The sequence below is a fragment of the Manihot esculenta genome, chromosome 13, assembly GCF_001659605.2.
Source record: "Manihot esculenta cultivar AM560-2 chromosome 13, M.esculenta_v8, whole genome shotgun sequence".
NCBI classification, from domain to species: Eukaryota; Viridiplantae; Streptophyta; class Magnoliopsida; order Malpighiales; family Euphorbiaceae; genus Manihot; species Manihot esculenta.
This window is the reverse complement of record NC_035173.2, coordinates 12795757-12867845: the sequence shown is the minus strand read 5'-3', so window position 1 is coordinate 12867845 and position 72089 is coordinate 12795757. Positions and strand designations below refer to the sequence as shown.

At 34.2% G+C, this 72089-nt stretch overlaps 4 protein-coding genes and 1 pseudogene across 9 annotated transcripts in view; 3 read left to right on the top strand and 2 right to left on the bottom strand.

The window, feature by feature from the left end:
- LOC110629936 (alcohol dehydrogenase) overlaps nucleotides 1-384 on the top strand; it is a 12456-nt gene extending 12072 nt beyond the window's left edge. Inside the window, exon 8 of the mRNA XM_021777155.2 lies at nucleotides 1-384. This exon is cut by the window's left edge and continues 106 nt beyond it. Coding sequence (XP_021632847.2) covers nucleotides 1-86 — 86 coding nt within the window. The 3' untranslated portion in view covers nucleotides 87-384.
- A 12104-nt stretch (nucleotides 385-12488) lies between these two features.
- On the bottom strand, nucleotides 12489-20371 carry LOC110630009 (DDT domain-containing protein DDB_G0282237). Of its 6 annotated transcripts, none has more exons than XM_043949695.1 (11): nucleotides 20194-20371; nucleotides 19091-19254; nucleotides 18717-18889; nucleotides 15594-16009; nucleotides 15399-15495; nucleotides 14830-15176; nucleotides 14175-14653; nucleotides 13687-13846; nucleotides 13428-13589; nucleotides 13222-13310; nucleotides 12489-12875 (listed from the first exon to the last, which is right to left on the bottom strand). In XM_043949695.1, the coding sequence occupies exons 2-11, from the start codon at nucleotides 19201-19203 to the stop codon at nucleotides 12725-12727; spliced, it is 2187 nt and encodes a 728-aa protein (XP_043805630.1). In that variant the 5' UTR covers nucleotides 19204-19254; nucleotides 20194-20371; the 3' UTR covers nucleotides 12489-12724. The 6 variants fall into 6 exon arrangements, with proteins under 6 accessions (XP_043805630.1, XP_043805631.1, XP_043805632.1 ...); XM_043949696.1 differs by having other exon boundaries at nucleotides 15405-15495; XM_043949697.1 differs by having other exon boundaries at nucleotides 15414-15495.
- A 15307-nt stretch (nucleotides 20372-35678) lies between these two features.
- LOC110629202 lies at nucleotides 35679-37161 on the bottom strand (annotated as a pseudogene).
- Nucleotides 37162-37205: 44 nt separating this feature from the next.
- Nucleotides 37206-38413, top strand: LOC122721493. Its single transcript, XM_043949332.1, has 4 exons — nucleotides 37206-37242; nucleotides 37813-37976; nucleotides 38086-38190; nucleotides 38273-38413. Exons 1-4 carry the CDS (start codon nucleotides 37206-37208, stop codon nucleotides 38411-38413), a joined length of 447 nt encoding a protein of 148 aa, XP_043805267.1.
- A 19485-nt stretch (nucleotides 38414-57898) lies between these two features.
- Nucleotides 57899-68368, top strand: LOC110629971 (ferrochelatase-2, chloroplastic). The gene is made up of 10 exons (XM_021777221.2): nucleotides 57899-58396; nucleotides 58762-59026; nucleotides 59245-59388; nucleotides 59624-59725; nucleotides 60237-60340; nucleotides 60422-60548; nucleotides 62753-62905; nucleotides 66144-66244; nucleotides 66404-66605; nucleotides 67916-68368. The coding sequence occupies exons 1-10, from the start codon at nucleotides 58296-58298 to the stop codon at nucleotides 68138-68140; spliced, it is 1524 nt and encodes a 507-aa protein (XP_021632913.1). The 5' UTR covers nucleotides 57899-58295; the 3' UTR covers nucleotides 68141-68368.
- Nucleotides 68369-72089: the final 3721 nt, after the last annotated feature.

Sequence of the window (72089 nt, the reverse complement as noted above, 5' to 3'; positions counted from 1 at the left end):
AATACAAATTTGAGGAGGCAGACAAAGCATTCCAGGATCTCAACCAAGGAAAAATTATTAGTCGTGCTGTTGTTGAGATAATGTAGTTCTCTTAACTTCAAGCCAGTTTTCCGACTTCAATAAGAGGTATCTATTTGACAAGAACTTTTGAGAATCTATAAGCACACTAGGTAATAATGTTGCTTTAGCTCATACCTCATGGCTGTGAGTCGTTTGCTTGTCTCATGATGTTTATCCTACAAGCCTTATTCTACCTTCCCTTTTGCGGTAGAGCTTAATTGAGGTTTGTTAGACTGAACTGTAAATACTCCTGTTCATTTTGTTTCTCTAAAATGTGACATTCTGACTTTGGAAGTTTGCAATATGCTGCGAATTTGTTGGAAATCCGTCCTTGTCTTTTTCTTTTTCTCGATAATTGACTTCGACTAAAATTCCTTTGAAACTCTGCAACTGTATAGATGATATTGAGTTAAAACTCATCAGTGGAGATGAGCTTTGCTTTGGCATGAATCAATGGTTACTCCTTTTTCTTTTGAAAATTCTCTTTCCACTAACAAACTACAGATAATATTCATTATGTTATATAGTTTAAATATAATAGCATTGGTATAAATAAATTAATTACTATAAAAATTTAATCTTAAGTTTCTGTCTATTACTATAATTAAATATTATTATTTAAAATTTTAAATTATTTTTCAAATTAAAATAAAAATATTATTAATTTAATTTTTTACTTTGCAATTTATATTTTATTTTATACACTTAGTAACTCACCTCAAATTAAAATTAAATAATTTTGAATATAAATGATTCATTTGTAAAATTAAATCAATGTTTAAAAATCAAATTAATATATAAATGATTCATTGTATAACAGTAAATATATTTAATTGAATTTGAGGGATTTCAATTTTAATATTCAATCCTCTATTTTCTTTACTTTTAGCAAAAAAAAAAAGATTAATTAGATTTATATGGAAAAAGATTAATGATATTTTAAAATTTTCAAAATTAAATTAATTTCTTTTGTAAAAAATGTTTATTACACAAAATAAACTAAATTTTTTTACAAATTCACATTCATATTAAAATTTTCAATTTTAAATAATTAAATTGTAACTTTAACATTATCATAATTTTAATTAGAAACTCAAATTCATTTTGAGCAAAACTCAAATTTGTCATCTATCATCTCATTTGGATTTTATTATAATTTTTAATTAACTATTTTTTTGGTGTATTGAATAAAATAATTCAAAATTTTTTTATTAAGTTATGTTTATATTTCAACCTTTAAATCTTGATAATTAAATCACAAATTTGACAATAGCTACAATTAAATTATGATTAAATCTTAATTAAAATCTCTTAAATATCTGAATTGAAATCCTAAATGAATTGAATTTTATAATTCATCAAAATTTGATTTTTTTTTTAATTATTTTCTCAGCAATCAAACATCAAGATCCCACTTATAATTTAATATGAAATTCCAATTAGCTTAACTTAGATTCATGGTTTCTCCAATTTATTTTTTCTAAATTAATCTCTCTGATCCATTACTCATTTCTCTATTGTAACTCAGTTCACTTAAATTTTATTATTTATTTTAGCCGATTCACTTAAATTTTATTATTTACTTTAATCAAAACTATAAAGAAAATGTTAACTAATCTAATTTTTTCTCCTTTATCGATATCTCGATCAAAAATACAATCACTAATTTTTTAAATGTTTTAATTTATATTTTTTATATATTTAATAATAATATAAATTTCACAAAAAAGTTTAGATTATTGTATTTAATAATTTAAAGGTAATATATAAATGTGATTTTATGAAAAATTTATATTATTATTAAATATATAAAAAATATAAATTAAAAAATAATAGAAAAGGTCATGTGTAATTTGAGTTTTGATTAAAATTGATTTTAGTGCATAACTATAATCATGTCTAATATGATTTAATTGTTCAAAATTGAAAGGTTAATGTGATTTTGTTAAAAAGATTTGGATTATTTTGATTAATTTACGTTTTGAAAAAGCAAAGTCAATTTAGAAAATATTTATGGTGAAATAAATAAAAAGTAAGAAATTATACTATCTAGTTTTTGTAATATACGAAAATTCATTAATTGGCCTATAAATTTAAAAAATTTACTAATTAATTTTTTCATTTGTTTTAAATTTTACTATTTAGTTCCTACAATATAAATAAATTACTAGTTGATCTCTTAATTTTGTAAAAAATTTACTGATTAGTTTTTTTGTATTAAAGGTATTTCATATGTTTTTTATAATATTTAATAGGTAAAATTAATAAAAAGACTAATTATAAAACTTTTAAAAATCTTAAAGATATTTTATATAATATATTTTTTAAAATCAATAGATTAATTAATGAATTTTTATATATTACCGAGAATAATAATAATTTTTCCAAAAATGTAATTTAAAAAGTTTATTTACGCTTCACTTGAAAATTTCAATTAAATTAAAATTAAAATTCTGTTAATACCATTTTTTTTAGCATTGTTATTAAATCGATACTAAATTAATAAATAGAACTAGTAAATCAATAATCCAACTTCATATTGATCCATATTCGTAATTGAATGGATTGAATGATGTGAATCAATTGATTCAGGCAATAAATCAATGAGCACAATTTTTTTTTTTCTTTTTTCTTAATATTTTTCGTCACCCAAAAGCTCAGTACAAGTTTTTCAGAATCACAACCAATTGAGCTAATTTCACAATTATATAAAAAAAAATTTATAAAAAAATTTACTAATTGATTCTTTAATTTTAAAAAATATATTAAAATATCCCTAACATTTTAAAAAATTAGTCATTTCATTAATTTAATCATTATAGTTTTAAAAAACTTATTAATCGATCTCTTAAATTTTTAAAAAGTGTTCTAATTAGTCCTTTCATAGTAAGAATATTTTAAATTTTTTTTATAATATTTAACGATTAAAATTAACAGAATAATTGACTAGTAGACTTTTAAAATATCAGAAATATTTTAATATATAATGAATTTATAAAATTATTTATTTATTTAATTTTAGCATATAATTAATATTTTATAAATATTAAAAAATAACTACTTTATATATTCCATATATATATATATATTGAAACGTATTTTGTAATATTATAATTTAAAATCAAATGCTTTTATATTAAATTCAAGAAATATAAATAGATAGTAAATTTGAATGTTTATTCTAAATGGTTACAATTAATTGATTAATTAGATTATTTATTTATTTATTTATATTAATGTGTTATAATTAATTAATTTTTAATACTCCTCCAACTGAATCATTGATCAATTAAATAAACCATTGAAACAGCCCTTATCATTTTTAACACTTAATTTTAGAGCTCTTATATTTTCACTATTTAATTTTTCAATTTTATCAAAGAGAAAGCTTATTATCATATCTTAATTAACGTATAGGTAGTCTATATATAGAGTTTAACTAATAGAAGCTAACAATAGTAACTGTTTAGCTGAGCTGGTTTCCTTAACGGTTATTTAACAGAAAACTAACTTAGCTAACTTATTCAAGATACAATTTTAGCTTCCAGCTTCCTTTAAATATAGATTATCTTCATACTCTCCCAAAGTTGAATTGTTTAACGGAAACTTGATTTGTAAAGAATGTAACGGAAACTTGATTTGTAAAGAATGTAATGACTTTGTAAGTATGTCTGCCACTCTGTTTCTTGGAATATAGGTATTTTTGTTTGATTATCCCTTCCAACGCTCTCTCTTATAAAATGATAATTAAATGAACCTGTGCTAGTTTATTCTTGAATTGGGATAAAATATGTAGTGACCATAATTGTCTCCATGCATTACGAGGGAAAGAGAGCAGATTAACTTTAAATGATCTCAGGACCACCCTGTAAGCAGATCGAACAGAAAAATTTTCATCTTTTGTATGATGCCAAACTAACTCATCTGCAAGATCACAGGTACTAATAGGAATCCGCATAATTTTCTGAACATCCGATGGAGAAAATAATCTACACAGAAGATGATAATTCCATTGACCCTCAGAATCAAGTAAATTGTATACCAACAGATCCTCAAATCCCAAAACCATAAGAGATGATACATAGAAACCAAGGTTCTGTCCATATATTAATATTTCTACCATTACCCACTCACTATCTCAAACCTCAACAAAGCAGAGGTTGAGCTGCCAACAAGCTTCTCCAAATATAACTTGCATTATACCCCAATTGAGCATTCAAAAAATTCCTAGGTGGAAAATATTTAACTTTGCAAACTTGAGTGATAAGCTGAGATTTTGTGGGATCACCAGATGCGAACACTTGAATTGTGATTTGATTTGATGAGGAGTGAATGTCTTAGAGATTTTATATGTTTTCGAGAATCTTCAATTTTGGAGCCACACATGTTTTTGAAATAACCAATAAATTTTGAGTATCAGTAGTTGCAAAACCTCACTAAAAGGAATTCATTATCCTCTCTAACTCATCACAGAGAGGTCGAAATTAAAAATACACTCAAATAGCATGAGGGGATACCCTGTGCAATAGACTTCAACAAAATCTCTTTACCAGCTTTACTCAATAATTTCCCCTTCAAGCCATGTCTTTTAAGCTAAAGATGATCTTTAAGAAAACAAAAAAATATTGGGGTTATCCCAACCCATGAGAGATGGAAGCCTTAAATACTTTCATGGTCCAAAGGAGCAAAAACATTTAAAGTATTCTGGATAGATGATTGCAAAGTAGATGTGACACTAGAACTGAAATAAATTCCAAATTTTTGAAAATTTACAGCCTGCCTAGAAGCCCTTTCATAGTCATCCAAAATATTTTTCGCAACAAAACACTTCCAAGTTTATGCTTTAAAAAATAAAAAGCTATCATCAGCAACAAAAATAGATGAGAAATACTGGGACCCCAACGACTCACCTTGCTGCTGCCATGTATAAGACCTGAATTTTCCACCAAGGATAGCATTGTAAAAAGATCATCTGCACATAAAATAAATAAATAGGGTATAATGGATGACCTTGACGTAACCCCCAATGTAGAGTTATTGGACCAACAGAACTTCCATTAATCTACTGGACTGAGATTACACAAAGCATGATTAGATTAACCCATCTGTCAGCAAACCCCAATTTAATCATCATGTGCCGAAGAAAATCCTAATCAATCCAATCACATGCTTTGATATCAATTTTAAGAGCAACCTCTCCATTATTTTCCCGTGTTTTTAGCTTCATATGATGGATTATTTCAAAAGCTACCATTATAATCAATCACTCAGGAACAAAAGTAGATTCATACCTGGAAATTATTTTAGGAAGTTACTTCTTCAACCGATTAGCTATGACTTTAGAAACTAGCTTATAAAGAACATTACATAAAGCAATTGTTCTAAAGTCCTTTAAAGATGCAGGAGAGCCAATCTTAGGAATCAATATCAATAATGTGTCATTTAAATTTATTGGAAAAGATACTCTTCTCAACCAGTGAACACATGCATTAAAAATATCAGAACCCAATAAATGCCAAAATTTTTAGTAAAATGCAGCATTCATACCATCTGATGACTTTTCTAGATGCATTTGCTTGCAATTTTGTTATTTAATAAGCAATTGTTAGGCTCTTGGCTCATGAACTTGATTCAGTAGCCAGCTCCCAATCTGGAAGTGGCAGTTACCTTTTGATAGATAACAGAGTAACAGAATAGGGAGAGAAAGAAAGAGAGGGAGAGAGAATTGGTTTTATTCCTTCAACTGAATGGTATCTCTCATTCTTTACAAGAATGGTATTTCTGCACTTGAAAGTACACTCTTACCGTCAAAACTGAATTAACAAACTAACTGATTCAGCTACTAGACCCATGGTTCCTTGACAGCTCATCCTTCTCCAGCTACAGTCACAACATTACCCTGTTCTTCAGCAACTTTCTTATCCTCAAGAAGCAACTGAGGGAATTGCTGAGTAATAAAATCCTGATTCTCCCATGTGGCATCATCTGCTGGAAGAGACCCCACTGAATTAAAATATGTTGCACTGATTCATCCACCCTGAATGGATCTTTTGTCCAGAACAGCCAAAGGCATCACCTCACAAAAGTCTTTGCTAAAATCTGGTAATGTTTGTTGCACTAGCTGATCTGAGCCACTTTCTTCTTCAATAGACTGACATGGAAAAACATTGTGGATTCTAGCATCCCTTAGAAGTTGGAGCTTGTAAGCAACAGTACCTATCTTCTCCAAGATCAGAAAAGGCCCATAGAAATTGAGAGAGAGCTTGATATTCCTTTATGCTCCCATGGAAAGCTGTCTATATGGTTGTAACTTCATAAATACCCAGTCTCCTGCTTGGAATTCTCTCTCTGTCCTTTTGCTGTCAGCAAACTGTTTCATCCTTTGCTGAGCTAGCAACAATTGGTCCTTCAGAATTCTGGACAACCTCTGCCTCTCCACCAAAAACTTCTGCACCTTATTCACTTGTTGAGGGTGCAAGTCTATATGCAGAAAATTAGGAGGTTGATACCCAAACAGGGCCTGGAATGGACTCACCTTTAAACTAGAGTGGAAGGTTGAGTTATACCACCATTCTGCCAGACTAAGCCAACAGTTCTATTTGTATGGCTGGTGGAATGTCATGCACCTCAAATAATTCTCCAAACACCTGTTAAGTCTTTCAGTTTGTCCATCTGATTGTGGATAGTAGGCAGAACTTAAATGCAACTTAGTGCCCATAGCTTGAAAGAGATGCTGCCAGAAGAGGCTCGTAAAGATTTTGTCCCTATCAGAAATAATGCTTGTTGGCATTCCATGCAGCTTAAACACATTTTCAAGGAACAGTTTGGCTACCTTTTCAGCAGTAAATGGATGGGAAAGGGCTATAAAGTGAGCAAATTTTGTAAACCTATCCACCACTACCAACACAGTATCTTTACCCTCTGACTTGGGTAATTGCTCAATAAAATCTATAGAAACAGATTCCCATGCCTGAGAGGGAATTTGTAGAGGTTGTAAAAGCCCTGGATAAGGAAGAGATTCCACTTTACACCTTTGGCAGACATCATAACTAAATACCTGAGTCTCCACTTTCTTTCTCATACTAGGCCAATAGAAGGATTGTTGCAGCCTGTTATAAGTGGCCTTAATGCCTGAGTGTCCTCCAACGGGAGAGTCATGGGCAACTGCTATCAACTTTTGCTGCAAGTGTGGGTCATTCCCAATTTACAACTCCCCGTTATACCTCAGCAGGCCACCTGTATACTAGAACTGTGGCTTAACTCCAGGATCAATGTACAGAGTAGTGACTAATTTTTTAGCAATTGGATCAACTGACATCTGTGTGCCACTTCCTACTACCACAATGGCACTACAACAGACAGCCTTCAAATCCCCCACTTTTTCTTCACTAGGAAGTCTGGATAAGGCATCAACTGCTTTTTTTTCCAATCCTTTTCTGTAAAGGATGGTGTAGCTCAATCCTAGAAGCTTGGTCATCCCTTTCTGTTGAACTGTTGTATGAAGTCTTTGCTGCAACAAGCATTTCAAGCTTTCATGGTCTATTTTAATGACAAAAGTGAAGCTTTCCAAGTAGTGTCTCCATTTAGTAACTACTAGAATGACTGCCAACAGTTCCTTCTCATATATAGACAAGCCTTGGACTTTTACCCCAATAGGTTTACTTAGAAAGGCAATAAGTCTGCCTTCCTGCATTAGGACTACCCACAACCCCTTACTGCTAGCATCAGTCTCCAAAATAAATGGCTTAGAGAAATCTGGCAATCCAAGAACAGGAGTTGAACTCATCATCCCTTTCAGTTTTTCAAATGCAGCCTCAGCACTGGGGTTCCAAGTGAAGTTATTCTTCTTTAGAAGTTCTGTTAAAGGTCTTGCAATCACTCCATACCCTTTAATGAACTTTCTATAGTAGCCTGTTAGTCCTAAAAACCCTCTCAAGGCCTTCACAGACTTAGGCCTTGGCCAGTTTACCATTGCCTCCACCTTCTTTGGATCTGTTTGGACTCGAGCAACAATGACAATATGGCCTAAATACTCTACTTCAGTTGTGGCAAATGAGCATTTAGATTACTTTGCAAATAATTTATCCTCCCTGAAAACTTCAAATACTAAAGAGAGATGCTGCTAATGCCTAGCTATGGACTTACTATAGATTAGAATGTCATAAAAAAAAAAAAAAAAAAAAAAAAAAAAACAAAAAAAAAACAAGAACAAACTTCCTCAAATAAGGGCCAAAAATGTGATTATTAAGTGCTTGAAAGATAGTAGAAGCATTTGTTAAGCCAAATGGCATAACCTTGAATTCATAATCTCCGTCTTGAAAACAGTTTTTATGTGTCATTATCCCTCATTATGATCTGATGATACCCAGCCTTTAAGTCTATTTTTTAGAAGACCTTGGCTCCATGCAACTCATCTAGAAGGTCATCTATGGATGGGGAATTTGTTTTTTATTTTGAGGTCATTGAGCTGCCTATAATCAATACAAAACCTCCAAGTATTGTCTTTCTTCTTAACTAACAATACTGGAGAAGCAAATGGGCTTTAGCTAGGCTGAATAACCCCAGTCCCCAACATCTCCTTCACTTGCTTTTCTATCTCATCCTTTTGGAAATGATTGTACCTATAGGCCTTATACTCACAGGAATAGATCCAGGTTTTAACTCTATACTGTGGTTAATAACCCTATATGGGGGTAAGTGCACAGGCTCCTTAAAGATATCAACATAAGGATCCGGAAACTCCTTTAGTTCCATAGGTGGTTCTTGCTTCTGTTCCTCCTTTTCTTCTTTTACATTCAAGGCAAAGACGCAGCAAAATTGGGGCACCCATCCAGTAAAACTCTTCCTTAGTGTTCTCTGCAACTGTTTCCCAGACATTATCTTTAAAGCCCTTTCTTCAGTTACTCTCTTCAACTCAAATCTTCAAGTTGTTATAATCAAATAAAATTGGACCAGTAGCCATCATACAATCAGTCCCTAGTACCATATTGTACTCTCCCAAGTCCAGTAGCCTTTCATTGAATTGAAATGTATGACCCTGAATCATCCAAGACAACCCTATAAATTTATATTTGCTAATCATTTTATTCCCATTGGCCACTGTCACTAATAATGGGAGGTTTTAACCAGTCTACAGGCCAATCTCTTAGCTATCCTAAAATCAAGGAAGCTATGATTACTCCCACTATCAATGGGTATTACCACAACCTCATTTCCTACTCTGCCTTTAATTTTTATTGTCCCAGGTGAAGTACTACCATCAAAGGCATGCATAGAAATCCCAGCCTCACTATCTTCCTCTGCTTCTGTTTCTTCCACTACTAACCCTTCTAATTCCTCTTTTTCTCCTTGTAAGATTAGCACTTGTTGCCCATTGCACCTATGGCCAGGAAAGTACTTATCCTTGCATTTAAAACAGACATTCCCTCCCCTTTTTTGGTCTCCAAAGGTGGTTTTTGTGTGTAGTTTTTCTAGTTCCTTTGTTGGTAAGGTTTTAAAGGGCATTTGGTTTTGATTTGGTGAAGAAAAGGATCTTTATCGGTTGGTATATGGTTTGAAATAGGTATTTTGTTGTTTCTTTATAATAGCTTGGACAGATTGTTCTTGTGATTTGGCTTGTTCAAAGGCTTGGTCAAGTGAAGTAGGTTTAAAGATATTTATTAAGGGCCTAATCTCCTCCTTCAATCCACTCACAAAGCTGGAGATGATATGGGTTAAATTTGATCATCAATGTTTTTAATTCTTAAAATTTCTCTTGGTATTTAATAACAAAATTCTCCTAGTATAGCTTATTGAATTCTTCAATTATTTCAGATTCATTCAACTCCCCAAATCTTTTACACACAGCCTTCACAAATTAATCCCAAGTTACTGCCAAGCTTTATAACTGCCATCCTTGATACCACACATCAGCCTTCTCCCCTTTAAATAATGTTGCTACTTCCACCCTCTAATCTAGACTCACATCATAGACCTGAAAGTATCGAAGGCATTTCCTCACCCAAGATCTGGGGTTGGAGCCATCAAATTGGGGAATTTCCAATTTAATTTTACCTAGCCCAATTCTGTGACCCACAGATCCATTACTAGATTCCCCAACCTCCTTATTCTTCATCTGAGGCAAGGGCAGAATCCCTCTAGACTCGTTATTCTACACAGACTCGGGCACAATCGAAGGAGAAGCATTTTCCATGCCTTTTTTCAATTGTGATGCCTTAAACAATTCCAGCAACTGATCGATCTTCTAGTTGGTAGAACTCCACTCTCTACTCATTTCTTCTAGATTTTTCTTGCAGCCTGTTTCAATTAGCTCCTCCAACCTTGTTGAGTTTCTATCCATCGTAGCTTGCATCTTTCGATTCGCTTCCTGAAGTCGTTACTCCCACTCTTAGGGATTGAATCCGAGAGCTCTCCATGGTTTGCTTCTTCCTCGCCAATTTATCACCCCTCGCAATTTTCGCGATTGTCAGATTCCCATCGTCAAACTGCTCTGATATCAAGTTGTCAGGCTCTTGGCTCATGAGCCTAGTTCAATAGCCAGCTCCCAATCTGGAAGCGGCAGTTACCTTTTGATAGATAACAGAATAACAGAATAGGGAGAGAGAGAGCAGAGAAAGAATTGATTTTATTTCCTTGTTTACAAGAATGGTATTTATACACTTAAAAGTACAGTTTACAGTCAAAACTGAATTAACAAACTAACTGATTCAGCTACTAGACCAATGGTTCCTTGACAGCTCATCCTTCTCCGGCTACAGTCGCAACATTAATATATATATATATTAACTCAACTCTAAAAGACATTTATTATGGAAATAATGTTTGCTTTTAAAATAATTGCTTACTTATAATCAAAATATAATAAATTTATATCAAAAAGTTAAAATATAATAAAAATATGTTGAGGTGTTTGATTTTATCTTTATTTTAGTTTTCTTAGTAATGTTATATCATTATGGTTGTGCTAACAAAAAAGTTATTAATTAAAGGTATACTGTTTAATTAGCATGCATTTTATTTCTAAAATATATATAAAAAATTAAACAATAATTAATAAACTAGTACACACACGTTAAATTAGAAATTAGTTAATAATAATAAAAGAATTTATTACCAATAAAATGAATATTAACAAAAATAGATAAATAAATAAAAAAAAGGAAGGAAAGGAAATAAAAAAGAAAGAAAGAAAGTGGAGGGAGGCCAAGGTTTTTGCCAAACGTTGTTACTAGCACTAATGTTTTAGGTTTTTTATTTAAATAATTTTTTTTCTTTTATTATTATTATGAAAATTATCAGAAAACATAAATATGAGAAACCTATTTAAGTTACTGTTTTATTTAAAAAATATATAAAAGCCATTTTTATTTCAGAATCTCATAAAAATAATATCTCGTAACATTACGCTAATATTTAGCAATAGTTTTCAATCAAGAAATCGATGTGAAAAATAAAATATAATCATTAATTAATATGTTTTTAATATTAAAAAAATAAAAAATTACAATTTAATTTTTATATTATAAGTAAATTAATTAATTTTTATATTTTAAAAATTATACTAATTAACCCTCCATTAATTTTAACCATTAAATATTATAAAAAAACTTAAATATTTTTGATACTAGGAATTAAATAGTATATTTTTATGTATTTAAAAAATTAATTAATAAGTTTTTAAATTATAAATATTAAAAAATAAAATATTTAATAGTTAAAATTAATAAAAAAATTAATTAATAGACTTTAAAACTATTTAAAAAATTAATAAAAAATTAATTAATTAATAGCTTTTAAAATCATTAAAGAGATATTTTAATATATTTTTTAAAATAAATTATTAATTAATATATTTTTAAAATAAAATAACTAATTAATATATTTTTCAAAATAAAATGAATAATTAATGTATTTTTTAAAATAAAATGACTAATTAATGCATTTTTCAAAATGAAATGACTCTTTACAAAGTATAAATTATATTTTAAAAAAATAATAATAATAAATTATAATTTCACTTATTTTTATTTTAAAATTTTAATAATATTTATTTATATTTCAATTCATATTAAAATAGTGTTTAATGTCTCCAAATATTGATATTAATAGTGTTTAATGTCTCTAAATATTGATATTAATTATTTACTACCAGCATAATAGCATAATCATACTAGATCCTGAAGTGAAACTTATAAAATCACAAAATATTTTTTTATATTTTTATCTATTATTTATATTCAAGTATAAATAAGAAATAGGTACAAAATACAAGTATAATACCTATTATTTATATACAAGTATACAGATTATTTTAGCTCATCAAAGATTGATCGTATTTATGCTGACATCGCCATTCGCCAATCATATTTGCATAATCTAATTCCAAACGAATTAAAAAGGGAAAGCACATAAGATGTAGAACATGATCATAGAACAAAAGGTCATTTAATGCTTAATGCTGTAACATGGACTGGATTATGAAAAACAAAAGCTTCCCATCCATGTTCCTCTTGATGGCAACTACAAAACTGGCATCAGCTTCCGCTTCAGCCCCCAAACTCCCACCAACAAAAAAATGAATCACCACTTTAGTCGCTGAAATATTCCTACTCAGTCAGCCTAAAACAGATGTGTATGGGATCTATCTAACTATAGGATCTACCACCTAGTCTTCCTTCCACTTGTTAACATAACCAAGAAAAGCATTAGTAGGATTTTCCCTTGGCAGAGCTCGTACACGAGTAGATCTACGGAGCACAGCCTCCTCTGCTGCAATCTTCTGAGCCAAATCTTTTGATCTCTTCTGTAGTTTTAAGCTGGCAAACGAATTTATGAGAGAAAAGTTAGGCCTGATCTTTAGTTAAACATACAAGGTGCTTGTATGTAGAGTTGCAAGTCTTTTAATGCTTAAACAACAAATTTCAGAAGCCTCTGCAGATTATCTCATATAAACAATTGTCCAAGGCAGCCATTTTGATGCAAAAACCAATTCATCAGGTCAAAAACAGACAAACCTACAAGGTTACTGCTCAAATTAGTAAGATCTACATTGGATTCTTAGAAGATCGAAAATTTTGTGTGCATAACAAGCCAAACACTCAACAGGGGGTGCAACCATTACTAGGCATCATATGAATTATTCGTTCAATTAGAGAGACTCACCACATTCTGCTGTAGAATTTCTGCAGCTGTTTCTGAAGAGCCTTCTCTCTCTCACCCTTACAGTTCAGTGAACCCATCAATGCATCAAGCTGTTTAGAAATGCAATGTGGGAATCATCATAATGTACAAGAGAATATAGGACTTCAAAAGTACACACATGCATACGCCGAATAATAGGGAAAGAGTATAAATTCTGCATTTAATACCTCTTCCTTGGAACAATAATAGCCCCATAGCTTGTTGTCGGAACTCTCAACAAAGATCCTCCCATCACGTCGGAACCACCAATACCTATTGTAGTTTCTGTCTTTACCCAATGAATTGGTGCGCAAGACTAGTTTCTCCATCTCCCGTTCATAATATTCCTCCTAAGTGTTAACAATGTCAGAAAATGATGAATAAAGACATGATGAAGCAGCAAATATACAATTTAATATAGACAAGTGGAAGTAGAATATTAATAACCCTTTGCTCTTTGCTTCTCGTTTCTACTGCTTCCTTCTTCTCATTCTTCAACTGTTTAACTCCAATTTTGCTAGATGAATTTTTTATATTTTCTTCCAGGACTTCCAGATCTATATTTTGCTTCATTTTCTGTGGTGCAATTTCTGAATGGTAGCTCTCACTGCCAAAAATTGTAATTAAGGTCAAAACATGTGTATATCCTCAAAAATAAAGATCACCCCCCCCCCTTCCCCCGCCCTGCCCCTTGGGCTTGTGACAATATCTGCGCACTTGTGGCATGTCTTATTTAATCAATTTAAGGTGTAGGCATGTAGCATGTGGCATGTGGCATGTGGCATGTGGCATGTGGCATGTGGCATGTGGCATGTGGCATGTGGCATGTGGCATGTGGCATGTGGCATGTGGCATGTGGCATGTGGCATGTGGCATGTGGCATGTGGCATGTGTGCATGCATGTCTCCCAGGTATAAGCCCATGAAAAGACAAACCTCTTATCTGACGTATTTTTTTCTGGAGCTGAAATGAACTCCTCATTTATTTCCTTTGCTATCTCTCCATTGTTGTTATGATGCTTCCCATTTTCCAACTTACTTGGATAGTTTTCTGCAGTTTCCACACTAAATCCTTCCATTGCTCTATTGTCAAGAGAATCAACCTTCTCTTCAACCTTCTCTTCAACCTTCAGCTTTTCCTTCTCTTGTCTTCTCTTTCTACCTTCTTCCAGAGCTTCCCCTCTCCTTGTCGCTCCAAGTGCCTGACGCTGTTCAACATGATCATCCAACTTCTCTCTGAAAAGATCTGTTTCAATGACTTGATTAACCAATTCTCGAAGGATCCACAATTTAGCTTTAACATCTAAGAGACCATAGTGCCCACGCTTAATTGTTGTCACATTTGTGGATAGATCTGGAATGTTGATCTTCTCTATGAAATGACACAAATATTCTGTCCAATTAATTAATGTTATCTGTGAAAGAAGAGAGGGGAACATCAGAACAAGTCAATAGGTAAGACAAGAAAGATGCATTACCCAAAGTTCATAGCAGATGAGGGAAATCATATATATAGCCGATTGGAAAATCCAACTCTTCAAAGACTTAATTCTTAAACTTCCATAATGATGAAAAAAATGTTGCACTGCACCTTCAACTTCAGGCTTCTTTTCGGTAGAGCTGAAAAACATTCACTATTGTCTTTTATAAGCAGTCGAAGAAGTGCAGAATGTGTTTCCACAATAAGAATCAAATTACTATCCTTGTGGCAGATAGCATTTTCAAAATCTTCCAGAGAGAATGGCCATAGGTGCAACATCCTACCAAAAGAGGAGCAAAAATCCCAAACCATTAAAAGATCAACAACACAATCCATCTGAATATTAAAGTCCCTTGAAGGTGAAGGGCGGTCAGTGAAGACTGGATCATCTGCCGCAGGCTGCACCAACAGATCATCAATGGGATATCTTATGGGATCTTGCATAGGTTGATCATCTTCTGCAAATTCAAATGTAGTAAATACATCAAATAACCATTTATTAGAGATTCATGACCCTACAAGGTGTTTGGGAGAAGCAAGATTAGCAACTCCCTAGCACAATAGAAGAACACAGGATGAATTAAACAATGCTCAGACCAAAAAGCTTAGGCAGAGAAGAATATAACAATACAGAAGCAGAAGACAAAATTTGAACTGGCAACATAATAGCTGAAACCTACTAGTACCACTTTTACCCTTTTTTTCCATGTTTGTAGCGCCAACTACCACACCTTCCACTTTTTTCTTTTTATGTTTTCCAGATGCTTTTTCCGCTTCCTGAAAAAGATGTATATTAGAAATGGAGATGCCAACAGTATAAACTAATCAAATCTTTTACTGCATAGTTGCACTGGCATTTTTTTATATCCTCTTACCTCTTTTCTCTTCTTATTGCAGATTACTAGTCCATCCTGTATGAAAACTTTGCCTTTTAACTCCTGTGGTGGGTCACATGAGATACCATGCTTCTGTGCCAAATTGTTATGAAGCACCCAAGGAGCACTTCTGTATGTTGACTCACGAATAAAGGACTTCAAAATATTTCTACTAAAAGGAAACTTCTTCCACATTAAATCATCCCTTTTTGCAACTGATGTTTCCATTACTTTATTATTCTTATCAAGCCAAGCTACCTCATATTGGGTTTTAAAAGTACCCTCATCCAGTACCTTTACTATCTTGCATGGACAGATATCACCACCCTTTTTTCCATTCAATTCAGCACCTACAAACAAATGTTCGTGCAGCTTTTTTGCTATAGTGTCTGCAAGATCTTTCAGTGAAAGCATACCTGAAAAATTAACAGGTTAAGTTTATCAATATTGGGAAAAGAGATCTGAAGATCCTCAGACCAATTAATAGTAGTTATAACAACTAAACATGAACACGCTATCTCAAGTCTTTCTTAAAAGGCTTTCATGCTAGCCTTTGAACTTTTATACTGCATAATTTAATAATAAAAAAACCCCTTTGTTACCTTGAGTTATATATATTTTTTTTTCACTTTCTTTGCTATGCGGAGATTTTTTTTGTTTTCCCCTTCTTTGATAGGAGAATAAACTTTACCAAGGAAATGACTTCTAGTAGAAGGAAAACAAATGTTTATTCCCAATAAAAAAAAAATTTAAAAAGACATAAATGCATTGGAATAAAATGTTACTCCACAAAACTGTCAAGATAAGCTCAATTATCAAGAAGAATGCATTTAAGATTTTAAAAAAAAAAATCATGGACTTCAGATTAATTTTTAGAGCCAAAATATTCAGAAGCATACCACCAGCCACTTCAAATCCGAAAAAGAAAAGGTAGTTGCTAATGTAAACATGTATAGTAGAATAATGAAAAGACCATATGGTTAAAAAAAATTGACTGCTATCTTAAAACCCAGTACCACCAATCATGAATCATGTAACTGAGTTTTTTACCAAAATTCTTTGTTTTTGTTAAAGAGGATTTGGCTGTGTTACAGCATACTGCTACTCCTTGTCTATGTTAGAAATTTGAAATCAATCGTGTATCTTTAGTTCAAAGATTTCCAAGATTATGCAATTGATGATTTACAGTATCAAGATCAACAGGTGGAAAACACAAACACAATGCTAATAAACAAAAAGGATAAAGAAGTAAATACTGCCATTTGCAATCAATATTACACAAGCAAGTCACTGTTCAGCAAAATTTCATTTGAACCAGCACAACTAATACAAACCAGAACAGTTGGCTTCTTAAGACCATTGCATGAAAAGATCAACCTAACTATTGATTTATCCATAAACTAAACCAACTTATATATGAACTCAATCAACTTGTATGTCTCAAGAAATAAGATAAACACTAGGCCTGAATCTCATAACAATTTTGAAGAAATGCACCAGCAAATACAGAAGTATTTTACAAGAGTGTGCTGCTGATGGGGGATAAATATATGCATAATTGACACGAGAGTTTCAGAGAAAATATATCATATCTGAATATCACACCAAAACTGGTGGTGATAATTAAACAATATATAACTCATAATCCACTAACAAGATCATTGCAATGAGCAATATAACCACCTTGCCCTCCAACATAAATGGCACCATCTTCATAGGCATAAACTTAGACAAAGCCACAGTCTGGTTCAGACATCGAACTGGCCCAGTCCAACCCAGACTGTGGCTCCAAGAATCCAAGCCCCAAAATGGAAGTGGACACTTTTCCTCTCCTCTCACTGGAAGCAGGCCAGTCAGGTCTAGTAGAAACAGGCTTTTTTCTCAAAAAAGAAGAAGGGAAAAAAATTTGAAGAGAACTTTCAACCATTGGATTGGCACAAACCCAATTGAACCGGAACTGGGGGGACCATGCGGTCAGGTCCCAAGCCCTCAGTTCCAAATGCCAGAAACAGTCCATTGGCCAGGCCTGCATGCGTGTGTAAGGGGGTGCATTATTTGTTTCACCAGTGTCAAATCAACACACATAACTATGTTATCCAAATGTGTTATTCCCAATACTCTACTAAAAGGAAAAAGTGATAACAAAACTGAAACCATCAAACTGTAAGAAATGTTAAACAAGGTCAAAATGCTCTAATATAATGTTGAGGTAAAGGGATAGGCATTTGAAGAAGAAAAAAGAATCTCCAGTAACCACTCCAAGAAGTTCTAGTTCTACCCATATAATGTGCAAAATTCATAGAGAGAATAAAGCAAAACTTTTCACCCCATGCTTCTTGAAAACTAGAAATAAAGTTGTATCCTATATCTACTTATCCACGAATATTTTGATGCATATATAGACACAAAAATACACATAAATGCTAATTTGAACTAAGAAGAATTATATTAAGAGAAGATCAAGACCTTATTTATGTTTTCCATGCCATGCTCAGTGTTTATTCATTTCAAACCTATATTGATAGTTCAAAGGCATAGTACAGGATCACTCTACTAACCATAGCAATAGGTCTTGACTTTTGCCTTGAATTCCACAAATGTGGAAGATCTGTATATGTTAACATTGATACTTTCAGGAAAACATAAAGACTGCATTACCAGTCAGTGCCATGAAAATTTGAATGTAATTGCTACTAGATCTACAGGTAACAGACAGCATACCTAAGAAGAAGCATTAAATTGAACATTTCTGGACATGATTCTAAAATGTTATTGAACATGAATCCACAGATGAATAAAAACACTGTATAAAATTAATACACATTATTCGCATTGCCACCAATGGAAAATGCAGTTAATGTGCGAAGCGAAATGCAGACCTATTTTTCACTTTAAGTAATATGCAATAAGAACGATGAATATAAGCGAGTGCATGGATGCCATACAAATATACATAGTATAGAAGTACATTTATGTGACAAATTACTAGGTCAGGAACAAAGGACAATCATTCTGCTACTTATTAGATGCCATCGGCACCTCTCTGCAAGATAAAATGGAAAAGGAAAATAGCAAAACTACCAAAGGTTAAGTCAATACAGCAATATGTAAGACCTCACTTACTATATTGTATGATATGCAATGCAGGTCCTACAAGCTCTTTGGGAATCTCTTGAACCTTCTCTGTCGCATGCTTTTCAGACACTAAAGCCTCTTCAAAAGTCAAGTTAGCTTTTCCACTAATTTTGCAACTCCAAATTCTCTGCCGATATAAATTTATTCGATTCAAATACATCCTAGATAAAAATAAAAATAAGGAAAAACAAACAAATGCTTGATTGCAGAGAAAAGAAAGAACAATGAGGAAAAGAAAAGCTGGTATAACTTATAATCCATTATATGTAACCAATTTACACAAGAATATTACAAAGAAAATGTCTTAAGTTGCAATTCCAAATAATATTTCCCTATATAACTTTCAAGAACAGTAAGGATACTGATAATTCCGAAATATCTCCTTTGTGAAGCGAACTTGATATACAAGCTCATGAGGTTTCAAATCCTTGGGTGGTTCCAGCAAAGTGAATGGCTTTTTCTTCAACAGAGGCATTGCTGGTACCCAACCAAGCCCACACCAAACAAACTTCACAAGGCCCTAAACCTGTGACACATGCACCAAGAACAACCTCCTAAGCAGTCATTCACAAGAATTTAAGGGTTGGTGAAATCAGGAAAGGAAATTTTCAACATAAAGAAAAAGCTATAAACCATTAGTTTCCATACAAAACCAGTAAAAAAACAACGAATGAAATTCGTCGCCCATAAGAATAATATAATAAAAAAAGAACACACGAGATTCAGCTGAAGTAAGGGAAAAAAAAAACTACAATCAAAATAGAATGCAATTAATTTAATTCCATTAACACACGCCCCATGAGGAAAATTTCCAACCCGATTATTTCTTCCGTTTATCTGTTAGAAGATAAAGATAGAACCATAACACATTCCTGGCAAATGATTTATCAACAGCCCAGTAAGAATTACCACATTGGCCATTGATTACATTCAAGCAGTATTACAGCAAATAAAAAGACGGAGACCAAAAAACAGTAACCCTAGAATTGTAAAAGTTCTTCAGTCCAACTATGGTTCAAAAGAATACTGCGCTGACCCAGTTTCTTCGGAAACACAAAAACATGATTTAGAATAAAACACCACCTAAATTTCCTCGATTTTCTCACTAACCAAACAGAAGCCCAAGAACTCGATTGCATGCCTCCTCCTTCCCCCCACCCGCAACCGAAAGATCAAAATAACAATAACAATAACAATAATAATAATAATAATAATAACGCGATACAGTGAGAATCTGAAACAAAAATAAAAATAAAGTTTCAGCTCGAACAAGTTTCAACACATCAAGCAGGAGAAAAAATTACAGAAAAAAAAATTAAAAATCTTTTTTTTAAAAAAACAGAGAGAAAATAAAAATGCAAACCGAAGAACACAAAAAAATAAAAAAATAAAAGATTCCCGCCAGAAGGAAATTTGGGAATGAAAAGTAAAGCAAAATGAGTCGATAGATAGAGAGAGATCTTACAGAGAGTATATTGTAGAATGTGTTTCGGAAAATTTAAAAAGAAAAAATATGTATGGAAAAAAAATAAGAGGGAAGGAAGGAGCGGTGGCTCTCTTCTCCGGGGTTTTTCTTTTCTTTTCTTTTTTTCCTTTTTCTTATTTTGCGCTCTCTCTCCTCGCCAAATGCTTTTCTTTCTAATTTCTATCGTCCGTCGGTCCCCCCTTCGTGGAACCATATTTATATTAGGTAGATTTATAATTTAGTCCCTGAATATTATCATTATTAACAAATCAGTCCTTATATTTTTAGAAACCTATTAAAATGTCTTTATGTTTTCTTTCCGTCAACGAAATAGTCCTTCCGTCCTACTTTCTGTTAAAATTAGATAAAAGCGGAGAGAGAAAATTTTTAAAATCCAATTTTACCCTCAAATAAAACTATTTATTTAGTGCTTGTATATTGCAATTATTAACAAGTTAGTCCTTACATTTTTAAAAATCTATTAAAATATTTTTATTTTTTTTCATATCTATTAAAACATCCTTATCGTTTTTTTTCCGTCAATGAAATAGTCCCTATCTTTTCTCATATCTATTAAAACATCATTATCGTTTCTTTATGTCAACGAAATAGTCCCTCCTCATTGTTTCTTTCTGTCAACGAAATCATCCCTCCTTATATTTTTAGAAATCTATTAAAACGTCTTTATTGTTTCTTTTTATCAACGAAATAATCTTTATCTTTTCTCAGATCTATTCAAACGTTCTTATCGTTTCTTTTTGTCAACGAAATAGTCCCTATCTTTTCTTTTTTCCTCCTCCTCCTCCTCCGAAGAAGAAGAAGAAGAAGAAGAAGAAGAAAAAGAAGAAAAAGAAGAAAAAAAAGAAAAAGAAGAAGAAGAAGAAGGAGAAGAATGAGAAGAAGAATAAGAGAAAGAAGAAAAAGAAGCAAAAGAAGAAAAAGGAGAAGAAGCAGAAGAAGAAGGAGAAGAAGCAGAAGGAAGAAGAATTGATGAATAAGAAAAGGAAGGAGGAGGAGGAGAAAAATAATGGGGGGTAATTTAGTCTTTTACTATGTGTTTAACGGCAAAAATAGACGAAAGGACTATTTCGTTGACGGAAAGAAAACATAAAAATGTTTTAATAGGTTTCTAAAAATACAGGGACTGACTTGTTAATAATGCAATACCTAGGGACTAAATTGTAAATTTCCCTTTATATTATGATAAAATTACTATTTAGTCCCTATATTATTAAAAAATTATTAATTAGTCTTTTTAATTCTTAAAATCAATTAAAATGTCTCTAATTATCTATAAATACTATATTTTTATTTATATTTTAATCCTTTTATTAAGGGCTTTGCATGGTCCTTGCAAGTCTCAAAGCGAATAAAAAATCATATTGAACTGAATCAGAACAAAAAAAATCGATGGTTTAGGAATTAAACCACCAAATTTATTTATCTATTTGATTTTGATACTCATATTTTATCAAGAATCATACTAAAACTAAACTGAAAAATCAATTTTTATATATATATTTAAATAACTTATAATAATATTATAATTCTATATAATCCAATAATATGTTTTATATATCATATAATTTCAATAAAATTACACATATAAAATTATAATATTATTTAATTATTAAATACTTATTATTTTATTTAGCTAATTTAGTTAGTTGATTATAATTTATTCTATTTAAATATATTACATAGAATTATATTATTAGAATATAAATTACTATATATTTATTTATTTATTTATAATTATTATTATTATCTATATATATTAATTATTATACCTGAGATTGCAGATACTAGATTGATGATGTGGCTGGAATAAACCTGCGTTGTGATTACTTAGAACCTGCAAGGGAAAAAGTGCGAGGTGGTGGTGGATGTCCAAAGCAATCACTCAGATGCTCGAGTCAGTCTCTTAAAGAATAGAGTCTCTTAAAGAATAGAGAAAATATAATAAATTGCTAAGAGTTTGAGTAATATTAGAAAATAACATACATTTACCTCTGTTATTTTTCTCCTTTTATACTGTAAAAGGGTATAGATAAATATAACATTTTCCCATTATTCGATGGTGATGTAGCCGGCTACCTGATAAAAAATATTATCAGCTAATAAACTGGCAATCCCGCTATTACAAATGTAACGGAGATACGTTGGTCTGTGCCTGTTAACGGTAACTTTGTGCCGAGACTTGCTCGATTGAGGGAAGGGTGAGTCTTGATGATGCACCAGGTGTTATGGTGTCCAGATCTTCCTTCCCTCGAACTGGAATGCATTTTCAAGTTACCAGATCCTTGCCACGTGGACCTATCTCATGGTGACAGCTCACGGCTTACTTTTGGGTGGTTATTATGTAACATTAGAGGTCCTCCTGCTGATCTATGATTCTTCAGATTCAAAAGTATTGGTTTGTCTTTCTAGTTATATGGCACGATTTAACTATTTGTATCTTTTTGTCTTCCCTTGGTTATGATGGTGGCCTAATTTTTTGAGTCGTATTACAGACTTTGCCAGCCATGTCATTGTATAAGAATCCCTCCTTCTATTCTTTGTGTTTACGACTATCGTCTACTGGAGGTATGAAATGGAGTGCTTTTCTTCTTTTCGAGGATAACTAGATTTGTGCAGAGGATATCATCATGGTCTTCGAAAAGCAACCGAAGGTAGATCTTCATGAAGGTGCAAGCATGCTGCTGAGAGCTACGACCAGCTTGACTATAACGCCTTTCCAGTGTTATGATCCTTGGGTCTTCATCAAGGTACAAGCATATTGCTTAGCTCTGAGGGCTGCAACCAGCCCGACTATAATGCCCTTTTTAGTGTCGCAATCCTGAAAAGAGTGGTTGAATTTGTGTAAGATTGATTCCGAGGGCGAGGGCAAGGTCAAGGTCAAGAAGGTAGTTGGAGAGATAGTCCTCCATACGGCCTTTCAAATGGTGTCTTCCTAGAGGATGAGATTGAGCTTCTGCTAATAGATTTTTAGAAGATTCTGATGTAATAGAGACTTTGCCTAAGTCCTTTTATTCCCTTGTAATCTTTTTGTAATAAAAATGCATATTTTGTGTATCTTATTTGGCAGCAAAAACATATTTATCTATGGGTTTTAACGCCCGGTTTAACAAATATACCTTATAGAATTTCAGCAGAATAGAATGAATACCGGGACATATAGTCTGGTGGGTACCCAGCTTTGCACCATAAAATGCCTTGGGTATTTTTGTGATATCTAGCTTTCACCCCATTATTCATCAGCTTTCACTCCATTATTCTTGATGCTTGGTTATAAGGCTCGCCTTATCGATATTATCCTTTGATTGGCACTACCTTCGTCTTTTGGGGATTAGTATACCCCCGTGGTTATCTGGTACAAATGACCCATTTATAGGGGGTCATGCCTATCCCGTGGCCTGGTGGTCTACCTTGTAGTCTTACTTAGCAAAACCAACGTCCGAATGATCTAGCGAAAATCACCCTGTGACCTAGCCTGGTGGATACTGCCTTGTGGCGTTATTTAGTGGGACCAATGCCCGGATAGTCTGGCGGGAACCGCCTTGTGACTTGGCCTTGCGAAAACTGTCTTGTGGCCTTATTTAGTAGGACTAACGCTCGAATAGTCTGGCGGGAACCGCCTTGTGACTTGATTTGGTGAAAATTGCCATGTCGCCTTATTTAATAGGACCAATGCCTAGATGATCTGGCGAGAACTGCCTTAAGACCTGGCCTGGCAAGAACTGCCTTATGGCCTCTTCTTGTCTCCTTAATCTTTCTTTCTTTCGAGCAAGATAATCCATCATTCCTTATCACAACATATGAAAGAAATATCCCATTAACTCATTATTGATAAAAATTTTTCAAATTACAAATACTCTAAGCATAGGGAATAACTTGACCATCTAGTTTTGCTAGCTTGTATGACCCAGGACAAATAACCTTGAGACTTTAAACAGTCATTTTTAGTTCTCTTCCAGCTTACCAGGCCCGGCATTGCTGCTTGTTATATTTGTTATATTGAGAACTAAGTCACCCACATTAAAAGCCTGTGGCCTGACCTTGCTGTTGAATATTTTGGACATTTTATTTCTGTAAATCGCCATTCTGATTGTGGTCTTTTCTCATAGGAATTCGGCTTGGTCCACTCCTGAAATCTCAGGGCGTTGTGTCCTGAATCTGCTTACTTGGATTTCTACGGGGATGAATGCCTTGGCCCCATATACAAGATAAAATAGCATTTCTCCTGTAGCCATTTTGGGAGTGGTCTTGTATGTTCATAGTATGTGAGGTAACTCCTCGGGCTAGTTGCCTTTGGCTTAGTCGAATATTTTCTTCAGCCCTTGTAAGATAGTCTTGCTTGTGACCTTTGTCATACTATTGGACTGAGGGTAATAGGCTGAGCTGAACTTCAAGTCAATTTTCTATTTCTTGAAAAAGTCTTTAAATCTGGTGCTTGCAAACTAAATTCCATTATCGGTAATCACTATTTTTTGTATTCTGAATCGGGTGAATATATTTTTGCTAACAAAAGAGATTGCTTGTTAGGTAGTGATGGACTGTACTACCTTAGCTTCAGCCTATTTTCTGAAAAGATCTACTGCCACAATTACGAACGTCCTTGACTTGGATGCCTTAAAGAATGGGTCAAGTATGTCTATCCCCCACTGAAAGAAAGGCCAAAGGCTTTTGATGGCCGCTTGCATTTCTCCCAAGGTCCTTGGGATGCTTGCATGTACTTGGCATCTTCGGCACTTCTAGACGAGTTACTTCACGTCCTGCATTATTATTGGCTAGTAATATCTTTGTCTGAATGCTTTCCGGGCAATTATCTAAGCTCTTTCATGGCTCCTATAATCACTTTCATGGATATCTTTTAGGATTTTCTGGCCTTCTTCTTCTGTAATACATCACAGCCATAGTTGTGTAGAGGACCTCTTGTACAACCATCCATCAATTAGTGTGTATTTAGAAGATTTTCTTATTACTTGTTTAGCCAATAACTTATTGGCTGGAAGATCATCTTATGACAAAAATTTATATACTGGTATCATCTATGATTTCCCCTCTTCTATGAAAAAAGACTCTTTCACCACCGTTGTTGCAGTGTGCAATTCTTCGAATTAAAACGGTTGAGTCAAGTGCTGATCACCTGTCGTTGTCATTTTGGCTAGATGATCCACCTCTTTATTGTTGCATCTGGCTATCTAGCAAAGTTCACAAGTGTCTTGCCCATCTCTGAATCTCTTTATTAAGGACCGAACTTGTTCTTCGTATTTGATGAGGCTCGGTTCTCGAACTTTAAATTGTCCCTAACATTGATTAACAAACAATTAGGAGTCACTAAAAATAATGGATTTTTGTATACCTAACTCCTTGATGATTCTCAAAGCTATTATTACAGCTTCGTATTCAGCTACATTATTGGTGGCATTGAAGGCGAGTTTTGCCGCATACCGAAACTTTATATTGGTTTGAGACTGCAACAGGATCCTAATTCCTGAACCCCTAGCCCTGCAAGCTCTATCTCTCTAAACTTTCTACTATTCCATTGCTGCTTCAAAGGACTCTGAAGCTTCTTACGGTGGAGTCATTTCCACGACAAAATCTGCTAGTACTTGAACTTTCATAGCTTTCCTTGGAATATACTTGATATCATAGGCCGACAATATTAGTACCTAAGTGGACAACCATCCTGACAACTTCGGCTTGTGCAGGACCTTTCGCAGAGGATAATTGGTTCTGACTTCAATGGTATGTAACCCGAAGTATAGTCATAACTTTATAGGTGATATGAGGACCGAAAATACCAATATTTTGAGGGGGGCTATTTTAACTCTCCTCCTTTCAAAACTTGGCAAGCATAATATACTGGGATTTGTTCTCCATTGTTTTCATAAACAAGCACCGAGCAAACTATTTCCTGTCACAAAAAAAATATAGAAACAAAACTTCGCCTTCGATAAGCGGGCTTAACAATGAAGGAGATGATAAAAAGGTTTTCAAAATTTCAAAAGCCTCTGTACACTCCTCTCCCCACTCAAACTTACCTTTGTTTTTCAAGGCCTTGAAAAATGAGAGACACCTTCTGGCCGAACATGATATGAATCGGCCTAGGGCAATGACTCGGCCATTTAACCTTTGTACTTCATTGATGGTTTTGGGGCTTCCATATTTTGGATAGCGCTGATCTTCTCAAGATTCGCCTCTATGCCTCTTTTAGAGATGATATACCCTAGAAACTTCTCAGTCTTTACCCCAAAGCTACACTTTTCAGGGTTCAACTTCATACCTGCCTTTTTCAAGACGTCAAAGACTTTTCGAATATCTTCGGAGTGGTCTTCAAACGATATGCTCTTTACCACCATGTCGTCTATATACACTTCAACTATTGATTCTACCATATCCTTAAAGATTCATGATACCAATCTTTGGTACGTCACTCTTGCATTTTTTAAACCAAAAGGCATAACCTTATAGTAGTAAACTCCCTCATCTGTTATAAACGCGATCTTTCTGCATCCTCGGTGTCCATCATGATTTGGTGGTATTTTGAAATGGCATCAAGGAAGGAAACCACTATGGATAATAATGGATAATGATCTTTCGGACATCCTTTATTTAGGTTAGTGAAATCCACGCACATCCTTCACGTTCTGCTTGCCTTCTTTAGCAGGACTGCATTGACTAGCCATGTGGAATATTAGACTTCCTTTATCAAGTTTGCACTCAAAATCTTGTCCACCTCTTCTTTGATCACCTACCAACTCTCTAGTGTAAACTTTTATTTCTTTTATTGGACTGTTTTAACATTCTTGTTAATAAATAACTTGTGGGTAATGAGAGCCAGGTTCTATGTCCGTTACATCTTTTGGAGACTAAGCAAAAGTGGTTACTCGGCTCTTTAGCAATTCTACTAGATGAGAACTTCACTAGTTAGTGCAATGTCGAACCGTATCTTTTTCTCCTTACCTATCTGGAACTCCTCTACCAAGTCTGTCGGTTCTAACTTTATGTGAGACTTTGATTTTTTCAACAAGTTGATGGGCATGACTGCTTTCTCAAAGGTTTTTGCTGAGTGTCTGTAATCTTCTTTAACCAACTCGAATTGCCTTGGACTACTGCTATTCTCCCTAGAGCTAAAAGCTTAAGATACATAGCACTCATATTAATAACAATACCGTGATAGTTTAGGATTGGACGATCGAGTATCACATTATATGCAAATGGGATATTTATCACCGCAAACTCTGCATACAACCCTCGCCTATACTTTTCATCACCCAGTACCAGGGGAAGGTTAATTGTAACGACCCGAAAATCGGACCGCTATCGGCGCTAGGGTCCAGGTCGGCTTAAGGCCGCCGGGACCCGTAGCAAGCCTAACATGCATCCTGCGAACCTGATTAATCCCATGCATGATCAACAACATACATAAAAATTAAAACTTTTCTTGCATTCATTCTCTCATACACCAACTCAACCTGTGCATGCACTGAACATAAACATAATCGTAAACATTGGCCCCTCTGTGGGACCTCATCAATGCCCCCAATGGGTGGCATAACATGTGTTGAGTTGGTTTACATAAGCATTACAAAACATCTAAGATCATGTATTAAAAGGGATACCATACACATAGGGTCAAGCACAATCTCTAATCCTCAATGTCATTACATTACATAACTATTCACAACTCTACATCATTATACAATTTGTCATGTCCACATTCTAGCTATTACATACACAAGACTTCATTACTCTTGCTGACCTCCTGGTCTACCCTGTACATGCAAGCCTGGGGGTTAAGGGAGAGGGGTGAGCTACAAGAGCCCAGTGAGCAGAATAATAAAACATTTAAAATATATGATAACATGAAATGCATCACATCACAGCTAATCACATCAAGGATGAATTTGTCACCAATAGTCCTCTACATGGTCCAACTGTGCCAGGGGCGTAGAATGGGCCTCACTAGTCTTTCTCTTACATAATCATAACATAGCATAACATAACATTCCAACTGTGCCAGGGGTGTAGAATGGGCCTCACTGGTCTTTCTCTTACATGGTGCCAGGGGCGTAGAATGAGCCTCACTGGTCTTCCGTACCGTATCATCATCATATCATAACATATGAGGACTAAAGGATCATTCAGCATTCATCCGCATCATCAACATATTATGCAATGCAACATATTCGTGAGTTCTAATGCAAGCACCCTATTATATCTCATGGCATTCATGATGCGTAAATCATGCTAAAACTGGTTTATTTATTTAAAAGCAGAAGAGTTATTCCACTCACCTCTGGCTGAAGCTCTACTGACTCAGAAGCAGCTGAACTCACTGTTGGGGTCCTCGGTTCCTCGGGTCCGAACCTACACAGGTGGACTCAAATGAGGGACCAAACAACTAGAACATAACTCTAAAAATATCTCCCAAAAACCCCCCTAGAACATCATGAAATAATCATAGAAAAACATGCAAAAGAGGGCTGGACAGGGCACTTTCGGCGGCAGGTTCGGCGGCCGAAAGTCCCTCCAGAGCCGAAAGTCAGGCAGGTTCGGCGGCACCTTCGGCGGCCGAAACTCCCAGACAGAGGCGAAACTCATGCATGTTCGGCGGCACTTTCGGCGGCCGAAACTCCCAGACAGAGACGAAAGTCTCCTTTCGGGAGCAAGCTTCGGCAGCCGAAGGCTGCCTCCACAAGCATGTTCGGCGGCCGAAAGTTCCTTCGGCTGCCGAACCTGGTTTCTCCCATAGTAGCAGAAACTCAGCTCTTCTATGCACATACACCTCCCATTCCAAACCAAACATGCATAAACCTATTCTACAACACACATACACAAGCATACAAGCTCCTAGGGGCTTCAAATCATCCTAAGCCCCATCTACAACACATCAAACATGCATTTGCAAGCCACATTGTTCAAAAACACAACATAAACTCATAAACCTAACTATAAGCTAAACATGCATTCTACCCCATAGATCTTTATAAAACTTACTTAAAACATGCAATGAGCTTAAGATCGGCTCTTACCTCTTGAAGATCGAGAGAGAGACGACCTAATCTTGGAGATGGGAGATTTTCAACTTCCTTGGGTCTCCAAGCTCAAAACTTGCTCAAAACTTGAAAATCTTCAAAACAAGATGAAAACTTGTGAAAATCGTGAAAGATTTGAAGGAAGAACTCAAAGATTGGTGAGGGACGGCGGAGAGCTCACCTTGGCCAAAAATGGGGAGAAAAGCTCGCCCATTTCGGCTAAGGGACCCTTTTATAGTGGCTGGCCAGGCCACGTTCGGGGGCCGAACGTGCCTCCGCATGCATGCCATGTTCGGCGGCCGAACTTGAGGTTCGGCGGCCGAACCTGGACTTCCCTCACTTATGCCTTCGGGGGCTTAAGGCACACCCGAAATGCCTGCATGTTCGGCGGCCAAACTTGAGGTTCGGCGGCCGAACCTGGGTTTTCCTCCAAGGTTATTTTCATGCAAAAACTCATTTTCCTTTTTACTTAAAAGCATCAAATACATTAAAACATTTTATGAAAATATGGTTTTACCCTTCTAGAGGTCTCCGACATCCGAGATTCCACCGGACGGTAGGAATTCCGATACCGGAGTCTAACCGGGTATTACATTAATGGTACTCAGCATTGCCACAGTCTTATCTCCTAATCCTATTAAAGGATAGAGCTGTACTTTGATTTGCTAGAACCTGCAAGGGAGAAAGTGTGAGGTAGTGATCGATATCTATGACAACCATTCCAATGTTCAAGTCAGTTTCTTGAAGAACAGAGAGAATATAATGAATTACAAAAGAGTTTGAGTAGTATTAGAGAATAGCGTACATTTGTTTCTGTTATTCTTCTCCTTTTATATTGTAAGAGGGTGTAGATAAATTAGCATTTCCCGATTATTTGATAGTAATGTGGTCAGTTGCTTGATAAGAGATATTGTCAACTAGTAAGCTGACAATCCCGCGATTACAAGTGTAACGGGAATACGTTGGTCTATGCATGTTAATGGTAATTTTGTGCCAAACTCGCCCTATCGAGGGAAGAGTGAGTCTTGATGATGCACCGGGTGTTATAGTGTCTGGTTTTTTCCTTTCTCGAACTGGAATACTTTTCCTACTTACTATATTCTTGCCATGTGGACCTATCTTAGGGTGACAGTTCACGACATACTTTTGGGCGGTTGTTATATAACATCAATATCTTTTAGTCATTAATCAATTATTAAATATTTATAATAGTATAATTTAACTAGTTAATTAAAATTCGCCCAATCTAAATAGATTATATATATATATAATCTACGTCAATATTAATAGAATTATATTTTAGTCATTAATCAATTATTAAATATTTATAATAGTATAATTTAACTAGTTAATTAAAATTCGCCCAATCTAAATAGATTATATATATATAATCTGCGTCAATATTAATAGAATTATACTAATAAAATATAAATTACTAAAATAATTATATATAAATTGATATATATATGTACTTATAATTATTATTAGTAGCTATATATATATATATATAATTATTATATATTTTAGTCATTAGTCAATTATTAAAGTTTTATAAGGCTATAATTTAACTAATTTAATTTGCTAATTATACTTCATTTTATTTAAATAGATTATATTATATTATTTATATATATATAATTGTTAACAATATTATATAATAATAAAATATAATCTGATAAAATTAGAAATAAATTAAATTAAAATAATTGTGACTATTTAAAGAAAATACTATTAAATTAAACTACATAATTTTAAATAGTATGTAGTTTTAAGTATCTTAAATTATGTAGTCTATAAAAAAAAATTAAAGAAAACTAAATACATTTGTAACATATTAGAGGAATGATAAAAACTCATTTATTTGAAATATATTTTTTGTGGAAACATTACAACAAAGTTTTTGGACGCTTTATTAAAAATTTGTCTTTTTTTTTCTTCTTATTTTAAGAATTTGAAAATTGTAATAGAAAAACTATATTATATTTGGTTATTTAATGTTTTCATATATTTTAGATGGAAATAATATTGTGGATATTTGATATTATTTTGAAGTTAAAATGTGAGACTTGTTAGTTTGAAATAAATAACATTAGTACTATATTATAAGTATTTAATTATTTTATTCAAGTTTAAATTTTATTATAGGAATTGAATATTGTACCGAAATTAAAATCGAAAAAAATCGATACTAGAATCGAACCTGAACTGAAAACACATAGAACCGTACTGAAATTTGGTTTTAGTTCTGGTTCTAGTTCCAAAAAATTCAAGAAACCGACTTTTAGTTTCGGTTTCAATTCCTGCAAGGAACTGTCCCTAAATGGGAACTGCACACCCCTACTTTTGTTAGCTTTTCTGTTAGTCAAAGTGATTTTCTAACGGTCAAAAGAAATTGAGGAAAAAATTATCTCCAAAATACCCTTAAATGTTTCTCACTTGTTACACTACTCCTCCATTTATCCTCTTTTTTCTCTTATTTCCCATATTTTTTTTACTTCTTCTTCTTTCTCCTTCCTTTATGAGTGTAGCTTCTCTTCATGCTTTTCTCTATGTTTGTTGATGATTACAAATTGAAGCACAGTTGCATAACTCATTGATCCTTCTAGTTGGACATCAAAACATTAAAATAAGGATCCACCATAAGCAAATCGAAGTCTATTTCTGTGTATGGGGGAGGATGAACAACAGGCACAATAGGATTAGGAAATTGGGTGTTGTAATATCGAGACTCACTCCCACTATCCTTCTGACCATTATCATCATCACATCCTCAGTAGACATCCATGAATCATCCTCATCCTCATCCTCATCCTCTACTCTATTAGATAAATTATTTGACGGCCCTCCAATACTATCAAATAAACCATAATCATCCACTACATTTTGCTTTTCGCATTGTTCATCATTTGATTCCACAACAGTTCCAAATGAACCTATATCAGCATCCATTTTAACATATATTTATATACCAGGTATACCACTAATTTGATACAAGTAATTAAACACTAGATACATCATCTTCACCCCATATCTCCATACATTCAAATTTTAAGGATCCATCCACAATTATAGACTTTCTAAAACTAATTGTCTCTATAAATTTATTATTCTCGGATAATCCAATTACATGAGCAATTTTTCCGACCAATTGATTAAAACTTATCTGTTTACCTATTAGAATAATCTTTGAAAAACTGCTATCATAATCGTAACCATGAGAACTATTTATAATATTTCCATCCCAATGAATATTAGCATATGCAGGAACTGTCATTTCTCTGAAAAAAATAAAAATAAAAATAAAAATTCAATATTTCTATAATTGATAATTTAACTTTTAATTTCTTAAATATTACAATAAATTAAAATTAAACACAATAAATATAAGATATTCTATATAAAAAAATTATAATTTTTATATACTTACCTTTTAAGAATGAATCACCGTATCACGTTTTCACCGGATCGGATCACTGAAATCAAATTCACTCAATTCCTGCGAATAAAAAATAATTTGTACTCAATTTACTATATACATAAAAAAGTTAAAATTTAGAATATAAAATATTTAAAACTTACCGGTGTTTCTTTTTCTGTAGTCAAATCAAAACAAGTAGATATAATAATTTTTTGAAATTTATAGAGGAAAATAAACAGTTTATAGAATGCAATTTGCTGAGATATAGTGCAGATTTTGGATAATTTATAGAGTAGTGGATGGTGCTAAACTAGCCGTTGGTGTCGAATAAATGCCTGTGCATGCTACCGAACAAATTCCTGTGCATGCAGGTGCCACAGACCTGCATGGATAAGAAAAGTTTTCGGCACTATAAGTGCCGAACACTTTTCTTTTAATCTCCGTACATGCGTGTTCGACACTTTGGGTGCCGAACACGCCACGCATGTAGCCACGGGAGCAGTTTGGCAAGGAACAGCTTGTTCAACACCATTGGTGTCGAACAAGCTGATGGAGTGGCAGTTCGACACCATGGATGTCGAACTAGCGTGTTCGATAGTATGATTGCCGAACACGCTGCGCTGACACACAGGATCCGAAAATATTTTCGGATCCTACGTGAATTGATAATTATTTTTTTAATTATGCATGAATTGAAAAAATACTCTCCTAGGGATAGGTCCATCAAGAGCTCTCCCCCGCAAATGAATATTGAGAACCTGTTAAACCGAAAACAAAACATGCAAAAAAGAAAGAAAAAAAGTCAAAAGCCAACACATCCACTTTACAAAGGAGCGTAGAGAAGGATGGCAGCATCAAAAAAATAATGTCATCTTCTCTCGCTCAAATGCAAGGGAAAACAAAGCAATACATAAACAAAAAAAAACAAAATCAAAGGAAAGAATAAGAAAACAAAAAACTCCCTTGCTCTCAAATCTTTTTCTTCTCCTTGATGTGCTTTCTCTCCTCCTTCTTCTTCTCTCTTTTCTCTTCTCTCGCTTCTCGTTGTCTTTTCTTTGCGCTTTCACTTTCTCTCTTTTTATCATAATGCACCAAAAGCTCTAAACTAGTACTAATATTAATATTTTTTTGCACGATATATATCTATTAATAAAAATTATCACATTTCATGTAGGTTAAAAAATATATTTAATTCTTTTTAATAAATTTGAATCATAATAGTATAACAGTCTTTATAGTTTTTATTTAAAATTTTATAAAATTTACTTTTTGTTATATAATAATAGATAATGAAAACACCCGCTAACCCTTTTTTAAAAAATTGATAATTAAATTTATATTGAACTATTTATTAATAATAATTTTCACATGCAAACAAATAATTTCTAATTTCTTTTTAACTTTTTTAAGAGGAGAATTTATATTCAATTCTCCCATCTTATTTTAAGATTTTTTTGAGTTGGTAGAGTTTTTTCCTTTTTGTCTTTTTTTTTTAAATTTCTAAATTGAAGGAGACTTTTTTATTTTATTTTTTTTCCTATACCAAGAAGAGTATGCTAGATAATGTAGTTTCAATATTTTGACAACAAATTTTGATTTTTTTTTTCTTTTGTAAGTTCTTAGCTTTAGGTATTTGTATTTGTAAGCTTTTATGTATTTATAAAATATTTTTTTGGTATTTATAGGCATTAGAAACTAGTTGTTAACTACTAACATATTACAGAAGTGTTTTAAAATAATGATAAACCAGAAGCCTACATTATAAAACCACATAAAGAACTCCTCAAATATTTGTATTTGTAAGCTTTAGTTTATGGTTAGAGGTATTAAGTGCTAGTCATTTTTTTTAAAAACAAAACTAATGGTTACACTACAAAAATTTATCGAAATAGTAACGGAAAATAGTAACGGAAAATTTCTGTTACTGATTAGTAACGGATTAATAACGGATATCATGTAAAGAACAACAATAGTAACAGATTAAATAATCCGTTATTAATCCGTTACTAAATTCTGTAACGGATACATATCCGATACAGAATTGGTTCAATGGGCTCAAAATTAGTAACGGATGAACAAATATGTTACTAAATTGTTTTCTATTCAATTATTAGTAGCGAATAAACTATCCGTTACAGAAGTTAAATTTAGTAACGTATGTGTCCGTTACTAAAATTGAAATCCCTAATATGTGAAATCCTGTATTTTCCCTTTCTCAATTACACAAATTGACTTCTCCTTTTCCGGCATTTGAACAAAATTTTCCAAAACCTCTCTTCCCACTGTCAACGTCGTTGCTGCGTCCGCTAGTGGTGGCTGCTTCTTCTATTTCCGCCACCACTCTCTCTGGTCGTCGTCGTTGCTTCCGTCGGTCCAGTTCGTCTGCCATTTGGTGCTGCTCCTCGTCCTCAGTCACGCCGCTGCTGCGTCCGCTGGTAGTGGTTGGTTCTTCTCTTTCCTCCATTGCTCCCTTTGGTCATCGTTGCTACATCATCTAATTCTCATCGGCGCATCTGCTGGTCTAGTCCTTCTGTTGTCTGGTGCTGCTTCTCATCCTCAATCACGCCTCTGCTGATTTTCGCCTCTATACTCAACGTCCTCAGTCACTGTAGGTTTGAATTAATTTTGAGATTGTGTTTTTAAATGCTCTCTTTTTTGTGTAAATTATTGAAATGGGTTGTTGAATTTTATTGATATGTTAATGTGAGATTATTGAAATGAGTTGTTGAATTTTTGTGTGTGATTATAATGTGCTGTTTTCTTGTTGTTTGCTATTTTCATTGTTCCTTGTTGTGCATTCTTGTTGTGAATTTTTCATCAAGTGAATTTATTTGCACTCTTTCTGTTTAATGCTTTGGATGGTTGGTTGGTTTTTGTTGTGGCTGTTTTTCGTGATTCCAGTAGTTTTTAAAGAAAATCCATAAAACTGATAACTGGAGGAAATATTAAGGTCTTATGAAATTAAATATAGAAGAATGACATGTTGAGCAATATGTCTTTCATTAAAAATTCTAAAAGCTAAATTAAAATTTAAAAAATTCAACACAATGATCTACTACGACGAATTCACCTCTTGTGATAGTTCCAGTCTTGTCAAAAGCCATTACCTTGATCTTGGCCAGTGTTTCGAGATAGTCTCCACCTTTGATCAAAACACCAGATGTTGCAGCCTTTGTAAGTGTGCAGAAAGTTGAAACAGGTATGGAGAGTATAAGACCACATGGGCATGCACTTACTAACACCACCAATACTAAGTGAAACCAGTGATCACGGTTGTGAACTCTTAGTGTCAAAGGAACTACTACTAAGCTAACTGATATGACTACAACCACTACCAAATTATACAGGAAAAAAAATCTAAAATTAAATGAGAGAATATAAAGGGACTTGATAATGATGTATCAAAATAATAGAAGGGTAATTTATAATATAATTTCTAAAATTTAACAAAACTCATATCTCAATCCTCATTTTAATGAGAAAGAATTTATAGTCTCTGAGATTTTATTCCGTTAATAAAATAGTCTTAACGTTATAATATGACAATTTAGTTTTTTAAATTTTAATTTTTATAACACTTTAATTCTTTTAGTTTTAATAATTTATAGTAATTTAGTCATTATATTTTTAATATTTATAATAACTTAGTCTTTTTAATTTAAATTACAGATAAATTTAATAAAATGACTATTTTGTTAACAAAACAAAAACTCAGTACTAAATTATTATTCTGTAAAAGCAAAAATTAAATTGAAAGATTTTGCTAAATGTTAGAGACTATATTGTAAATTGCCCCAAAACAAGAGTGATAAAATCTAAATGACTAACCGGGAGTATAATACTAAGCAATTTTGTCTATCAGTCTTTGAGTTCTAGACTTGTTGTTTTGAGCTTCTTCAACTAGCTTCACCATTTTAGCAACCACACAGTCTTCAGCTAAAGCAGTAGTTTTAACACTAATGTAACCTGAAATTTAGAAATGTTATCAGGTTGAAGAAGCTTAATATTATCCAAAAGAAGTGAGCAGAAAGTGTATGTTATTACCTTTTGTTTGGGAACTGGGAATGATTCTCCATTTAAGGTTTTCTCATCCACTTCACAATTGCCATCTACAACAATTCCATCAATGGGTATAATCTCGCCAGCTTTAACGGCGAGAATTGTGTTTAACTTTACCTCATCAGTATCAACTTCTTCTCCAGTTTCAGCTATAATTGCTTTCTGTGGAGCTATGCTCATCAACGATGACATCACTGCATTAGCCTGAAACCACATTGTATTTCAGAATCAAAGATCCCTATTTTGCCAATATTATTAGTAATATAACTTTTTTATTTTTTGAAAATTTTATAATTTTAAATAGGACTCCAGTTCCATTACTATTAAATTAAAATTGATTGGTTGAATGTGTATTTATTTCTCTTACATGCTTGCCAAGAACATACATACCTTGTGGCTTGCTCTTGATTCAAGCCATTCTGCAATAGTGAAGAGAAAATAAACCATATACAGCAATAACTTAGATTGTGATTGAAATTCAATATGCAAAAATGATAGAAACAGAAAGTGCAAATGAGTGGTTGGAAGGTACTTGTACTTATGGAAGGATAAGGGTGATGGCAAATCTGATTTTTTACTGAAGAAGCTTGATAATTAATATATTATTACAAACTTTATCTATATGTGTCATAAGCTTGATTTGATGTGATGAACGATATAATTTCATGTTGCATGTAGTATGGGATTAGAGGAGATATAAATTATCCTCCCATGACACAAAAATAAACCATATATAGCAGAACCACCACAGATCTCCCAATTAGATCAATAACTCTTAGCTTCTGTTTCACCCCTTTAAAAAAGGCTTCTCCTTTCTCATTTTCTTAGCAGATTTCTGGATGAAATTATTTTTTTTTCAAATTATATTACTTAAATACAAGTACATATCAATTTAGTGATTTTTAAATGAGGATGTCGTTTTGACCGTTATGACCAACTCTTTTCTAGGTACAATAGGTACAATATGCATTCTGATAGAGGATGGATGTATGCAAGACTAAAAGATGGTCTATTAAATCCTTTATTCCTTGAACGATTAAATAAATTCATATCAGCTGCCAAACAGTTTCCAGACTGTTTGAATGGAGAACTAATTAGGTGTCCATGTAATCGATTTAAGTGCCGCTTGGGGAGCAACTGAGTATAAAGAGAAATGCAAAAAATTCTCAAATAACAGAAAGAGTGAAATAGGTGGGCAAGGCGCTGGCCCATCAAGACATTGTGGAGGATCCATATCTCAATATAGGCATCAACAACAGATGGTATGTACTATTCATTTTCATTTAAATTTTGTCAAATACTTTAAATTTTATCCAATTTGTTATGAATTTATATTGAAGCATGTTATTACTATTTATATTTTACTTGCAGCGCGAAAGACTAGGCAGAGGTCCTCTACCTCATGAGTTATTTGAGGCTACTCATAAGAAGAAGGGTACCTCAGAGTTTGTTGATGCACGCTCAAAGGCCATTCATGTGAGAAATTAAATAAATTTATAGTAAATTATTTGATTTGTAGTTTATACTGTTATATCACATGGTATTTTTTTTTTTGAAGGATCGCTTTCTGACTTTGAAAGAGCAAGCATCACAGACAGATAATGACAGCAGTCAGGCATCCCGCATTGATAAGGTTCAGTTATACTTTGAGGCAGTAGGTGGAGAGAAAAAAAGAAGGGTGTACGGTCTTGGATCATAGGCTTCAGTTTTCTTTCCAAACAAGACTTCTGCTAGTACATCCTTCACATCAGCTCAGCAAAATCAGGATCTTTAAGATGAAATGGCTGATCTGAGATGCAAGGTACAGGAGTGTGAGGATAATGAACAAGTATTGCGTGAGCAAAATGTGCAGATTACCTCTGAGCTCTCACAGGTGAAGGATTTACTTATGCAGCTTGTGAGTCAAAGGCAAGGCAGCTAACCTTCAGCTCCCGGTGAGGGAACTTCTGAACAGCCTCCTGGTGAGGGAACTTTTGCACAACCTCCTGGTCAAACAAATGAAGCTAATGATGAGGACGAGGACGAGGACGATGACAAGAATACTACACATTTATAGTTTATTTTTTCATTACAGATATGTACTAGGATAATAAATAATTTGTTAATTTTTTTAGTTTAAAATTGCACAACTTGATACTTGGATATATGTTTGATTTGATTTACATAATATATGATATTGGATTTGAGTTCATTCATGATATGTATGACATTTGATTTTTACATTTTGTTATTGAGATGAGTTTTAATAGGTGAGTATATTTACAGGTTAAATTGTCTGATTAGATTATATAATTTATAATATTTTATTGTAATTTTATAAATAGTAACGGATTAGTAACGTATTAAGTTGTTACTGATCTGTTAAAAATAGTAACAGATTAGTAACGGAAAAATATGTTATTACCTTTTCACAATTAGTAACGGATTTCTGTAATAGAAAAATTCGTTATTAGGACCAACGAAAAGGAAACTAAATTTAGTAACGGATTTTCCATTACTAATTTAGTAACGGATTATAAAACCATTAGTAATGCATTAGTAACGAGGTTCACTGTAACGGAAAATTTCCATTACAAATTCGTTACAAAATAGTTTTAGTAACGGATTTTTAATAATTAGTAACGGAAATTTCCGTTACTAATCCGATAAATTTTTGTAGTGTTATATTAATAAAATTTCATCAAGCAAAGAGGGATATCATCCTAAATAGAGAGACGATCATGTCTAATAGATTATCTAACCAAAGTATGAGTAACTAGAGTGGCATGACGATAAACTCATCTAACACAAATATCAGTTCTAGAGTCTAACAAAGATTTACAATCATTCAAAATCGAATCAAGTTCAGAAATGTCTAAATATGGAGACTGAAGAGTTTGAACCACTTGCAAACAGTTCATAAGAATGCAGCTATTAAAAGACAAAAATTCTATCGCAAAGAGCAAACAATGACGGAGAGCTAAAGTTTCAACAACTACCGGCGTAACTACTAACATATTCTTTGAGATAAAAAAAGAAGAAGCTACTAACATATTATAAAGGCCAAATATATAATTTACCCTTTCACCTTTTCATAAAAAGTCATTTTACCCCCACAAACTTTATTTTGATCCTACTTACTCCTTTAACTTTTAAATTTTGAATAGTTTAATCTCTTTAAAGTGAGAGAATATACATATCACCCCTTTAACTTTTAATTATTGAATAACTTAATCTCTATGATATAGTAGAAAGTGAATATCTGATCAGACCAAATTTATACCATTTTATCATGTTGTTATTAATGTTAATTTACACATTTTCTGTCTAATTTTATGGTTTTGATCTTATTTTGCAGAAAACGGTGTAAAGAGGTAATTTAATGAAAATACTCTTAAAACTGCCTAAAAGAGGATAAAGGAGAACAAGCATTGTCTACTAAAGCCAAGTTACAGCTGAAGTGAAGATAAATAAGGAAAGTACAGACAGCAGAGTGATTTGAAATTCAAATTTCAAATCTTCAAGAAGTCTTTCCCTTATTAAGGAAGCCAAATCTCAAGAAAATACACTTGTCTTCCAAGAATTCAAAATTCAAAATTCAAAATGCAGCATTCAAAATTCAAAATTCAAAAGAAGGCTCCACCTTAACAAGAAAATCTAGGGCAACACTTTCAGCTATAAAAGCATCACATGAAGAGCCGCACGCCTCCCTTCTTCCTCCCCCATTCGGATTGCAAGACGCCACCTTCTCCAAGCCGTCGGCCACTTCCTCTTCTTCTTCTCTTTCTTTTATTTTGTTTTGTTTCAACCATGAGTGGCTGAAACCTCTTTTTCTAGTTAAAAATTAGGTGAAACTTTGGTTGTTTTATGGATTGGGAGATCTGAACATATATTGCTTATCTTTTATTTATTAATATTTATGCAATTTCATGCTTAATTCCATTGTTGCTTTGTTGTTTAGATCAATAGGGCCCATTGATTCTTGATTGCAAAGTGATAATCTGTTAGTTTGGATAGTTTTAAGTCTGTAATTGCTTAGATTATTCAAACATAAGTAACTCTTGATGTAAAAACTAAGGAAATTGCATGATCTAATAATATCACCATACGTTTGGGTAGTTAGAATTAGGTCTCTCTATTTTTTAATACAATTGACAGTTGTTAGATGCCAAGGGTCCAAGGACGTTCCTTGGCAACTTGTTGATTAGTGATTAATTAGAGGACATTCCCTAGTTAATCTATGCTTAAGGAGGGATATGGTGGTGAGAAGCGTCTTCCACCTCCATAACTAATTTATTGAATCAAATAAAGAAATCTGTGTCAATGATGAATCCCAACAACTGAAATGGATCCAATTCTTCAACTAGAGCTTTTCTTGTAATACCCGGCTAGACTCCGGTATCGGAATTCCTACCGTCCGGTGGAATCTCGGATGTCGGAAGCCTCTAGTAGGGTAGAAACATGTTTTAATAAAATGTTTTAAGGTATTTCATGGTCTTAAGTAAAATGGAAATGAGTTTTTGCATAAAAACAACCTTGGAGGAAAACTCAGGTTCGGCCGCCGAACCTCAAGTTCGGCCGTCGAACATGCATGCCTTTGGGAGCGCCTTTAGGCCCCCGAAAGCATAAGTGAGGAAAGTCCAGGTTCGGCCGCCGAACCTCAAGTTCGGCCGCCGAACATGGCATGCATGCAGAGGCACGTTCGGCCCCCGAACGTGGCCTGGCCAGCCACTATAAAAGGGTCCCTTAGCCGAAAACGGGCGAGCTTTTTCTCCATTTCCGGCCAAGGTGAGCTCTCCGCCGTCCCTCACCGATCTTGAGTTCTTTCCTTCCAATCCTACTCGATTTTCATGAGTTTTTACTTTGTTTTGAAGATTTTCAAGCTTTGAGCAAAGTTTTGGAGCTTTGAGGTTCAAGGGAACTCAACCCCTCCCATCTCCAAGTTTAGGTCGTCTCTCTCTCGATCTCCACGAGGTAAGAGCCGATCTTAAGCTCATTGCATGTTTTAAGTAAGTTTTAAGTGGATCTATGGGGTAGAATGCATGTTTAGCTCATGGGTAGGTTTATGGGTTTTATATGTGTTTTTGAACAATGTGAGTTGCTTGTTGTGTTGTAGTTGGGGTTTTTGTTGGTTTGATGCCCCTAGAAACTTGTATGCTTGTTTGTGTGTGATTGGAATGTTGTAGAATAGGTTTATGCTTGATTGGTTAGTTTTGGAGGCAAATGTGTATAGAAGAGCTGAGTTTCTGCCACTAAGGGAGAAACCAGGTTCGGCAGCCGAAGGAACTTTCGGCCGCCGAACATGCTTGTGGAGGCAGCCTTCGGCTGCCGAAGCTTACCCCCGAAAGGAGACTTTCGTCTCTGTTTGGGAGTTTCGGCCGCCGAAAGTGCTGCCGAACATGCATGAGTTTCGCCTCTGTCTGGGAGTTTCGGCCGCCGAAGATGCCGCCGAACCTGCCTGACTTTCGGCTCTGGAGGGACTTTCGGCCGCCGAACCTGCCGCCGAAAGTGCCCTGTCCAGCCCTCTCTTGCATGTTTTCTATGATTGTTTCATGATGTTTTAGGGGGTTTTTGGGGAGTAGTTTAGAGTTATGTTCATGTTTGTTTGGTCCCTCATTTGAGTCCACCTATGTAGGTTCGGACCCGAGGAACCGAGGACCCCAGCAGTGAGTCAGCTGCTCCAGTGTCTAGTCAGAGCTACCCAGAGGTGAGTGGAATATCTCATTATGTTTTAAAGCAAATGATGGACTTTTTAGCATGTTTCATGCATCATGAATGCCATGAGATGTACTAGGTTGTTTGCATTAGAATTCACGAATATGTTGCATTGCATACTTTATTGTGGATTGATGTGGATGAACGTTGGATGATCCAAAGCCCTCGATCTATGATATGACGATGTGATATGTACAGTACGGAAAGTAAGACCAGTGGGACCCATTCTACGTTCGCTGGCACCATGTAAGGGAAAGACCAGGACCCATTCTACGTTCTGGCACAGTTGGACTGTTATGACATGTTATGTAAGAGAAAGACCAGGACCCATTCTACGTTCTGGCACAGTTGGACTATGTAGAGGGCTATTGGTGACAAGTTCATCCTTGATGTGATTAGCTGTGATGTGATGCATTCCATGATGCCATATGATTTAAATGTTTTTATTATTCTGCTCACTGGGCTCTAGTAGCTCACCCCTCTCCCATTTTCCCCAGGATTGCAAGTACAGGGTAGACCAGGAGATCCGTAAGAGTAATGAAGTCATGTGTATGTAATAGATAGTGTGGGCATGATAAATGTATTAATGTTTTGTAAAAGTACAGTATAGATATGTAATGTAATGATGTTTGAGGAGGTTAGAAGTGTGCTTGACCATAGTATATTGTAATCCCTTTTTGATACATGATCTTAGATGTTTTATACTGATTATGCAAACCAACTCAACTTATGATGTATCGCCCATTGGGGCATTGATGAGATCCCACTGAGGGGTCATGATTATGATTATGTTTATGTTCAGTGCATGCAGGTTAAGTTTGGTGTATGAGAAAGTGAATGAAAGAAAAGTTTTGAATTTTTATGTATTTCTTGATCATGTATGGGATTAAGCAGGTTATCAGGTTGCATGTTAGGCTTGCTACGGGTCCTGGCGGCCTTAAGCCGACCTGGATCCTAGCGCCGGTAGCGGTCCGATTTTCGGGTCGTTACATTTCTCATATTTGAATCTTCTTTACTTTAATTATTTTCTTTCTTTTAATTATTTGCTTTACTTTGTTGCTTTTAATTCTAATTCAATTCATCAATCTTAAAACTCCCTTTTTATTTTACTTTCAGTTTATTTATTTGGTCTTGATAAGGAAAATAGGTAAGTATCAATTCCTTGTGGATTCGATCCTTTTACCACTATCTACAGTTGTAAAATTGTTGATAACCAAAAATATTATTTTTGACCGGCTTCAACAACCGCACAGTCAATATCACAGGCTAGTTGTAGGGATTAAGTTATGTTAGACCTAAATGTCCTAATCCTTGTTTTGATGATTAATAAACAATTGGTGTGCTACTAATTATCTTCAAAGGTGTTTTGTATTGAGCTTGTAGGTCCCTTATTAAAATAAATGGAATTGCTTCAGTCACAAAAGTGAAAAGTGCTAATTATGGAAGCATACTACAAGAAAGGGATTATAAAGTATTTTCTTTCTTATTATACGTTGTCAATTTATTTATTGTGAATTTCAAGTAATTAATTGTGATGGCTCAAGGTCTCCTTCTTTTCTAAAAGTTTTTTAGATATGGCCATTTTTTTAAAGTACTTGACTTTTAGGGACTAAAATGAAATTTTCCAAAAGAAGTGATTTTGAAATTATTCTTTTTCAAAATGAAAGATCTAAAAATATACGTTACAAAAATTCAAACGGATTGAAAAATGGAATTTTATAGCCTAAGTTATGATTTTTCAAAGATTTAAAGAAGGATTTTTGTGCCCCCTAAACACAACCTTCGGCTTCCGAAAGTCAGGGACAGAAACGAAAGTCCCATATGTTCGGCCGCCGAACATTGACTTTCGGCCGCCGAAAGTGGATTTTCAACCAGCCCCCTAAAGTGCAACCTTCGGCTTCCGAAAGTGAGGGACAGAGACGAAAGTCCCGCACTTTCGGCCGTCGAACTTTTAACCTTTGGCCGCCGAAAGTATGTTTTAAGTCTGCCTCCGAAGCCAAAAGTTCGGCTTCCGAAAGAGAGGAACAGAGACGAAAGTCACCCAAGTTCGGCCGCCGAACTCTGACTTTAGGCCGCCGAAAGTTCTTTTTTAAAGGAATAGTTTCTTCACCTCAAATGGTTCGGCCGCCGAACCTGAGTTTTTCTAGGCACGGTATAACGGTTATTTCTGAACATAAACGGTTCTATTTGCATTTAATGCATCCCCAACGGCCATATTTATGATAGAACTATAAATACAACTTGCTTTTGATGTGAAGAGGTTACAACAACCATCTAAGCAAACATTTATTGAGATTACAGCGTTTTTCATTCTCTCTCTCTCTAAACCTTGAGCCAAAGCATTAATTTCTTGAAAGCTTGTTTTTGAGTTGTAATTGGTTGGCTTTTCAGGGTGAGTAAAGGTTGTTGAGAGATTTTGTTGTTGTGAGTGTAGCATTGAGCAAAGAATTGCTCTTGAGTGAAAAAGAGATTTGTAAAGAGCAAAGGCTTGCTCTAAGATTGTAAGGGTTTTAATCTTCACCCAAAGAAGATTTGATAGTGGAGTTGAACTCTCAAGGTGGACCTTGAGGAGAGGACGTAGGCTTGGGATAGCTGAACCTCTATAAATCCTTGTGTTGATTATCCTCTTCCTTATTGCCTTCTAATTTGTGATTTTTCCTTTAAATTTTTTATAAACCCAATTCACCCCCCCCCTCTTGGGTTGCTTCAAGGGACAACAAGTGGTATCAGAGCAGGTCTCCTATCTTGAAGATATAATTATCTTGGAGTAAAGATCAAATGGCAGCCCTCAATTCTCAAGAAGGTCAATCGGTTGTGAGACCACCTTTCTTTGATGGAAATGACTTTCTATATTGGAAAAATAGAATGTATTATTTCCTCAAATCGGAAGGAGTTGATTTGTGGGATATTATAGAAAATGGTCCTTTCTTTCCCACTAGAATGATAGATGGAAACCAAGAGCAAAAACCTAAGAGTGAATGGAGTGAACTAGAGAATAGAAGGGTAGCCCTAAATGACAAAGCCATTCACATCTTATTTTGTGCTCTTAGTAGAAGTGAGTACAACAAAGTTTGCATGAAGTCTACTGCAAAGGAAATTTGGGATGCTTTGGTTGTCACTCATGAAGGAACCAATCAAGTCAAGGAAAACAAGATGGAATCCCTCATCTACCAATATGAGTTGTTCAAGATGAAATCCGATGAAACTATTAGCCAAATGTATGATAGGTTCATTGAGATCATTGGAGGGATGAAATCTCTTGGGAAGACATTCACAAATGAAGAATTGGTGAAGAAAATCCTTAGATGTCTACCTAAAGAATGGCTACCAAAGGTGACTTCTTTAAAGGATGCCAAAGATTTGAGCAAAGTGCAATTGGATGAACTCTTGGGGAACCTCATTGACTATGAGATGACTCTAAGGAGAGAGCAAGTGGAGGAACCTAGCAAAATGAAAAAGAACATTGCTCTAAAGGTAGCCTCCGAAGATACTAGTGAGGAGGAAGAAGAAATAAGTGAGGAAGAATTGGCCTTGGTAACTAGGAGAATAAGGAAGTTGTTCCAAAATAAAAAGTTCATTCCAAGGAAGAATTTTAGAAAGGAAAAAGGTGAATCAAGCAAAAGGGAAGTTATCATTTGCTATGAGTGCAATAAGCCGGGTCACTACAAAGTGGATTGTCCCAAGTTGAAGAAGCCTATCAAGAAGTTCAAAAAGAAGGCCTTCAAAGCAACATGGGATGAGTCAAGTGATACCGAAGAGGAGGAGGTTGGTGATGAAATTGCCAACATGTGCTTCATGGCTCTAGAGGAAAGCTCCAATGAGGTAACCATACTTGATGACTCTACTTTATGTGATGATGTTGTTGAGTTTTCATATGATGAACTTGTAGGTGCTTTAAAATTGATGAATGATGAGCTTGAAAAGAGTCATAAGAAAAACAAGTTTTTGAAATGTGAGTTAGCTAGCTTGAAAAAGGAAAGTGGGAACTCACCTAAGGAACCTTTACCCTTAAATGATTCTTTACAAAAATCCTTAGATGAGCTCTCATTAGAAAATAAAAAGTTGAAAAATGAAGTCCTTGAGTTGAAAAATTCTCTTTCAAAATTTTTAAAAGGCAAGGACAAACTTGATGAAATTTTAGACTCTCAAAGGTCTCCTAGCATCAAGTATGGCCTTGACTATGATAAATCAACTCAAGCAAACTTTTCTAAAACCGTTTTTGTTAAAGCTACTAACTCACATGAACCTAAGGTTTCTAGCTCAAATGGAAATGTGCCTAAAGCCTCTACTAGTAATATGTCTATGAGAAATGCACATGTACACCAATCCACTAGTTACAACACTCATATAAGACACACACCTAGGCAATTTGCATATAAGAGAAATGATCATTATAGAACACACACTTCTAGTTCACAAAATCACCACTCTAATCATATCTCTTGCTCACATGCTTTTAATAAACAAAGGAGAAATGGCCACATGAGAACTCAAACACACTCACTCACCTATGGACCAAGAATAAAAAGGTTCAATGGTCATTGTCACTATTGTGGCAAGTTTGGTCATACCAATTATAAGTGCACTATTAGAAAATTGCATCTTGGATATGGTAGTATATGGAGATTGGATAGTGGAATGACTAACCCCCAAGGACCCAAGTACATTTGGGTACCTAAAAGTGTTTGAATTCCTTTTTCTAGGTGTGCTTGAAATCCTCAAAAATTGAAAGCAAATGGTATCTAGATAGTGGATGTTCAAGGCACATGACCGGAAATTCAAGCCACTTCATCTCTCTTGAAAAGAAAGACGGAAGTGGACAAGTAACTTTTGGAGACAATGGAAAAGGTAAAATTGTTGGCATAGGTAAAGTCGGTAAGGAAAACTCTCCTATTCTTGATAAAGTTCTATTAGTTGATGGTTTGAAGCATAATTTATTAAGTGTAAGTCAATTATGTGATAAAGGTTGTAGAGTTATCTTTGAACCAAAATCATGTTTTGTTTCTAGAATGTCGGATAACAAAATATTGTTTGTTCGTGAAAGAGTTGAAAATATTTATCTTATTGACTTACAAACTATGACTAACCAAGATATGAAGTGCTTTGTGTCTATTAGTGATAACTCTTGGATTTGGCATAGAAGGCTTTCTCATGCTAGCATGGATCTCCTCAAAAATTTAAGCAAAGATGAGCTAGTTGATGGCCTTCCAAAGATCAAATATGAAAAGGACAAAGTATGTGATGCATGTCAAATGGGTAAGCAAGTTAAGAGTTCCTTTAAAGCTATTAATAAGGTAATCTCTTCTAGACCTTTGCAACTCTTGCATATGGATTTATTTGGTCCAACTAGAGTAGCTAGTCTTGGTGGCATGCATTATGGTTTTGTTATAGTTGATGACTACTCTAGGTATACTTGGGTTGTGTTCCTTGCTCATAAGGATGATTGTTTTGATGCTTTTAAAAGTTTTACAAAGAAAGTTCAAAATGAAAAGGGTTTTCAAATTTCTTCAATAAGGAGTGATCATGGTAGAGAATTTGAAAATGAAAAATTTGAAATCTTTTGTAATAAGTTAGGGATCACTCATAATTTTTCATCTCCTAGGACTCCCCAACAAAATGGTGTTGTTAAAAGAAAAAATAGAACTCTTTTAGATATGGGGAGGACTATGTTAAGAGAATATAATTTACCTACTTATTTTTGGGCGGAAGCCATAAATACGGCTTGTTATGTTTCAAATAGAGTTTTAATTAGACCTCTTTTAAATAAGACTCCTTATGAGCTTTGGAATGGAAGGAAACCTAGAGTTAGTTATTTTAGAGTTTTTGGTTGTAAATGCTTCATATTAAACAATAAGGATAATCTAGGCAAATTTGACTCCAAAACCGATGAAGGTATCTTCTTGGGATACTCTATTTCTAGTAAATCATATAGAGTATTTAATAAAAGAACCTTGATAGTTGAAGAGTCAATGCATGTTGTTTTTGATGAATCTAATCCCTTTGCTCCTAGAAAGGAGGTCTCTTGTGATGATGATCTTGTAGGTAACCTTGATGAGTTGACCTTTGAAGATCCTCAACCTCATGGAGATCAAAGTCAACCCAAGGAGGATTCAATAGAGGCAAAGGAAGATGAAGTTGGACTTCAAGAGCAACAAATACAAATTACACAAAGTCAAGGAGTCCAACATGACTTGCCAAAGGATTGGGCCTACAAGAAAGATCATCCCAAGGATCAAATAATTGGTGATACATCACAAGGGGTAACTACTAGATCTTCTATTAGACATGTATGTAATAATATTGCATTCATATCTCATATAGAACCTAAGTCTATAGATGAGGCTATTAGTGATGAGAGTTGGGTTCTTGCTATGCAAGAAGAACTCAACCAATTTGAAAGAAACAAGGTTTGGACCTTAGTTTCTAGACCAAAACTTCACTCCACCATAGGCACCAAATGGGTGTTTAGAAATAAGTTTGATGAAGATGGCAATATCATTAGAAACAAAGCTAGGTTGGTAGCTAAAGGCTATAACCAAGAGGAGGGCATAGACTATGATGAAACTTTTGCCCCCGTAGCTAGATTAGAAGCCATTAGAATCTTGCTTGCATATGCATCATACATGAATTTTAATCTCTTTCAAATGGATGTGAAAAGTGCTTTTTTAAATGGTTTTATTGAGGAGGAGGTTTATGTTGAGCAACATCCGGGGTTTGAAAATCATGACCTTCCAAATCATGTTTTTAAATTGTCTAAAGCTTTATATGGTTTAAAACAAGTTCCAAGAGCTTGGTATGAAAGACTAAGCAATTTTCTTTTGCAAAATGGTTTTTCAAAAGGCAAAGTGGATACAACACTCTTTGTCAAAAATCATGAAAATGACATCCTTGTAGTGCAAATATATATTGATGATATTATATTTGGTGCTACTAATGTGTGTTTGTGTGAAGAGTTTTCAAAAGTTATGAAAAGCGAGTTTGAGATGAGCATGATGGGAGAACTCAAGTTCTTCCTTGGGCTTCAAATCAAACAAGCTAAGGATGACATCTTCATCAACCAAGCCAAATACACAAAGGAGCTAATCAAAAGGTTTGGGATGGAGAATAGCAAGCCTAGTAGAACTCCAATGAGCACAAACACCAAGCTTGACAAGGATGAAAAGGGTAAGCCTATTGATGAAAAGCTCTATAGAGGTATGATCGGAAGCCTTTTATATCTCACCGCATCTAGACCGGATATCATGTTTTCCGTATGCTTATGCGCACGTTTTCAATCATGTCCTAAAGAGTCTCATTTGCATGTCGTTAAACGCATTCTTAGATATTTAAATGGTTCATTGCATTTGGGGTTATGGTATCCTAGAAGTACATCCTTTAGTTTATGTTCCTACTCGGATGCCGACTTTGCCGGAAGCATTCTTGATAGGAAAAGTACCTCGGGTACTTGTCAACTTCTAGGACAATCCCTTGTTTCTTGGTATAGCAAGAAACAAAATTCGGTTGGACTTTCAACCGCCGAAGCCGAATATGTGGCGGCGGGTCTTTGTTGTAGTCAAATCCTTTGGATTAAGCAACAATTAAGAGACTTTGAAGTATCTCTTGATCACATTCCTATTAAATGTGATAATACAAGTGCAATCAATTTAACCAAGAACCCCATTCAACATTTTAGAACTAAGCATATTGACATTAGACATCATTTCATTCGTGATCATGTGTTAAATGGTGATGTTGTTCTTGAATTCGTGGATACAAACAACCAATTAGCTGATATTTTCACAAAACCCTTAAATGAAGAAAGATTTAATTTCATTAAAAGGGAATTGGGAATGCTAGATGGTGTTGCTTGTTGAGTGTTTTTATTTTTTTTTATGTGTGTTTATCTCTTTGAATGTTTGTCAGATTGTTTGATATAGTTTTATTTTTTTAAAAAAAAATTTAAAAAAAAAGGGGAAGAAAGCCCAAAAATTCCAGGTTCGGAGGCACATTCGGCCCCCTAACCTTCAATTTCAAGGGTAATATGAAAAGCGGGAAATTTTTTTGTCTTTTTCTTTTCTCTTTTTCGGCCGCCTAACATTTTATTCGGCCGCCGAACCTTGTTGATTTTCGGCCGCCGAAGATTAAGTTCGGCCTCCTAAAATTGCTCATTTTCGGCCGCCGAAGCTTAGTTCGGCCGCCGAAACTGCGCGTGCCTTAAAAGCCCCCGCGACAGCTCATCGTCTTCCTCGCGGCACTCTCTCTCTCCCCCGAAGCTTTCTCTCTCTCCCCGAAGCTCCCTTCGTTCTCCCTCGCAAAACTTGCTGTTTCTGAGCCTTTTTTCCCTCAAAAACCTCAATTTTTCATCTTTCCTTTCACTCAAACGCCTCAAAACGCCTTATTTTTCTTCTCAAGGAACCCATTTCGAGCTTTTTCATTTGGGTAAGTTTTCTGTTTTCTCTCTCCGTTTTTATGCGTTTTGGTTTATTTTGTGTTGATTTGATGTTGCTTTTAGCTCTCTAATCTGTCTAAGCTTAGATTTTGATGTTATTTTTGAATATGGGCTTGGTGCAATAACTGATTAGATGGGTTAATACATGTTGATTAAGCTGGGTTACTTTATTTGGTTGTGTTTTTGATGAGTTTTATTGATATGGGTACATAAAATCTGCTGGATTTTTTTGTGTTGCTCTCTGTTAGCTGGGTATATATATATATAATATTTTTTTTGTTTGTTTTATTAGCTCTCTTTTTGCTATGATTAGCTGGGTTATCTTATTGTTGTGATTAGCTGGGAATTTAGATATCAATGCATGGTTTTGAAGATAAGTCTGTGATGCTTATTAGTTGGCTTTTATGTTGGTTTTGGGCTGAGTTTTGTGGTATTGCTGCTTATGGTTAGTTCTTTTTTTTTTTTTTTTCATTTGCCTCTATAGCTGTTGTTTGGGTAACATGGGTAGAAAAACCACAGCCCGTAGACATCCATATTTTAGAGGTCAATCCAGTAGACAGTCTGAGGCTCCTAGGTCCCCCTCCCCTGACCCTCCTGCCTCTCCACCCTTTGCGTTCCCTGTTGTTAGAGAGCGTGATCCTGCTTTTCAGCCTTTTTCTCTCAGGTTTGTTCATCCTGGGAGAACCGTTCATGCTAACAGTGTTCAGCTCTTTCGTTCTCATGGTTTTTTACAGCCATTCATTGTTCAGGGTTGGGAGCACCTTCTTATCACTCCATCAGACACCCATCCTAGGATTGTTAGGGAGTTCTATGCAAACCTACACACCTTTACCCGTCACACTCCCCCCCACCTGGTCAGCTTTGTAAATGGTCAGAGAGTTTTCCTCACTCCTGACATCATTGCCCGGCATCTAGGTGTCTCCAACTCTGGGGCTGTTGTCTCTACCACTCATAAGTGGATCACTGGTGAGATCTCTTCCCTTCACCAGACTAGGATTATTTCAGGAGACGTAGATCGTGAGGAGCCCTCTAGGCTTAAGGCCTGTGACCTCAACACTCTCCCTAAAGTTATTCACCACATAGTCACCTATGAGATTCTTCCTAGATCGGGTCATAGGACTGCACTCTCCTACTCTGACATGTTTGTAGTATCTTGTCTGCTAGAGGGTCGAGCCCTTAACCTGCCACATATTATGATTCACTCTATAGCAGACTCCCTTAGGCTGAGTCGAGGTTGTCTCCCCTTTGGCCGTCATCTCACTCTTCTTCTTCGAGCCCTAGGGGTTGACCCAGGTACAGAGTCGGCCTTACCTTTGTCTAGTGAGTACACCCCCTATACTGAGGCTACCCTCCACCACATGGGTCTGACTAGGAGAGGCAATGAATTTTATAATTCTAGGAGAGATTTTGCAGCCCGCAGAGCAGCACATGCAGCAGCACAGGCACATGATGGTTCTGATGAGGAGTCAGATGATGCTTCTCCTACTGATCTTGAGACAGAGCGAGCTCCCAGAGGCGATGCTAGTACCGGGCGGTCCACCGAGCAGGGTACATCTTCACGGACTGCAGCTGATCTGTATGATGCCATGGGTCATCTGGAGCTGCAGGTTGCTCAGATGTTTGATCGCTAGGCTCAGATGTCTGATCACCAGACTCAGATATCTGATCGCCATACTCAGATGGAGCAGCAGTTAGCACGACTTACAGACCAGCAGCAGACCCTGATCGAGCAGCAGAGCCAGATTTTGCACCTTCTTCAGCAGTCATCTGGAGTGCCACCTCCTCAGCCTCCTCAGTGATCTTTTTGTTTATTTGGTTGCTTTTGTTTTCCCCTTTTGTTATTGTGATATTTTTTTTGTTTTTGATGATGTCAAAAGGGGGAGAATGGTATAATGGTATCATATATGTATATATTTGATATTTTGGATATTGGCTATATTAGTTTAACTCTTTTGGTTTTATGGATTTTGATACTTTGTGATATCTATTTGACTCATGATTATTGTGTATAATTATAACTCTTCTTGAGATGCATTTTTTGTTGGAACTCATTCATTCATATAGGATCCATCCATTGCATCTCATTGCATTGAGTCAAAACCTCCCTTATGTGCCTTCTCACATTTTAAATATGGCATAAAGTATTTTTGACAGGGGGAGCACATTAAGGGGGAGTAATTTTTAAAATGCACACACTACACCTATGATTATTATTTTATTGGTTACCAATTGTTTGTCATCATCAAAAAGGGGGAGATTGTTAGACCTAAATGTCCTAATCCTTGTTTTGATGATTAATAAATAATTGGTGTGCTACTAATTATCTTCAAAGGTGTTTTGTATTGAGCTTGCAGGTCCCTTATTAAAATAAATGGAATTGCTTCAGTCACAAAAGTGAAAAGTGCTAATTATGGAAGCATACTACAAGAAAGGGATTATAAAGTATTTTCTTTCTTATTATACGTTGTCAATTTATTTATTGTGAATTTCAAGTAATTAATTGTGATGGCTCAAGGTCTCCTTCTTTTCTAAAAGTTTTTTAGATATGGCCATTTTTTTGAAGTACTTGACTTTTAGGGACTAAAATGAAATTTTCCAAAAGAAGTGATTTTGAAATTATTCTTTTTCAAAATGAAAGATCTAAAAATATACGTTACAAAAATTCAAACGGATTGAAAAATGAAATTTTATAGCCTAAGTTATGATTTTTCAAAGATTTAAAAAAGGATTTTTGTGCCCCCTAAACACAACCTTCAGCTTCCGAAAGTCAGGGACAGAAGCGAAAGTCCCATATGTTCGGCCGCCGAACATTGACTTTCGGCCGCCGAAAGTGGATTTTCAACCAACCCCCTAAAGTGCAACCTTTGGCTTCCGAAAGTGAGGGACAGAGACGAAAGTCCCGCACTTTCGGCCGCCGAACTTTTAACCTTCGGCCGCCGAAAGTATGTTTTAAGTCTGCCTCCGAAGCCAAAAGTTCGGCTTCCGAAAGAGAGGAACAGAGACGAAAGTCACCCAAGTTCGGCCGCCGAACTCTGACTTTAGGCCGCCGAAAGTTCTTTTTTAAAGGAATAGTTTCTTCACCTCAAATGGTTCGGCCGCCGAACTCTAAGCTTAGGCCGCCGAACCTGAGTTTTTCTGGGCACGGTATAACGGTTATTTCTGAACATAAACGGCTCTATTTGCATTTAATGCATCCCCAACGGCCATATTTATGATAGAACTATAAATACAACTTGCTTTTGATGTGAAGAGGTTACAACAACCATCTAAGCAAACATTTATTGAGATTACAGCGTTTTTCATTCTCTCTCTCTCTAAATCTTGAGCCAAAGCATTAATTTCTTGAAAGCTTGTTTTTGAGTTGTAATTGGTTGGCTTTTCAGGGTGAGTAAAGGTTGTTGAGAGATTTTGTTGTTGTGAGTGTAGCATTGAGCAAAGAATTGCTCTTGAGTGAAAAAGAGATTTGTAAAGAGAAAAGGCTTGCTCTAAGATTGTAAGGGTTTTAATCTTCACCCAAAGAAGATTTGATAGTGGAGTTGAACTCTCAAGGTGGACCTTGAGGAGAGGACGTAGGCTTGGGATAGCTGAACCTCTATAAATCCTTGTGTTGATTATCCTCTTCCTTATTGCCTTCTAATTTGTGATTTTTCCTTTAAATTTTTTATAAACCCAATTCACCCCCCTCTTGGGTTGCTTCAAGGGACAACAAGTTATTTTACCATTTGAAAGTTGAAAGAGTAAATATGAAAAAGTTAAATTTGAGGAGATAAAATGACTTTTCATGTGAAGGTGAGAGAGTAAATGATACATTTTGCCTATTATAAAAGAGTTTTGAAATGATAATGAACTAGGAACCAATATTTAAATGCATATATTGGTCGCTTAATGGTTAATTGAGTTAAAATTGCAATAGATTAACCTCTTAATTAACACTTGTATCCATTAATAAGAGAGTCTAATGACTATATTGGTTTGTGGTTTCCAAGTATTATTAGCAGTGGCTTTTCCTTTGGGAGTGGGTTTAGTTTGCCTATGTGCGCTTACTTAGGTTAAAAATAACTTTTTTTGTTGAAGTAAACTACTTGTATTCGTGGTAGTGCTGTTGGTTTTAATCTCTTATTAGTCTGTGTGTAGAATCCATGAAATGGTGTGGGCTTATATAATAGAATATTATGTTGAGTTATTTAAAATTATAATCCAATCTCACACTTCTAATATAAGTATACGTACTCTAGATTTTTTATGTAATAAAATTTTGCCATTTAAAAGAAAAAGATCTTAAAATGTAAACTTGGGAATAATTATTATTAATTAGATGGTGAAGAGAAAGTTTATTTATTACTCAGAGAAAGTAAGTTGAAAAATTAATAAAAATACATGAGAAAAATAAGATTTATATTTTAATTTAAATTATTGTCTTGCCTAATTCAAATTTTATTTATTTTTTATTATAAAATTATATCACTCGAATGCATTTGCTAATTTAAAAAGCTCAATTATTGAATTAAACCTTTTACAAGTTAGTGAATCAAATTTAAAAAAATTTGCAAAGTTGTAATCTATAGGATTTGATCCATGTGGCTTTGATTAAATATTCAATTTATTTTATAAATTCAGCTTCATTGATATAGGAAAGTGATGTGGTCGAAATGAAGTTGTACTCTGATTGGTCAATCTGCAAGAAAGCTTTATTGATATAAGAAAGTGATGTGGTCGAAATGAAGCTGTACTGTGATTGGTCAATATGCAAAAAGAGAATATAAAGTGGTTGGCGCCTATGACAACCATTCCGACGCTCAAGTCAGTAAATTGAAAAAAAGAGGCGAATGTAAGGAATTACTTAGAACTTAATAGCAGTTGTGTAAGAATTGTATACCTTTGTCTGTACGATCATAAGCTTTTATACTGTAAGAAGATGAAGTTAATTATAGTATTTCCTGAAAATCCGTTAGGTGTAGGCTAATTGACAAGGAATCCCGCAATTATAGGTGTAACGGTGGATCTGCTAGATTATATATGCTAACAATAACTTAATGTGAAGACTTATCCTGCTTAGGAGTGGGCTAGTCTTGATGAAAAACCGGGTGCCACGGTGTCCGGGTTTTCATTTCCACAGATGAGATCGCGTATTGACTTATTAGATTCTTGCCACGTGGCCCTATCTTATGGTGACAGCTCATGCTTTACTTTGAGGGATTATTGTTTTACATCAGAGGCCCCTCCACTGGTCTTTGATTCTTCATATTTGAAAGTGACAGTTATTTTCACAATCTGGAGCATGTGGCTCATTTAGATTGGTGTTTCCCTACTCATGTTGCTTTGCTTGCTCTTACCCATAAATGATGATTGTCTTGTTCTTTGAGCCACATTCAAAACCTTCTGTTGAAACCGTCATATAAAAACTCTACTTCTCCTCCAGATACCACTTTTGCTTACAACTAACTTCTGCGCTTTAGAAAAGACTCGACCACTTCTCTTTTTCGCACACTTAAGATAATTCCTATTCTTTTATAGTTTCGTAGCAATGAATAAGAACAATTCTTCTTCTGCATCTGGTGGAAGTCCTGCCTTAAACTCCTCCTCCGATAGTCCCATTTGTACTCCAACTCCCATCATTCCGCTGAGGGCGGCCTATGAAGGCGAGGGCAGTCTAATCAGCGACATCCCTTCCATACTAACGGAGAGAGATATAGATTGTCTTCGCGACAAATATAACACCTCTTGAGAAATCTTTCGTGTCTTTGCTCCATCCCCGAGCATTCGTGCGGATGACTAGATTCCTGCGGAGGTTACCATCATAATCTATGAAGAGCAGTCTAAGGCGGGTCTTCGGTTCCCCATGGACTCATTTTTCACTGAGATCCTTTGCTTCCACAAGCTTTCAGTCGCCTAACTAAACCCTAATAGCTGGATAATCTTAGTGGCCTTTCAGTTCATTTGTTTCAATAACAATATTGAGCCGAGCATGTCCCTCTTCTCTCAACTATACCAGCTGAGCATTCACAAAAACAAAGATTTCTGATTTTTTAGTGGGAGGAAATGTCAAACATTATTTGACCGGATACCTTCTTCCCTAAAGTGATAAAAGAATAAATTTTTTATCCATCGCCATCGGATGTTTGGGGGTTTTGGTCCTCTTCGTATCTGATGAAATGTGTATGCCAAAAAGCGCCAAGATATGCTACATGCCCAAGATCATAAAGACAACTGTCACCTTCGAATCTGAAGAATCAAAGACTAGCGAGAGACCTCTGATGTCACATAACAATCACCCAAAGTGGGGCATGAGCTGTCACTATAAGACAGGGTCACGTGGCAAGCATTTGATAAGCCGATATACGATTCCACCCATCGAAAGTAAAATATGGATATTGTAGCATTTAGTTCTTCATTAAGACTCACCCTCTTCTGAATAGGTCGAGTTTTCACATAAAATTACCGTTAACAAATACAATTGAGCAGATCCCCATTACATCTATAATCACGAGATCCCTATTAATTAGCCAATACCAACATGATTTTCAGGAGATGTCATAATTAATTTCATCTTTTTACAGTAGAAAAACTAATGATTGTAGAGACCAAAATATGCATTTTTATACAATTACTCTTGAGTTTTAAGCAATTTTTTCTACTGATTTGAGCGTCGGAGTGACTTTATAGGTGCCAACCACCTCACGTTTTCATTTTTTACAGAGTGACCAATCGCATCATAATTTCATTTTAATATATATAAGTTCATTTAAAAAATCGAAAATGTTGTTTTATGAATTATTTATAGACATGTGTAAATATACGTATGATTTTTTTTCCTTTTCAATTCTTATTTTTACATTAAAAGAAATTCTTACTTTTTAGTATAGTATTGTATTAAATATTTCAGTATCAATTATTATTATTATTATTATGTATTTAAATATTTGAGTTATTTTGAGGTTTGGCCCACGGTATGGATAATGTACGAAAAGCCAAAAGTAGAGTGGACAGTGAACTAAAAAAGAAAAAAAAAGAAAAAAGAAAATGGAAAATAGGAACGGGGAAGCAGATATCAAGAGGTAAAAATAGTGGCTGTCTTTCCCAGTTTGTGATAAGTCGCTCTCCACTCCACAGGGTCCCTTCACCCTCTTTTGTTCAATGCAAAGAACCTCTACAGTTCTACTCTTCGATGTGCTAATCCTTCATCTTTTTCTCATACCCAAAAAGCGGAAGAGAACATCTTCTTCTTCTTCTTCTTCCTTCCAACCCCATTTTCATTTCCCTTAGGAAGCTTATTACTTCTCTTTTTTTGCTTATTTGTCGTGATCCATTTCTGGGTTCTCACTTTTAGAACAAGTGAAACTGAAAAAAGAAGAAAAAGGTGTAGATACAGGTGCATCAGGTGATTTCTTAACTTGGGTAGGTTCATTATTGTGGAGAACTGAAGCTGGTTGGTGGTCTTCTTGTTAATCGGTACACCAAAATGAATTGTGGAGCAATGAACGTTGCACCGACAACTTCGTATGCTTCTCGGAGTCCATTTGTTTCTCGTTCTGCTGCATCTCGCAATTCGAAGTTCCCACTGTAAGTCTCTGATGCCCATAATTTGTTTTCTTGAAAGAGCGGTGTCTTACGCTCTGATTGGAAGCAGGCCAAGAAAAATAACGTTTTTTAAATATGGTTTTAAAGGGTAAAGTTTTGCAATTGTTTAGGAGGAAGAGAGGTTTTTAAAATATTTGGAGGTTTATTACCCACTAATTTGGAGGATTGAAATTTGAGATTTTTGAAAGTTACTGAAAACTTAGTTTCAAAAACCTTGCTCATTCAAGGTTTTAAACCTTGAAAAATCTTGTCTTACTTTAAAAAACTCCTGTCCAAATAGAGGGTTAGCTGTTTGAAAATTGGTTCTGTTTTTAGTTTCATAATATGATTGTTATTTGCTCCCATAGGTTGTTGCCGCAGGCAATTTGTACCCCTCAGAGGATCTGCTGTTTCACTAATCTCTCGAAGTATAATTCTTCTTTGGGATCGTCTAAGCAACAGCTGAATAAGTGGATGCTGCCTTTGGGATCAGTGGTGACTTCCAAATCTCAAAATATCTCCACTGCACCTCTCACTGGTGATGAGAGGATAGGAGTTTTATTGCTCAATCTTGGAGGTCCGGAGACTCTTGAAGATGTGCAGCCTTTCCTCTTTAATCTTTTTGCTGACCCGGTAAGGATAGTCCTAATTTTGCATTTGATTTCTGAACTACTTGGGTAACTTAGTTTTCATTTGGCACATGGTTTATCATCTGTAGGCTTTGGAATAAATGCTTATGTTCAATGGACTTTTTACCCAGATGAAAGTGGATCTGTTTATGAATGCTTACACCTTATAGGTTCTATTGAGCATCAAGTTTCATTTAGTTAACTTTTTACCTAATAACTCAGGACATCATTCGCCTGCCAAGATTGTTTCGTTTTCTTCAAAAGCCCTTGGCACAATTCATATCTGTTGTAAGGGCACCCAAGAGCAAAGAAGGCTATGCTTCAATTGGTGGTGGTTCACCTCTACGGCAGATAACTGATGCACAGGTACAACATTCTTCCTTATGGCTATAAATTGACTTTAATTCATTTTGTGGCTTAAATTTTCTCCTATTGGCCGGAGTTTGTAGAAGCTTAATATGAATTGAATAGTAGCATATTGCATTGGCTGATAGGAAGGCTTAGCCATACACAAAAATTCTGCTAAAGGTTGCTTTTTCTTTTTGTTGATCTTTTCTTTTCTTTCCTTATCCTCTCCTTTGCTATTTTCTTACTTATTTAGGCTGAGGAATTGAAGAAGTCTCTTTGGGAAAAGCAAGTGCCAGCAAAGGTATATGTTGGTATGCGATATTGGCACCCATTCACTGAAGAAGCCATTGAACAGGTACTCTGTTTGGCATTTCATCAGTCTAATATTCAAGATTTCTTGGTAACATTCAATGGTTAAGAGGCTTAAAGTTGTTAATTTTGTGGTTTCATTATTCTGTTGTTATTCATGTTGCAGATGCTGTTTCAAAGATTCTCTTTTATAAATATATGTATATGTAATTGTGAATTTAGAACTTATCGCTTGCATGGTTAGTTGTTAGGCATTTCCTTGGATAGGCTTTTGGTATATAATTGAATTGCTAGATACCAGTGGGTTTATGAATGAATTGTGCTACTTCATTTCTCCATATTCCTGTACTAATAACCCTTTTTTGCTTACTTCATCAGTAAAATACTAAATTTGGTTGTTACGATTGCCTTGATCTCTTCTGCAATGTCAATAGCACTAGGTTGTCGCTTGTCTTGGTAATAAGTGCTTTTGGTTGTTGCCATCTATCAATATCTGAATTCATTGATTAAATGAAGATTATGGATCTAATTGCTAGATTGTCTATTTTTGTGGTTAGATAAAAAGAGATGGGATCACAAAGCTTGTTGTGCTTCCACTTTATCCACAGTTCTCAATATCAACTAGTGGTTCAAGCCTTCGTCTCTTAGAGAGTATATTCCGGTGAGTGCAAAGTACATACAATGTCACTATATGAAATTTTAAACTTTTGTCACAAATTAATATCTTCTGATGGTTCACCAGAGAAGATGAATATCTTGTCAACATGCAACACACAGTGATACCTTCTTGGTACCAGCGTGAAGGGTACATAAAAGCCATGACAAATTTAATTGAAAAGGAATTAAACACATTTGACTGTCCTGAGAAGGTACAACCTCTTTTAATGTGTCCATAGTATCTTGTTGATCAAATTTGTTTTTGCTGTTCCATATTCAAGTGATTGACTCTTTCTTCTTATTTGAATATATAACTGTTTTTTCAGACAAAAAAGGAAAAAAAAAAAAGAAAACGAGAAAGTAACTAGCTCTTTGAAGAAAAAACTACTTATGAGAACAATCATGAGGCATTGCTCAAATTACTTTGAAAGTTGAAAAATGTCCTAGAACATGTTTCCTTTCTTTGATCAAGTGAAATAGAGAAGAACATAGCAAAGTGAATGAGTTTTTTTTTTGTTGAAAAATAAGTAATGAATGAGTTATGAGCAGCTTATTGCATAAAGGTCGCCTCCTAAAGACCATGCTCAATTAATTTTCTAAAGTTGAAAAATGGCCATGGAAAGATGTAGAATTATGATCTCTATCCTAGCTTGTTGAGGGCCTTACTTTCCCACCTCATTTTTCTATACTCTTATTTAAGTTGACTTTCCAAGAAGAGAGACTCCATGTGCTCTTATTCTTCTTTAGAGTTTTCATCAATTCTAGCATCATGGATGTTGTTTTTGGATAAAATTTACATTGAAGTATTTGTCAAATAATGTTTCTCAGAGATGGTTGTTGAACATTTTCATTAGTTCTAGCATAGTAGGTGTTATTATTTGATAAACTGTACATTGGTGGACCTTAGGACCAAAAACTAGTTCTGTAGAATTAAGGGAGATGAGAGTCGGAAAAGAAGACAGAAGATCAAAGAGAAGAATTGAGGGTGAAAAATAGCAAGTTCTCTGGTAGTCAATCAATGAATTCCTTCTCTACAATTGTATCTTTATATATTGTAGTTTGCTATACGACAAACAGTAACTACCTAATGCTAGTTGGCTGATTGTGCTGACTCTTCTCGAACAAGATGATACAAGCCAGGGTTTTGTTGCTGGTTGGCATGCTTATTTCTGGATTGATTAAAACAGTCTGCAAGTAGTTTCGGATATAGGATGCTACCAGGGAAAATTATTATTCCAACAAGCTCAGTTTCCAGGCTTCAAACCTTCTTGGGGACAAAAAGGTTCTCATGGGTGAGGTTTGCTGAAGCAGAAGTGACTGAGAAGTGAGAATAAGAGTTAGATAGTGATCTTTCATTGAAAGCAAAGTAGTATGCTAGTTGCAGGAGCTGTTACAGGCTGTTTAGTTTGTTCTGTCTATTCCTTTCTATTTCTAGGCAGATTCTATCTCTGACCCTTGTTTGTAACGGCCTGAAATTCAAAGGATTCATGTATATATTTTTCTGAAACATGGAATTAAAGTGGATGATAAAGTAGCCGGGAGACATGGAAATAAAGGTATCATTTCAAAGGTTTTGCCTAGACAAGTATCATTGTTTCTAGTAGTACGAGAGCTGGTGTTGTACTTATATCACCATTATGCCAAGTACAACCACTTAGCCGGCAGGGTTGAGCAAAGCTCCATGTATCACAAATAGGCTTTTAGACATCTATTCACCCTTTCAGTTTGGCCATCAGTCTGTGTGACAGGCTGTGCTGATCTGAAGTTTAGCGCCGAGGAGCTTGCAGAGTTCTTGCCACAATTGACCTGTGAATAATCCATGTGTCAGAAATTATTATTTGTGGTAACCCATGCAATTTAAACAGCCTTCCATGAAAAGATTGGAAGCCATAGCAGCTGAATAAGGATGAGATATAGGGAAAAAAAGGTGAGCATGACTTGGTGAATCTATGTTCCACTTGCCACCACCAGAATTGAGTCAAGCACATGGAACATAAGTAGTTTGTCAATGGAATCTAGTGGATATGAATTGCCAAGCTTGTGATGGAATGGGCAGATGTTGTGCTGATTGTGGGCATGCACAGGACTTCGATTTGCACCTCCTACAAAAATCACATGTTAGAACTTAGGACCCCCTCTGTCACTGATTTTGCATTCGAGGCCAGTAAAATACTTCCCTTAGACTCTGATTAAGTGCTTCTAAATTCTGATCCCTGATTGGCCACCAATAGTAAATTCATGGTGAGTAACTAAAGGAATTTTAGGAGTTGAAGCTCATTTTATTTGTCAAAGATTATCAGCTGGAAAAATAATGGCCGTTACACCTTTAAATGAGGAATTGAAGCTCATGTTAAGTGCTTCAAACTTTTGTTTATCCCACTATTTTTGCCAGAATAATTGAGAATGGTTTCTGCAGGTTGTGATATTTTTCAGTGCTCATGGGGTGCCACTTGCATACGTGGAAGAGGCTGGTGATCCATACAAAGCAGAGATGGAGGAATGTGTGGATTTGATAATGGAAGAGCTAGAAAAGAGAAAAATCACTAACTCATACACTCTTGCATATCAGGTACCTCTATGTTCTCTTTCTTTATGGTGTTGTGTGTCTTCTCGTGGTTCCAAGCTAACAAAAATAGATGCTCACTGAAACCCAGATGACCATGATTAAGTGGGGTCCTTAATCAGTTGCATATAAAACGTTTGTCAATGACACAATAGTATGACTTAATCCTTCATTCCTTCTGTGGATTTTAACTGAAAAAAATTTGTAAATGAAAACCAAAAGTCATCATTAAGCAAAGTTTCTCACTGATGTGGTGTGTCTTCTTGTGGTTCTGAAACAAAATAGATGCAGATTGAACCTAAGACGGTCTCCATTAAGCTGAGACCTTAATATCTTTATTAATTACATGGTAGTGTGATTTAATCCTATCTGTTTGTGGCTTGAACTGGAAAAATACATGGATGAAAACCAAAATGGTGATCACTAAGTGCTCTTTCTTTTATGATGATTGCTATTCTGGAAGAAAGTTTTGTACTTTATAGCTAGCATAGTATCTTGTCTTGGAATTTTCCACACACAATTGGGAATTGGGACTTGTCAAGGTCTCATTTGGGTATTGCTGGTTACGTAAACTCTATTAAAAATGACCAAACTGCTCTTAAATCATAGGAATTTTAAAATCAATTTACTATCATTGTCTCATAGAAATAAATTAAAACAAAAACTCATTTAAGATCATTTTAACCCTGAAGTGTAAGGACTCGACCTAGAAACTATATAACATTTTCCTCAATTAAGTTACAAAATTGACCGTGAGGTGTGCATTTAGACATTTAAAAATAGTTTTTGATAGCATTGAACAAGCAGAATTTCTGATAACAGGTTCATGTTGCTGATATTTAGTGAAGTCTGTAAATGAGGGCGGATAGACACTAGGGCTAAGGGAGGTCATAGGCCTCCCCTGAAAATTCAAAAAATCTGTAGGAGTATTTCTGTAATTTTCCAAACTCTACATGATTTAATGCATAAGCAGCCAAATCTTCCCAAAATTTTCTCAAACCCAGTCAGTAAACAACATACTCATATTTTCCATTATTTTTTTTAGTAGTGGTAGATCCATATTAGCCAATGAGAGCATTGAACTTTTGAAATATTTTTAAACATTAGGAGTACAATAATCTTTTATATAAAAGCAAAACGTAAATCATATTGAACCCCTATTTTTTAATAAAATGAATTTTAATTCTTGTCATTTTTATTGTAAACATAATTATGGCTCAATTTTTTTATCTTAAAACGCCTTGTACAATTAAAATATCACATGCTCAATCTGTAAGATTTTGCTTTAAACAGTATTGTAGTCCTTAAATTTTTTGATAAATTTAATTTTTAATTTATAAGAAAAGTAAATACAAGAGATTAAAATGTTATTCTTCTAAAAAATAGACAATAAAATGTTATTCTACTTAAATATAAGGGATTAGAATATAATAGAAGGTTTGAATTTTATTTTATTTTATTTTCTAAAAAATAAGAATGATTTAATTCTTTTCTTAAACATTGAGTATGCAATTGTGAATTTAACTATTATTAATAAGTTTAATAATTTCTTCCAATAAAAGATAATCAAACCCATTTCTCTTAAGATAAAAAATATATCTAAAATTTTTTTCTATAATTAAAAAAAAATCCGTGCTAAAATATGATTTAGTTTTTGATTTTAACATGTCTCATAGCATTCTCACTACGAATTATATATAATATATTTTTAATACTAATATTATTATTGTTTAAATGATAGTATTGTTATTTTTGTTATTGTTTTGATGTTATTTATTTATTATTTTAAAATAAACATAATAATATTGTAATATAACGTGCAATAATCAAGATTTGATTATGATTGAAACTAAAACTAAAGTTGAAATGGAATTGAATAAGACCGGAAGCTATGTACCGAAATTTGATTCTAATTCTGATTCTTAAAAATGAAAGAATTAGAGAATTGGTTCCGGTCTCGGATCTTCGCTAGAATCTTACTAGAATTAGAACAGAACATCCCTAATATTTAAGAAAGGGTAACCCATGAATAAAAGAAAAGTAAAATGTTTTTACAAAAAGATTTGAGTCCTTGCATTAAGCGACCAAACTTATGCCTAATGAACCCTGATTTATTTCACCAGAGGTCGGAAAAAAGAGAGGAAATTCTCAATCCTTTATTCATGCCACGAGTAGGGGAGAGGATTCAGTAGGATCAGTTTGAAATTGAATTGAAATCAGAAAATGAAAAATCGAATCACATATTTTAGAGAATTGAACCAAACCGACTTTAAGTACATACTTGACAAATCTAGAGATGGAAAATCCGGAGGCAGATACATGCAAATCTGGAGGTATGAAGTCACAAGTGGATCTAGACTTAACAAATCCCTTCTCAGTGACAAAATCTTAAATAAGTCCAAACAACTCCCCCTTTGCCACTTCTTACACATGAGCCACATGAATATGAAGGAGAACAACAAATTTGGAGAACTGTGGAACGGTGAATCTGGAGAAGAACGACAACAACTCACTCTCGTTTGAATGCATGAAGATGAATAAGAATAATAAGAAGAAGAGGTTGAGTATCTCGTCGTGTAAGAAAGGAGAAGGATGAAGGCAATTGAGTATGGAGAGAAAGCAACAGCTAAGTTGGTTTTATTTGAGAGAGTAGGGAGGATGAGTAAGGGAGATAATACTCTGGTCGGTCATTTCTTTTGAGAGAGTGGAGAGGAAGATGAATGAAGGAATCTCTTAAACATGTAACTAAGGAATAGGATTGTATATAATTTTGATTCAATTCATTTTTCTTTTTCATTTTTTCATGCACAAAACTGAACCGAATGAATCGAACAATCAAAATTAATTGAAACTCTTAACCATACCATTGTGTAATCCTTCGGAGTTGATTTAATTCAAAACTGCATAGACATAGCCACACGTTCATAGAACCATACCTCAATCTTGGACTCAAGACATATTAGGAACATGCACAATTTTATCATAGCGTCTGTAATCCTATGGAGTTGATATGTAAATTCCAGGTGGAATTCTAAGAGATCAGACCACTAGTGGTTTTTCTTTAAATGAATGGGATTGCATTAATTGATATTGACCGTAGTATGATGAAATAATTATCTAAAGTTATACTATGATACAAAGAGGCCCTCCACTCCCCTTTCTTTTCCCATTCTTTTCCTCCAGATTTTTATTTTTCTTATTGCATTATGGTGAGTCACTTAATATAGTCTGAATATTCTTACAGAGTAGAGTTGGACCCGTGGAATGGTTAAAGCCCTATACTGATGAGACAATCATGGAACTTGGAAGAAAAGGGGTGAAGAATCTTCTTGCTGTTCCTATTAGGTATTTGATTTTGTCGGTTATCATGTTGGCATGATGCTTCTTTGGATTTGTTACTTGAGGTAGCTGGATATGTGATGCAAGTTTATTCTTGTTAACTCGTGTTTGATTTTGGTTGATGAAACATGAGTTATTTCTAAAATTTTGATTTCTAATTCACAGCTTTGTTAGTGAGCATATTGAAACCCTTGAAGAAATTGATGTCGAGTATAAAGAGTTGGCTCTTAAGTCTGGCATTGAAAAGTGGGGACGTGTACCAGCATTAGGATGTGAACCAACCTTCATTTCAGATTTGGCAGATGCTGTAATTGAATCTCTTCCATATGTTGGAGCTATGGCAGTCTCAAATCTTGAAGCTCGACAGGTACTCATGCTAGCTTTCATAAAATTTCGAGTGAATTGAGATGTGAAGTTTTCTGTTTGTGGGTATTACCATCAACTTATTGATGCTAGTGGAACATTATAGATTATGTTGAATGCTGTGCGCTCACATTCTTTTTATATGTATGGGTGCCTTTTTTTTGTGCACGCATTTGTATTTCACCTTGCTGATCGATTCTCTCTTGACTCCAATATGTTTTTGTTGGTCAACATACATATTTATGTTTTCTACAATTGAGAAGAATTACATATTTTTCTTCCCATCATTATAGTTCCTCAAAGCAAAATAACTACTAGTGTTTTTTGCTGAGATTTTTCTAAGAATCCTTCTATAACCTATTCCCATAGCTTTGCACTTAGAGCAGGCAAGAGATAGCTTCATTTACAGGCTTAGTCTGATTTATGCTCAACTATTCCTGCAAGCACCACTAAATTTGAGCTGCATATGGTACACTACAGGTGCCATTTTTCTTCCTTGCATTTGAAAATATTTAGTTTTATTGTAGCTTTAGAAATTACGAGGGTGGTTTTAAAGTAATTGTAAATTTACTCCATTTATGGCCTGGAGGTCATGGATTCAAGTTACCAGTTTGAGTCATGAAAACAGCCTCTATATAAGGTGGGTATAAGGCTGTGTACATCAATCCTCCCTAGAGCCCACAAGTGTAGATGTTTCATGTAGTCATCCATAGCCTTAGAAACTAAGGAGAAAATATATATAACTACTGTTACAGATTTCTAAACAGTTAATAGCCAAACAATTTGTGCTATGACTGTTACAAAACCAGGTTCTTGCTCACAGAAAAGAACAGAAATTAGAGAGGAGATAGAGAAAGAAAAGAGAGAAGGAATAGAAGAATAGAGAAAGGTGGAATTCTGCATTTGTTATTAGCTTTTTGGAATCACCCAATTCAAGGACAACCCTCCTATTTATACTAATTCCTACCTGTTAGTTGCAACAGAATAACTGCTCTGCCACTTTGTGCCTATTACAGTCAGCTTATCTCCTTTCAGTCAACTCATCCCCTATTATAAAATTAAATTTTATACTGTATATTGAAGAAGGAAATACAAAGTTGGAATGTTGGACCCTTCATGTAGCTCGGGTGTAGGGTATTCTGAATATTCAATTCATTTCCAATAGAATGTGAAAGCCAGCGCAGGTTAACAAGTAATGCTTTAGTTCTTTCATGCCATATTACATGAAGTTTTCTCTTATTTTGTTTTTGAGTGATGGTCCAATTTTTAGCACTTCAAATTGTGTAATGGGTGGTGTTTGCAATGGTGGTGCAGTCTTTAGTTCCACTGGGGAGCGTGGAGGAGCTGCTGGCGACATATGATTCAAAGAGGAGGGAGTTACCACCGCCTGTGACAGTGTGGGAGTGGGGTTGGACAAGAAGTGCAGAAACTTGGAATGGAAGAGCGGCTATGTTGGCTGTTCTTGTTCTACTGGTACTTGAAGTCACCACCGGGGAGGGCTTCCTTCGCCAGTGGGGTATATTGCCCTTGTTTCATTGACTCACTGATTGTACATAGATTACACACCCTTATAAATTTTGTTCATTTACACATTATCCATACATACATAAATAAAAGGGATATATACATGCATGTATAATGGAACCTTCCTAACAGATTGCATTTGCAGTTGCAGATGAATAATGCATCTGTGGGGAAGGGACTGTATAAGGGGTGTTTGTCTTAGATCTGCTTATAAGTTTTAAAAAAAAGTTGATTTGTTTATAATTTTTTTTGGACTTGTAAGTTCTATTTTTTTTTTTAAACTGGGAATTTCAGATTGAAAGAGTATAACTTGAGATTTCTCATATTTATTCAGATGTATTTATCACCAAACTAAATCTGTGAGTCCATGTAAATTCTATTTTATAAGATAAAAATAGCTGATGGACTTTATAAATAATAAAATTTACTGTGGTGCTTTCCTTTTATTTTAAAACTTATTTTATTTAACACCATTTTTAATAATTTCTATAATATATATAAAGTTTAAATGTTGTAAAAATTTAAAACTTTATTGTTTTTTTAATTTTAGCTAATTTATATTTTTTATAAATTTTAATGTAATTTAAAATTTTAATATTAATTTTAGTTCACGATCAAGATTGAAATTAAGAATAGTTGATGTGAATATAACATGTAATAAATATTAATATTTTATTTGATATTATTGAGCTAGTTAAAAGTTTTATAATAAAAAATTTAAAATCTTTCGATATTTGTTAATTATAGCTCAAGTTTAAATTGTTGGTCAATTAATTAACTTTGATCTAAATTATTTAAAATTAATATTTTCTTACTTATTATAATAAAAAAATTAATATATTTATTTACTTTACTTTTATAATTGTTATATTTTTTAATACATTTATTAATATTATTTCTGAAATAAATATAATATTTTATTAATTAGAAATATTATATTATTTAAAATAATATTGAAAATAACTTTTATTTTTTTCAAATTAATTATTTTTTTAAAAAATTTGAGTGGGTATGTATAATTAATATTTTTAAAATATAAAATGTTTTTTTAAGTTTAGCGTAAACTGTAATTTTATAAAAGAAAATTAATTTCTATAGTAATAGAAAAAAATCAAAAATATATATATAGGATTGATATAACTAGGTTCACATTAGTATTTGCGCCGAGTATTTAAATGTAGAGAATGATGATAGGGAGTTTTGTGGCAGCTAGAGCATACTCTTTTTATAGTTAAATGGATTCAAAGTGTGCTGAAATTATGACATTTCGGAAAAAGTATTGAGCTGGATTAAAGAGTGTGGATGGGATTGAGTCCCTTTCGAATTGGATGCTCAGGTATTTGTGATATCAGTTAATTATGTTTTATTAGATGATTTATCATCTTTTGACCTTTTAATTCAAGATTGTAAACTGTTTCTATTTAGTTATGAGAAAGCAAAGTGTATTTTTGTTCATAAATCTGCGAATAATGTCGCTCATATTTTATCAACATCGGCTCATTCTGAATCAAGTAAAAGAGTTTGGATCGATGTCCCTCATTCTCACATTGTTCTCTGTTCTCTTTGAATTGAAATTTTCTTATCCTTTAAAAAAAATGTAGAGATTACTGTGCACCATTTGAAATATTTATATTTAAATATTTTTTTAAAAAAAAAGAGAAAGTGCAATTACTGATTAATAAATATTTTACTTGAAAAAATAATATAATTGATTAGAAATATAATATTAAAATTGAATTGTACTAATGTAAATAATGTATTATGCGGTGATAAATCATATTTACTAAGTTTATTTATTATAATATATATATATATAAAATAAAAATAAATAAATATATATATTAAAATTTTATTTTGGAGTGTGCAATACTTATTTTGACCCTATAATCCATTTAAGTTGAAATGGACTTCGACTCATTTTGTTATTTTAGTATTTTATTAAACGTATTTTAAATTAATTAAATTCAATTTAAATGACTAAATTTATGTAGCTCATAAGGAGAGAGAGTTCTCCTAGTCCAATTCAGAAAATAATCTTTATTATAATTATTGTTTAGGAATATTTGACTGTTTAATCAAAAATCCTTTTTATATTAGAATTAATCTTTTTACTATTAGGATTAGGGTTTAGAAGGCTATAAAACCCCTCTAAGTGGCAGCCACAAATTTAAAACTTATTTTATGAACAATATTATTTTTCTTAGTTAATAAAATTTTGAAGAGAATTTTGTTTAATTTTGTGTTGCATCAAAAATTGACATCTTATTGAGGTTAGTAATTTTATGGCGATTCCATTCTTATTTTCATATCCGATTATCTACACTCTTATTTATTTAGTATTTAAGGGTATAGTGTGATGAGATTTTAGATTGCATTGTTAATTTGGAGCTCCACATCAATTGGTATGCATAGGTCATAAATAAATTCTAATTTAGCTATCTTAATTATTATCTTGTTCAATTTCATAGTTATAGTTGGTATTATTTTAGTTTCATTAAGTTAATTCATTTTTTTGTTTCGGTAGCTTATTTATTATTTTATTTATTATGTTTGCTTCTCAATTTCTTTTTATCACAAGGTTTTGTAAAAAAAAAAAAGAATAAGAAAAGAAAGAACCAAATATAAAAAAATAAATTCTTGAAAGAAAATTTGAATAAATGAGAGGTAAAAAGCTTGAGTGGTGAGTTCAAAGGGTAAAAGTCAACTTGTGAGCAAAACACGTGAAGAAGTATGTGATGATCAACTTTTGTTTTCCTTTGTTTTTATCTTTAAATTTGTTTTAGGATGGAAAGTAAAGAAAGAAGAGATGGTTGTAGGAGGCTCGATAAATCCTTTCAAAAATACTCGAAAAATTTTGGTGATTTTATGATGAACTTGGAAAGAGCCCTCCAGAAAGAGAATGAAAGAACCACCAATAATAATGTAGATCAATTTAAAAATAGCAAAGAAAGTGATTTTGAATTAAAAAATTATCATATGGAAGAAAGCAAGAAAATGAGATAGAAAGCACTTTAGTATATCAAGTTCAAGAAATCCAAGTTACTGCTACAATTGTTGAAAAACACAACCAATATGGAGATGATTTTAAAGACTTTGAATATGAGAAAAATTTTGATATTGATTATAACTCTGATTCAAAGGATCATTCTGTTGAAGAAATTCAAGCAGTTGAAAAAATTCTAGCAGTTGAAATAGAAACTCCTTCAATAGATCAAAGCCATAACAATCAAGTTGCTTATGAGATTATTGCTCAAGAACAGAAGCCCAAAGATGAGTATGTGTATATCGATCCTTTTCTTACTATTATGCTTATTGATTCATGGATGAATTTTCTTAAAGAGGAAGGAGCTGATGCTTGCACAAGAGAGACATTACTTTTCAATAATCTGAGGCACATGAGAACTCTAAGAATCTTTAAACATACTAGTTACGAAACTCGAAACTAACTTTTGAATCACCCAATATTAAATTATCATAGATGGAAGCAAGGTATTCGAGATGAAAACTATATTTGGAAAGCATGGGAACATTCACAAAAGATTGTTTACGATACTTCACAAATAAGCAAGCAATGAAATAATCAAGCTTGGAATGCATGAAGAACCAAAGGACTTGAAAATTATCTAAAAGAGTCCAAAGAAAGCAAAGAGCTGCAGTACATAAACTCCAACTCATTTGGAGTGTGTAGCACCTATTTTGGCTATATAACCCATTTAAGCCAAAATGCACTTAGACCCATTTTGTTATTTTAGTATTTTATTATACTTATTTTAAATTAATTAAGCCCATAAGGAGAAAGAGTTCTCTTAATCCAATAAGAAAAAGGATTTTTATCGTAATCTTTGTCGAGAAAGGTTTAACTGTTTGATCCAGAATCCTTCCTACATTAGAATTAATCCTTTTACCAATATGACTAGGAGATATTTGGCTACAAATAGTCTTTATTTTGTATGTAGAAAAAAGT

Bases quoted from the DNA above. Each gene is read 5' to 3' on its own strand.
- LOC110629971 (XM_021777221.2), top strand. From the start codon at position 58,296: ATGAATTGTGGAGCAATGAACGTTGCACCGACAACTTCGTATGCTTCT. The intron at 58,397-58,761 runs GTAAGTCTCTGA...TTGCTCCCATAG, and splicing joins CGCAATTCGAAGTTCCCACT to GTTGTTGCCGCAGGCAATTT. The intron at 60,549-62,752 runs GTACAACCTCTT...TGGTTTCTGCAG, and splicing joins CATTTGACTGTCCTGAGAAG to GTTGTGATATTTTTCAGTGC.
- LOC110630009 (XM_043949695.1), bottom strand. From the start codon at position 19,203: ATGCCTCTGTTGAAGAAAAAGCCATTCACTTTGCTGGAACCACCCAAG. The intron at 18,890-19,090 runs GTATCCTTACTG...ATTTTTATCTAG, and splicing joins GAGATATTTCGGAATTATCA to GATGTATTTGAATCGAATAA. The intron at 14,654-14,829 runs GTGCAGTGCAAC...CTTCTTTCACAG, and splicing joins AAAGAAGCCTGAAGTTGAAG to ATAACATTAATTAATTGGAC.
- LOC122721493 (XM_043949332.1), top strand. From the start codon at position 37,206: ATGATAGAAACAGAAAGTGCAAATGAGTGGTTGGAAG. The intron at 37,243-37,812 runs GTACTTGTACTT...AGAACTAATTAG, and splicing joins TGCAAATGAGTGGTTGGAAG to GTGTCCATGTAATCGATTTA. The intron at 37,977-38,085 runs GTATGTACTATT...TTTTACTTGCAG, and splicing joins ATAGGCATCAACAACAGATG to CGCGAAAGACTAGGCAGAGG.